The 71,345-nt window shown below is 42.0% G+C and overlaps 5 non-coding genes and 22 pseudogenes across 5 annotated transcripts; 26 read left to right on the top strand and 1 right to left on the bottom strand.

Annotated features, from left to right (window-relative positions):
• Positions 1-8,147: 8,147 nt before the first annotated feature.
• Positions 8,148-8,262, bottom strand: LOC136728224 (U5 spliceosomal RNA). The gene has a single exon (XR_010808589.1). It is a non-coding gene; the product is annotated as a U5 spliceosomal RNA (small nuclear RNA).
• A 30,168-nt stretch (positions 8,263-38,430) lies between these two features.
• On the top strand, positions 38,431-38,549 carry LOC136728121 (uncharacterized; annotated as a pseudogene).
• A 215-nt stretch (positions 38,550-38,764) lies between these two features.
• Positions 38,765-38,883, top strand: LOC136728540 (uncharacterized; annotated as a pseudogene).
• A 211-nt stretch (positions 38,884-39,094) lies between these two features.
• Positions 39,095-39,213, top strand: LOC136728117 (uncharacterized; annotated as a pseudogene).
• Positions 39,214-39,432: 219 nt separating this feature from the next.
• On the top strand, positions 39,433-39,551 carry LOC136727913 (uncharacterized; annotated as a pseudogene).
• A 224-nt stretch (positions 39,552-39,775) lies between these two features.
• On the top strand, positions 39,776-39,894 carry LOC136728380 (5S ribosomal RNA). The gene has a single exon (XR_010808730.1). It is a non-coding gene; the product is annotated as a 5S ribosomal RNA (ribosomal RNA).
• A 225-nt stretch (positions 39,895-40,119) lies between these two features.
• Positions 40,120-40,238, top strand: LOC136728599 (uncharacterized; annotated as a pseudogene).
• Positions 40,239-40,457: 219 nt separating this feature from the next.
• LOC136727962 (uncharacterized) lies at positions 40,458-40,576 on the top strand (annotated as a pseudogene).
• A 215-nt stretch (positions 40,577-40,791) lies between these two features.
• On the top strand, positions 40,792-40,910 carry LOC136728480 (uncharacterized; annotated as a pseudogene).
• A 215-nt stretch (positions 40,911-41,125) lies between these two features.
• Positions 41,126-41,244, top strand: LOC136728192 (uncharacterized; annotated as a pseudogene).
• Positions 41,245-41,465: 221 nt separating this feature from the next.
• LOC136728033 (5S ribosomal RNA) lies at positions 41,466-41,584 on the top strand. The gene has a single exon (XR_010808562.1). It is a non-coding gene; the product is annotated as a 5S ribosomal RNA (ribosomal RNA).
• Positions 41,585-41,800: 216 nt separating this feature from the next.
• Positions 41,801-41,919, top strand: LOC136728154 (uncharacterized; annotated as a pseudogene).
• A 220-nt stretch (positions 41,920-42,139) lies between these two features.
• Positions 42,140-42,257, top strand: LOC136727840 (uncharacterized; annotated as a pseudogene).
• Positions 42,258-42,466: 209 nt separating this feature from the next.
• LOC136727780 (uncharacterized) lies at positions 42,467-42,585 on the top strand (annotated as a pseudogene).
• Positions 42,586-42,809: 224 nt separating this feature from the next.
• On the top strand, positions 42,810-42,928 carry LOC136728257 (5S ribosomal RNA). Its single transcript, XR_010808619.1, has one exon. It is a non-coding gene; the product is annotated as a 5S ribosomal RNA (ribosomal RNA).
• A 220-nt stretch (positions 42,929-43,148) lies between these two features.
• On the top strand, positions 43,149-43,267 carry LOC136728728 (uncharacterized; annotated as a pseudogene).
• A 216-nt stretch (positions 43,268-43,483) lies between these two features.
• On the top strand, positions 43,484-43,602 carry LOC136728153 (uncharacterized; annotated as a pseudogene).
• A 211-nt stretch (positions 43,603-43,813) lies between these two features.
• Positions 43,814-43,932, top strand: LOC136728138 (5S ribosomal RNA). The gene has a single exon (XR_010808571.1). It is a non-coding gene; the product is annotated as a 5S ribosomal RNA (ribosomal RNA).
• A 210-nt stretch (positions 43,933-44,142) lies between these two features.
• Positions 44,143-44,261, top strand: LOC136727779 (uncharacterized; annotated as a pseudogene).
• Positions 44,262-44,476: 215 nt separating this feature from the next.
• Positions 44,477-44,595, top strand: LOC136727834 (uncharacterized; annotated as a pseudogene).
• Positions 44,596-44,817: 222 nt separating this feature from the next.
• Positions 44,818-44,936, top strand: LOC136727902 (uncharacterized; annotated as a pseudogene).
• A 214-nt stretch (positions 44,937-45,150) lies between these two features.
• LOC136728590 (uncharacterized) lies at positions 45,151-45,269 on the top strand (annotated as a pseudogene).
• Positions 45,270-45,484: 215 nt separating this feature from the next.
• Positions 45,485-45,603, top strand: LOC136728142 (uncharacterized; annotated as a pseudogene).
• A 212-nt stretch (positions 45,604-45,815) lies between these two features.
• LOC136728077 (uncharacterized) lies at positions 45,816-45,934 on the top strand (annotated as a pseudogene).
• A 216-nt stretch (positions 45,935-46,150) lies between these two features.
• On the top strand, positions 46,151-46,269 carry LOC136728009 (uncharacterized; annotated as a pseudogene).
• A 215-nt stretch (positions 46,270-46,484) lies between these two features.
• On the top strand, positions 46,485-46,603 carry LOC136728110 (uncharacterized; annotated as a pseudogene).
• A 213-nt stretch (positions 46,604-46,816) lies between these two features.
• Positions 46,817-46,935, top strand: LOC136728005 (uncharacterized; annotated as a pseudogene).
• Positions 46,936-71,345: the final 24,410 nt, after the last annotated feature.

Genomic DNA, 71,345 nt, shown 5'->3' with positions numbered 1-71,345 from the left:
GCTGCAGTGCATGTTTTAGGTTCCTGTACTGTCCTTATCAACTGGGCCCCTGATGACGTGCCTCTTGTGACGGAGAGAGAATCACAGTGATGGCTGTAGCAGCGGGTATACAGTACTACATGATCTATTTTTAAAGTCTTACTTGTAGCAAAATGTATAAATGTGTTTAGTTGGTTACAGGAAATATGCATTCTAATTTAGTCTTACCAAAATAAATGTAATGCTCTCATTAAATGATTTCAAAATGAAGAAAAGCTGATTGGCTGCGATTTGATTTAATATCGTTTAAACTGTGATTATATGGTGTAGAACCGTGTGGGAAATAAGTGGAGAAATCGTGGAGATAAAGCAAATAGAACTTTAATCGAGCCGCTCGGAAGCCCCACGTCAGGAATAATTCCTTCAGTGAGAACTTAATGTTTACCAACATGAGTGCAGCTTTATAGGAAAATGACGTAACATCTTATGGCCGTTCATCCAATCAGAAGATACAGGTCCGGGTCCGTTTTATGATCTGTCCTCCCGTGAAGAGGTGATGGATCCAAAGCAGATGTCCGTCTTTGATGTGCACTAGGAAGATGCGATCCCACGGTCGTCATTTACCTAGTGTCAATCGCTCGTTAACAGAAACAATTCCTGCCTATCTGGAGAAACGATTAAGTCATTTAAGTCATTAAGTCAAACGATTAAGGGGGGCTTGATTTATGACTGATGTCAATCCATGCCATCTTTTGGAAATGCCGGTTGGCACGGGTTCGTAGCTCTGTGTCGGGATTTCGGCTCTCGTCCATTTCAAAGAGTTTTTATTTCCTACAGGCCCCCTTCCCCAGACATCTCACAGCAGGGATTCCAAGCTATTTGGCCCATTCTCGGTGCCATCCTCCCAAGACTGTCACTTTGATGTAAACCAGTTCACATGCTGATGAGTTAAGGAAATCTGATAAATTTGGGGGGGAGAGGTCTTCTTTAGATCAGTGCTTCAGCTCAGAGCTAAAATGCTCTTATCAGAATACACCCAACATAACGCTACACTGGTTAATTCTGTTCTGGGAAAACCACAATCCTGCAGGTTTAATAAGTCTCTCTACACATCAGTCCCTGAGTACCTTCAACCAATGGTCATTTTGACCAATTAAGCCCAAGAATTGAGTCAATTAAGTTGTCATGGACTACCCAGTGAAGACGTGAACTAACGACTAGGTCACACTGTGAGCTCACCAGAGCAGACATTACACTGAGCTCACTGTGAGCTCACTTAGCGCTTTTCCAGCGACATGGTGCCGGTGCTGGAGCCGGAGCTGCTGCTCGGCCTGGGATCCAGCTGATCTTTTTTGAACCGGCCCGCTTTTCCACCGGTTTTGACGTCACTGGATGTGGGCGTTCCCAAGCATGGAGTAGAAGTGGAGAAACACAGCAATAGTAATCAGCACCGAGGCGACTGCGTCTTTAAACCCCATTTAACATCACAATCAAACTCATTCCGCGTCTATGGCAAATCGTAACCCTAATGTTACAAATGTTCCCTAAATATGTGTTTTGCAGAATACACAAGCAAACGTTATGGAATATCAGCATTTTATCGACACACATGATAGAACTTATTGTTCTTTAACATTGATGAGAATAATTAACATGAATAAACTTACTGCTGAAGATGTAACCCTTACCCAGTGGCTAACCCTAACTATGTTACAAATGTTCCCTAAACACTTATTTTGCAGGATCAATAAAAAATTGTTAGGATTTTTTAAACTTTTACTGACACACATAGTTAATAGCAATGTGTTATAACTTTACCGAAAATAATAATCTGTATATCTTTAATTGTTTAGACGTTATTAAGATATAATGCATCTTTCACATAGGGAACATTTGTAACATGTTAGGAAAAACAAACAAATGATTTGAAAATATTCATAATTACAGCATACAATTTGTCAGGCTTCATAAGAATGGTATTTATAACATACTCTGTAAAAATCAAGCAAATAGCATTTGTGGTTCACGAGAAAATATGTATATATAATCAAAGCTATCAGACTATAGCAGCCGGTGTATGAAGACACATACGATTATACAGCATTATTTGGCAGCTTCGCAAGACCTAATTTGAAACGTTGTTGGTAAGTTAGATCATTAGTGGGGACCCTCTATTTGCAGTTCTTCCCCTCCATAATTGCTAAAATAAAGTTTTACTGACATTTTATTGACCCTACCACTGCATAGGGCACATCTGTAACATGAACGCTACTGAATGGCACATACATTGAAAACTACGGAGAACTGAGACAAATCCACTTTACACTTCATAAATAATCTTAAAACGTTTCCAACCAAGGCAACACCCACTTGAAATACGTTCATTCTCATTTTTGGTAAACAAAAAGAGAGATTGTTACATATGTTCCCTATGATGCATCTACAGAGAGAGAGAGACAGACAGACACTAACTCTCTCTCTCTCTCTCTCTCTCTCTCTCTCTCTCTCTCTCAGCTGGGAGTGTGTGGGAGGGGTCTGCAGTGAGCGGGAGTGCTGCTGAGAGCTCTGTCCTTTGGCTGCGTTTTTTTGTTGCTTTACTTTTTTCAGTTTGTTTATTTTGTCTTCTGTTTTCAGTGCTTTTCTTATTGTGGGGGAACAGGGGAGGGGAGGGGGGAGTACCGGTAGTTCTTCCCGGGTCGGGGGGTCGGACCCCCTGAATGCGTCTTTTGAAAAACTGACCCGACGCCATGGAGTCAAGATCGCTCCGGTGCAGTTCTGCCCCCTAGAGCAGTGTGTGTTAGCGGTTGGGGAGGTAGCAGGGTGTGAAAATATCAAGTCTGCTGCCATTGTTATCTTCTTAAAAACCACTGATCTGCTCAATCAGCTAGTGGCTAATGGCACAGTGTTAGACGACACTTTCACCCCGGTGTTGCCGCTCGCTGCTCCTGCCCGGAAGGTAACGCTGTCTAACGTCCCTCCGTTCATCCGCACCGGCTCGGGCAGCTGATGTCCGGCATTAAGAGGGTCCCGCTGGGCTGCAAAGCCCCGCAACTGAAACACGTCGTGTCCTTCCGAAGGCAGCTGTATATGATCCTCAATAACATCAATGAGGATCTTAATGTCATTTTTAAATTTAAGATCGACAATACCGACTACGTCGTGTTCGCTACTTCGGAGTCCATGAAGTGTTTCAGGTGTGGGAGCGAGGGGCATGTCGTGAGGAACTGTCCCGAGCAGGACAGGGAGCGGGAGGAGGAGCGGGGCGACGCGGGGAGGAATAGAGACACCGGCCCGCAGCCACAGATGCAGCGGGCAGACAGAGATCGAGCCCCGGCGGAGGAGACAGTCGCCGGTCGGACCGATGGTACCACTGATGCCGTGACGGGGGAAGAGCTGCCCGGAGGCGATGACGCACAGCTGGGGGACGGGGTCGAGGCAGCGGGGGATAGTGACGACCGAGACGCCGGGGGGAGATGGTGTTGAGGCGGTGCACGGGGCGCTGGTTAGTGACGAGGAACAACCTCAGCAGCCAGCAGACGGGCGGACAGACACACAGGGTGTAGCCGAGGAGGAGGCAGGGCCAGGCTCGGCGGTACAAGCCGAGGCGCCGGGTGGAAAAAACGCACTAAGAAGGTGCTGGGAGGGAGCACGGACGGTGTTGGTAAATAGTGGCAGTAAAAGAAGTGGTGGCACAGTAGTGAAGCTGGGGTAGCGAGCGGCTTGGTGGGGAAAGGTCCGGCTACACGCTGGAGCATCGCGGCTCGGAGTGACAGTGAGGGCGGCTTCACGGATTCCTCTCTCGCCTCCTCGTCCTCGGTGAGTCAGAGCTGCAGTGAAGGATATCAGGAGGTTTTTAGAGAAAACGAAGGGAAAGAGGTCTGTTGTAGTGGAGCAGTTTTTCCCAGATCGTGCACGCCTGCTGGCCTCTATTAAGTTTTTACAGAAACCCTGACCTATCAATTTGTACAACACTCACTGAAAACCATGGTTGGGGTCAATTCCTGTTTTTCAATTCCAATTCCTCCTACAAATCAATTCAAAATTGCAATTACTTTTTGCATTCACATAATATTCTTTATTGGAATTGAATTGAAAAGGGAATTAAAAATTGAATTGGAATTGACCCCAACCCTGTTGAAAACAAAACAAAAAATACAGATCTGGTTCTTCAAATCTTCACTCTGGTTTCATTCTGTGTCGTAGTTCATTTATCTTGCTGTTAATTGCACCACCAATTACACTCTTTGGGGTACTGGGCAATTTTTTCGAGGTAGCCCCTAAAAAACATGTATCACATAGATTTAATGACTTGCACATAGATATATAAAAATCTTTTAATAAACATACCACATATCTTTGAGAAGGGTTCATTAGTTACATATTGCCACAGTAAATCAACATTTTTGTGTGTGGGTGTATTTAAATGTTTTGGTGTATGCTCTTAAACTTGTCTTACACTAGTTCATAGTAAAATCTGTACTTGGCGAAGCAGCTATGCAAAGGCAGTCTTTTCTCCATTAATACCTTGCTTAAGCATTACATTGATGTGGCACAACTGGACTGAAATGTGAAGTATTTGCTCAAGAGTCAAATTTAAATGAGACATGAAAGTTTATATTGTCAAGGATCCCATGGCACTATTCATTATTATTATGTATTAATATGTCTGAAGCATTAATCCAAGGTGATTTACAAGGTGTTGTTGAAAGAGTGACGTGGCTGAATTCTAAGTCAGGCTTCCCTCAATCAGGTCTAACAAATTTGTTATGACTCCACCTTTACTGCTGTGTAGTAATCTGCTGGTACAAAATGGCTGCACCCCAGAGGGTGGTGGGTGAAGTGAGTCTGTAGAGCACTTTGGGATCTTTCCAGCTGCTACATGTAAGGTATTATTATTTATTAATAAATTAACTCTAGTCTCTGAAACTAAAACAAAGGCCAAAGGAACATTTCAAATGCTAACCCTTTGTGTTCTATACAGTTAAAAAGGAGAGTTAGAAATTTTGTACAACAGCATTTACATACCATATATGGCTTCCACCTTTAAGCGATCCAGAGGTGTCTTTTTCTCCGAAGTTGGATCTCTCTTGCTGCCACCACCACGAAGATTGCTCTTTAATAATGTTGGAAAGTCAAAGACAGCAACCGTCAGGGTTCTTGCATATGACGTATTCGTGCTGCACCTCTCTGCAAGGATCCAGGACAGTTTGTCAATGTAAACTCCAGTGCCTGGGAATATTTCCACCTAAAAGACAATGGTAAATAAAAAACAAGTTTATCCCCAAACTATTCTTATATTATGTTAAGTGGAATACATTATCAGTAAGGCTGTGATTTTGTTACAGAAATGTGTTATTAAAGACCACAGTATGTCTCAATTCTAAGTTTATTAATTTACAGACATAATAAAGTCAGTGAATCTGTGACACCCATAATTCAATTACATTCTTATTATCAACTATAACTATGAATATAACTGATAATGTAGCATCATTAGATTGTTTACAACCAATATTTGTTTTCAATATATATATTTTTACCTTGTCTTTGTAATATTGTAGACCAAGAGTGTTATACCTGTTTTGGTGATTCTTTGTCAGATTCAGAACAATTTGCTGTGGGGCTGTCAGAACCACTTGATGGTGACACACTTTTGTCTTCATTGCTGATAAATGTGGCTTTTGTTACAATTTTTTTCAGATTGTCCAAAAGGTCTGGAATCTCTGGAGAAAAAAACCTTAGTATTAAATGATAATCATTTCTAGTAATATATTTAATACAAAGTGAAAACAAAACCATCAATGCCTGCAATTATACTTGAGAGACTTGCTCTATGTTATTGGCAAACTGACCTTTTTGTGGGTCATTAACATTAGCTACAAAAAAAATAAAAAAGATAAAATACAAGAATTACCAGGTCTAATGTAATGCATATAGTCATTAATGTAGGATTATGAAGTTATGTTGAAAAACTTTATTTAATAATCAGTATTATTAAACTATTAGACAGTGCACATTAAGAGTCTGTATTGTGGTTCTAGATTACTTCAGTATGATCAACTATAATACATTACTCTGGAATCTAAATTACTGAAGAATAACATTTATCAAGGTAAGGAATTATTTGCTATAAATAAAAAAACTTACCATCAACCATACGGTTTCGAAGACATTGGTTTTCATTTTTAAGTCTTGTGTTTTCCTTTTCGAGCTGCTTAACTTTTTGCTGTAGCTCAACTTCACTGGACTCTTTAAATGTCTGTAGAATATGACGGGATCTAATTCTTGAAGCTCCATCGGTTTTCTTTCTTATTTTGTGCTGTATTCAGAGAGGAAGAGAGTTTAAAATGAAAAAATATATATATATATGAATATGATTAAAAAAAAACAATCCTGCAATACATTTATTTAATATTTGCAGTAATTATCTCACCGGTAACTGTGGTTCATCAAGGTCACTATCATCTGAAATTTGAAGTTTTTTGTTTGGTTTAGGTACTCTCTTCATTTTAGGACAGGGCATTTTTGTTAGGTCATTAAGTTTTCTTCTTAGTTCGCCTTCTTTTCCTAAAATAAAAATAAAATAAATAAAACCCTGCATTATGTCCACAGATATTTGGGGATTATATTTATTTGTCATAAAAATACTGTGCTTTGACCACACAAATTAAGATGAACAGCCAACACTGAATCAAAACTGAAGTTAAATTATATCTGGTTTAATTTATTTTGTGATTTGGGGGATTTTATTGTAAAGCACAACACACAATAAATCGTTCTTACAAATGCCAGTCAAGTATGACGAGTTTTAGCGCCCTCACCACCACCTACCATGTTATGAGAGTATGTTAGAAGTACAACACATTAATAACTTAAACATTCATTTCAAATATACTGTGATTGTATATATCAAATAGCATGTAAAGACTTTAATGTTTTTTTTTTAAATAAACATTGTTACCAGTCATAATGATCTGCGCTTCATGGACAGGCCATCCACCTTTTGGAGGTTTGTTCGTGTCTCTCCACTCTGCTCTGAAGTTTCGAGTCGTCTCTTCGTCATCATCAGCAATGCTGAATAAATCAAAATTGCGAAAGCAAGCAGTGGGAATCACGCTGTAAGAGTCTTTGTCGACCCCGCTTTCCCACTTCACCAACACGTGCATCACCGCCATACTACCTTCACCTTCTCGTCCGTTTTTTCTGCGCCTTTTTCCCCCGACAAGTCACGGCACAAAAAACAGTCCCGCTCTGCATTCTGGTACTTGGCGTTCTTAATAACACCAACAGGGTGTAATCGCATAGACCACTCGAGTATAAAGTACTACATATCCCATCAGTTACAGTTTTTTTTCATCTTCTGAAACTGCAATTTAGCACTTTCAACTGTTTCTTAGTGATTCCTAGAATTACTAACCGGTATTGTAGTCAATGTGTTTATAACCTTTTTTGTTTAACGATTTGTGTGTTATCCTATGTGATCCCATGGTCTTTGATTTGGTCACGGAAGTGATTTGTCTTTGATTTGTTGATCTAGAGTTGAATTTTAATTAGTTTTTCCCTTTTGTATAATTAGTGTAGTGCTACATTTAGTCTTTGTTTTTAAATAAATTTGACAATTTATATCTTTGGAATTGGTGTCTGCGTCCAATTATTACAGAAATTGAGTTCTACAAGACTCCAGGATTCGTGATAAGGTGATACTATGAATTCACTTCTTTAATTGAAATGTATAAGTGTACCTTACGCTACATATATGTATGTATGTATGTATGTATGTCCAATTGCTTTGACAATACAAATGAATTGAATTGAGAGGGAGAGAGAGAGAGAGAGAGAGAGAGAGAGACAGACAGACAGACTGACAAACAGAAAAACAGACAGACACAGACACACACACACACAGAGCCAGCCAGCCAGCCAGCTCAGCGATGACATCACGAGCCTCTCTCAGCTGACTGCTATGACATCACAGAGCACGTACATTCCGTTGCTTGCCGTCTGTCAACCACTCAGTCACTGCCAGCCAGACTGGCTGGCTGGCTGGATGGGGGGGCTGCTTGCTGCTGCTGCGTACCTTAGCAAGCTTATTTGCTTGACCGGCCTTCCTACTCCTCTGCCCACATGCCCACCTATGCCCGATCTGCTGTTCACCTGGATCACAGCTCCGCCCCAACAAGGCAGAGCCCCCCAAGAATGGTACAAACTCACCCACGATCCCCTCCACGGAAAGCTTTAGCAAAAGGCAAAAGCGTTATACGTAATGAAGAGGAACCCGAGTCCAAGACGCATCCGACCAGCCATACATATTTGTGTGTATTAAAGATCACATTTTCTTACATTTAGTTTTTCTGTACTTTATTACATCTTATTGTGATTTATAAAAGTATTGTTTCTTTTCCATATGTATGTATGTATGTGTGTGTGTGTGTGTGTGTGTGTGTGTGTGTGCCTGTCTCTGTGTGAAAGTGTGTGTGTGTGTGTGTGTGTGTGTGTGTGTATATGTCTCTCTGTGAAAGTGTGTGTGTGGGTGTGACAGTGTGTGTGAGTGTCTGTCTGTCTGTCTGTCATGTAACTCGCACATCTGTGAGGGCACCATTTTTGCAGAAGAGATGTACACATTTTGGAGCAACATATGCTGCCATCCAGACATCATCTTTTCCAGTGACGTCCCTGCATTTTCAAACAGATCACATTTTATTACACTTTGTTTATCTGTACTTTATTACATCTTATTGTGATTTATACTTGTAATGTTTCTTTTCCATATATATGTATGTACAGTGGGGGAAAAAAGTAATTGATCCCCTGCTGATTTTGTACGTTTGCCCACTGACAAAGAAATTATCAGTCTATAATTTTAATGGTAGGTGTATTTTAGCAGTGAGAGACAGAATAACAACAAGAAAATCCAGAAAAATGCATTTCAAAAAAGTTATAAATTGATTTGCATGTTAATGAGGGAAATAAGTATTTGACCCATTTTCAATGCCCTGGCTTAGGGTTCTCACCCATGATTTGACAGTACATGGCCCCGTCCATCGTCCCTTTGATGCGGTGCAGTTGTCCTGTCCCCTTAGCAGAAAAACAGCCCCAAAGCATAATGTTTCCACCTCCATGTTTGATGGTGGGAATGGTGTTCTTGGGGTCATTCCTCCTCCTCCAAACACGGCGAGTTGAGTTGATGGCAAAGAGCTTGATTTTGGTCTCATCTGAGACCACTTTCACCCAGTTCTCCTCTGAATCATTCAGATGTTCATTGGCAAACTTCAGACGGGTCTGTACATGTGCTTTCTTGAGCAGGGGGACCTTGCGGGCGCTGCAGGATTTCAGTCCTTCACGGCATAGTGTGTTACCAATTGTTTTCTTGGTGACTATGGTCCCAGCTACCTTGAGATCATTAACAAGATCCTCCCATGTAGTTCTGGGCTGATTCCTCACCGTTCTCATGATCATTGAAACTCCACGAGGTGAGATCTTGCATGGAGCCCCAGACTGAGGGAGACTGACAGTTATTTTGTGTTTCTTCCATTTGCGAATAATCGCACCAACTGTTGTCACCTTCTCACCAAGCTGCTTGGTGATGGTCTTGTAGCCCATTCCAGCCTTGTGTAGGTCTACAATCTTGTCCCTGACATCCTTGGACAGCTCTTTGGCCATGGTGGAGAGTTTGGAATCTGATTGATTGATTGCTTCTGTGGACAAGTGTCTTTTATACAGGTAACGAGCTGAGATTAGGAGCACTCCCTTTAAGAGAGTGCTCCTAATCTCAGCTCGTTACCTGTATGAAAGACACCTGGGAGCCAGAAATCTTGCTGATTGATAGGGGATCAAATACTTATTTCCCTCATTAACATGCAAATCAATTTATAACTTTTTTGAAATGCGTTTTTCTGGATTTTCTTGTTGTTATTCTGTCTCTCACTGCTAAAATACACCTACCATTAAAATTATAGACTGATCATTTCTTTGTCAGTGGGCAAACGTACAAAATCAGCAGGGGATCAAATACTTTTTTCCCTCACTGTATGTATGTATGTATGTATGTATGTAAGTGTGTGTGTGTCTGTCTCTGTGTGAAAGTGTGTGTGTGTGTCTGTCTGTGAAAGTGATTGTGTGTGAAAGTGTGTGTGTCTGTCTGTCTGTCTGTGAAAGTGTGTGTGTGTGTGTGTGTGCGTGTGTCTGTCTGTGAAAGTGTGTGTTTGTGTGTGTATGGGTGTGACAGTGTGTATGAGTGTCTGTCATGTAACTCGCACATCTGTGAGGGCACCATTTTTGCAGAAAGAGATGTACACATTTTGGAGCAACATATGCTGCCATCCAGACATCGTCTTTTCCAGGGACGTACCTGCATTTTTCAGCAGGATAACGCCAAACCACATTCTGCCCAGATTTCAAGCGCATGGTTGCATAGGCAGAGAGTGCGGGTGCTAGCATGGCCTGCCTGCAGTCCTGACCTGTCTCCGAATTGAGAATGTGTGGCGCACTATGAAGTGCAAATTAAGACAACGAAGGCCCTGTGCAGTTGCGCAGCTGAGGAAATGCATAATGGATGAATGGGGGAAAATCCCGCTTGCTAAACTTAACCAAGTGGTGTCTTCAGTGCCCAAGTGCTTAATAAGTGTTATTAAAAGAAAAGGTGATGTTACATAGTGGTAAACAGTCGACTGTCCCAACTTTCTTGGTTTCTTTTCACTGCTAATGAGATGCTGTAGAGTGAGTTAGTTATATTGCTTTCAGGAGCTCTAATCGTATTGATGAGTTCATGCAGCATTTGTAATTGAATTTCAAAAAGAAATCTTTGCTGTCTGGCCTGTGTGTATGAGATGTACTCTGTCAATCTTTGGCTAACAACTGAAACATTGGTAGAACAGAAATGGCAACATAAAAAAGAAAAGTACATTTTAAAAGAGCACATTAAATAGGATGAATATACAGTTTTTTACAATCACTTTGTCACTAATTTCAGAACCTTGATGTCATTTTTCAAAACTCTAGACACAAAACTCAAAACGGTCATCACTTGTAACACAGGCTGTCCAATGTTCAAAACATTGCATTGTGCATTCATATCTTTAAAGAAACCTAGCACTTGCAGACTTGTTGGTTCAAATAACTCATTTATCATGAAATACCATAGTAACATAGTAACACAGAAGATACCGATAGTTTCACTGTGTAGTTGTTCGTACAATCATTAAATATTGTAGTACAAAATATGTGATACATGTTTCATTATGGTACTACACATAAATACATCACTGTAAAAGGACTAGTAGAGAGAATACTACAGACACAGTGGAATCATTGAACAAAATCTGAAATGTATTGATGCAATACAATCAAATCACACCATAGGTTTCTTTGAATCCATGCAAAAATAATTAGCTACAAAAACGAACAAAACTACAGTAAAATGTCAACTGCAGTGTTCCTCACCTGGCTTAGTGTAAAAAGCAAAACAAAGGATTGATTACTGTACTTCTAAATTTCCATCAGCCCTGTGTTCAGGTTCAGGTTCTCACAACCATTTTTCACAAGAGGCATCTTGAAACTGAACATACCTGAACATACTCAGTCATCAGCTGCTTCACTCTGTCTGCATTTCTTTCAAAAGGCACACTATACTCTGTGCTACACATTGGTATGCAGTATACAGTCATTTGACAATTGAGAGTAGCCTAATGTTTAGTGCATGCTGAAGACTTGCCGCTTCTCAGTACGGAAATTTCTGATGATTGAGGCCACAGCTGATCCTGAGTTGATTCTGAGGTTTGATTGAATCATTGTAGCTGCCTCAGTCATGGTCATGCCATGATTTACAACATGCTCTACAACTATTTCTCGGATTTCACTGGACACTATTTGCTGTTGCTGCCGCTGTCTGGTCCGTGGCCTTGTCCTCTACCACGTTCCCCCAACACCTCTCAAATGAGGCCCATGGCTGCCTCTCTGGTGAGGCCTAAGCCCTCCTCTATGACGAGGCCCACGACCACCTCTCAGAAGGGGTGCATGTCCCCTTCCATTCCTTTGACCACCACGTCTTCCTCCTCCCACTGCTTGACCTCTATTGTGACCTGGATGACCTGCCGGCTCCATGTTATCACTGTGTTGCTCGGGTGGATAGCACTCATTTCACTCGATACTCGTACCACAATGTGAAATCAATCATCAATAACCAGTTGGCAGTATTGGAAAAGCAATTACAAGGGCCTGCATACATACAGTAATGTCAAATCTGATGTGGAAGAACAATCATCTTCAACCAGGTTGGAGCGTTAGTTGCAATGCCTTTAATACACGCAGCGTGGAGAGGAACAGTGACTCAAGAAGATCCCAAAGTCGCTCTGCCTTCATTTTAACAGTCAGAGCTTTTATACACAAAAATCAAAGAGCTGGTTATAATCAGAAAGTCATTACTATGTTATCTTAAAAGTTAGCTAAGCAGAATTTATATCATTATAGGACAGAGTTCATAGATCAACACATGGATTAGGGAGCAGGCACTTCAATCATACTGTTTGACATTGTCTCCAAGATTCTCATCGTAAATAACAAGCAGAAATCAAACTACCTTCTGGCCTGACCTTCTAGCTTGACCTTATCTTTCTTAAGTATACAAGAGAGAAAAACAGGTATTAGAGAAAGAATTTCTAACTTTCCTTCCACACTGAAAACATGGTGTGGAAAAGTGCTACATGATGATGAATGATGATGAAATATTACATCCATAGATAATGTAGTCCAACTGGTTCATGCTCCTCGGTTATTGGTGTCAATGGATCTCATTATCCTGAAACTTTCATGATCGAAACATGGAATACTGTTCGTCAGTTTCCATAAAACTATGAATTAAGAGTAATGCAACAGTCACTTATCATTTTGAGCAGCTGTATCAATTGATAGTTAGATCTTTGTAATGAAATGAATAGACAGTGATCTCAGATGTAATGTGTGAATTGCATTTTGAAATGGTAATACTTTGACGTTAAGTTGTATCATTTTAGTTCAATGAACAAATGATCTGAGGTTGATGTGTATTGTATCCAAGCAATTGAAAAATGTGCATTTTGATCATCGGGTGTGAGTTTTGTGTCTAGAGTTTTGAAAAATGACATCAAGGTTCTGAAATGAGTGCCAAAGTGATTGTAAAAAAGTGTAATATCAGGGGACAGTGGCTATTACTGATCTGGCCTTCCGTGGCCTCTGTATTAATGTAACAGGTCACATTGTATGTGTACACTGATACTTGATAGTATAATATAGTACAAGTAAAAAACATACATAGGTATCATAGAAGTATTTTGCAGAAATGATTATGGATACTTATCAAAATGGAGAGGAAATGCTAAATCCAGTCTCCCCAGGCTGAGCTTCTATTGCTACACCTGCTAAGTGGCTGCTGGCCCCACTATATGGATAGAGCCACACCAAGTACAAGAGTCTCCCCATTGCTATTTATATCTCCCTATCCAGTCTTCTATACGTGTCAGGTATACAAGTGTGTGTGTGTGTGTGTGTGTGTGTGTGTGTGTGTCTGTCTGTCTGTCTGTGAAAGTGTGTGTGTGTGTGTGTGTGTGTGAAAGTGTGTGTGAGTGTCTGTCTGTCTGTCTGTCATGTAACTTGCACATCTGTTAGGGCACCATTAATGCAGAGATGTACACATATTGTTTATTTTCCATATATATGTATGTATGTATCTATGCATGTCCAATTGCTTTGACAATACAAATGCACTGAATTGAGACAGAGAGAGAGAGAGAGAGAGAGAGAGAGGTGCTAAGGCACATTTGTAACATAAATTAGGGAACATTTGAAACATGCTTAGGGAACATTCATAAGAACATAAGAACATAAGAACATAAGAAAGTTTACAAACGAGAGGAGGCCATTCGACCCATCATGCTCGTTTGGTGTCCATTAATATCTAAGTGATCCATGGATCCTATCCAGTCTATTTTTAAATGTTCCCAAACTTTCAGCTTCTACCACTTTCCATCTTGAATGCCTTGAAGCCCAATTTCCATTTGTTGTCCCCTGGTGCGTGTGTCCCTGCTGATCTGGAAAAGCTCCTCTGGTTTGAGGAACCTTTCATGATTTTGAAGACTTGGATCAAGTCCCCACGTAATCTCCTCTGTTCCAGGGTGAAAAGGTTCAGTTCCCTCAGTCTCTCCGAGTAGGACTTTCCCTTCAGACCTGGAATAAGTCTGGTTGCTCTCCTCTGAACTGTCTCTAAAGCAGCAATATCCTTCTTGAAGTGTGGTGCCCAGAACTGTACACAGTATTCCAGATGAGGTCTAGCGCATTGTACAGTCTTAACATTACTTCCCTTGTTTTAAATTCTACACTTTTGACGATATACCCTAGCATTCTGTATGCCTTTTGTATTGCTTCCTCACATTGTTTGGATGGAGAAAGTGAATCCACATAGATTCCTAGGTCTTTCTCATGCATTACTTCATCTAGATCTGTACCTCCCATAGTGTAATTATAGTGGACATTTTTGTTTCCTGCATGTATTACCTTGCACTTGTCCACATTGAATTTCATTTGCCAGGTGTCAGCCCACAACTGAATTTATCTAAGTTCCTCTGAATAGCATGTGCTGCCAAGATTGTATCTGCTAAGCCACCTATTTTAGTATCATCTGCAAATTTGACAAGGTTGCTAAGTATCCCAGAGTCCAGATCATTAATATAGATTAGAAAAAGCAAAGGCCCTAGTACTGATCCCTGTGGAACTCCACTAACAACCTCACTCCAGTTAGAAGTGACTCCTCTAATCTGTTTCCTATACATCAACCAGTTCATAATCCATCTACTTACATGACCCTGAATGCCTAAAGCTTCCAATTTGAGGATCAGTCTTTGGTGTGGAACCTTATCAAAAGCTTTTTGGAAATCTAAGTATATCATATCATATGCTTTCACGTGATCTACAGCTGCAGTTGCATGTTCAAAAAAATGTATTAAGTTAGTAAGACATGATCTGCCTCGTCTAAACCCATGTTGACTATCTCCAAGAATATGGTTTTCATTGAGATGCTCCTCTATTTTCTGTCTAATCATTTTTTCCAACATTTTACAGGTGATGCAGGTGAGACTGATTGGTCTGTAATTTCCTGGCTCAGTTTTGTCCCCTTTCTTGTGGATTGGTATGAAATTTGCTGTCTTCCAGTCAGTGGGAACATCCCCTGTTCTAAGTGTCATTTGAAATAATCGAGTTAACGGCCTATACATAATTTCCCTCATTTCTTTAAGTACTGTTGGAAATATCCCATCTGGCCCAGGTGATTTGTTTGATTTTAATTCTGCTAGTCCCTTTAGTACCTCCTCCTCATTTATCCTGATCTCTCTTAGGGTTTGACTGGATTGATTGTCAACCTGTGGCATGTCATCTGTTTTTTCTTTTGTACAAACCTCTGTGAAATACTCATTTAGAATATTTGCCACATCTTGTTCGTTTTCCAAGATACCTCCATTTTTGCCCTTTATCTGTTTCACCTCCTCCTTAATTGACCGCTTGCTGTTGTAATTTTGAAAAAAGCTCATTGCATTGGTTGTAGCTCCAAGAGCTATGTTTCTTTCTATTTCCCTCTTTGCTTTCCTGATCCCTCTCTTAAGATCTCTTTGCAGCTCAACATATTCTATGTATTTTGTTTCATCACCATCCCTTTTGTATGTGCTATACAACATTTTCTTCCTCTTTATATTTTTTTGCATGCCTCTGGTTTGTATGTATGTATGTATGTATGTATGTATGTATGTGTGGAAGGAAAGTTAGAAATTCTTTTCTCACAACTGTTTTTCTCTCTTGTATACTTAAGAAAGATAAGGTCAAGCTAGAAGGTCAGGAGGCCATAAGGTAGTTTGATTTCTCTTTGTTATTTACAATGAGAACCTTGGAGACAATGTCAAACAGAATGACCTACGTGCCTGTTCCCTAATACCATGTATAGACCTATGAACTCTGTTCGATAATGATATATGTTCTGCTTAGTTAGCCTTTAAGATAACATAGTAATGACTTTCTAGCATGTATGTATGTATGTATATATATATATATATATATATATATATATATATATATATATATGTATGAATGTATGTATGTCCAATTGCTTTTGACAATACAAATGAATTGAGAGGGAGAGAGAGACAGACAGACAGACTGACAAACAGAAAAACAGACACACACACAAACACACACACACACAGAGCCAGCCAGCCCGCCAGCCAGCCAGCCAGCTCAGCGATGACATCACGAGCCTCTCTCAGCTGACTGCTATGACATCACAGAGCACGTACATTCCGTTGCTTGCCGTCTGTCAACCACTCAGTCACTGCCAGCCAGACTGGCTGGCTGGCTGGATGTGGGGGCTGCTTGCTGCTGCTGCGTACCTTAGCAAGCTTATTTGCTTGACCGGCCTTCCTACTCCTCTGCCCACATGCCCACCTATGCCTCTACTCCAAGATACTTATACAATAGAAAAACTATGGTAATAATAATATAGCCCAAGACAAAAAATATTAATCTTTCTAGACTGTATTAAAGTTCAGCACTTCGGAAAAATAGAATTATTTTGTATTTCAATAAAACACACACCCAACCAATGTAAATGTCACGGACGGTGTTAATTAGCTCCTTAATCACCATTACTTATTATATTTATATTTCACTTCACTTTATGCAATATGGCTTGTGTATTTTGTTTGGTTCTATATTGCCATTATTTTGTGTGTTGATTATCTTTCACTTTATTGTTTAATTTGTTATTCACTTAGTATTATTTTGATTGTTTGCACGCGTGCCTTATTATTTTTGTTTCTTCTTTCTTTCACAACTCACCTGGGTCCACCTGCACTCTTCACACGCGTCCCCACTTAATCACCCTGCCCTGGGAGAGGAGAGGATTATCTGCTGTAGTCCACTTTCCAATGTGGGAGGTCTCTGCGGCTCATATCTCATTCAATTATTTATTCATTTATCCTACATCAAGTTTATTTATTTTCCCACGTTTCATTCAATCACCATCAGAAGCTCTCTGTGCTAAAAGTGGCAGCACATTTGTCTCACACACATCAAACTCACCTTTTCCTGCTTCCCAAGCCTTATCAACTTACTCAGACCCTCGTCAACTTACTCAAACCCTCTTCAACTTTGGTTAACATTGCTCTGCATTCTAACAGCTATTCTTTCTCCTATTCTTAATTTCTTACAAGAAATGTATTCAGGTTTTTTTATCAATATGTTTTATTTATATTTATACAGATGTCACTCCATTATTCGTTTATTGAAGTCATATATGTACCTAACAAAATATTAGCCAATAGGCCATTGATCTCAATAATGATTCCCATAATCCTAGGACACCTTCTCTTTTACTCTCCCTTTCCATTCTTACTTTTCTCCTGTAAAGCATTTTATATTACTTGAGCTTACTTATTCTATAGTTGTAATCTTATACTTCTGCGGTATCTTACCCTTTTCCTACATCACTCATCTTAAAACCATGGTCTACTTTGACTTTCATTTCAGGTATTATATGCTAGGCACCAATAACCAAACATTTTCTGAAAGACTGTAACATGTCACCAGACTGTTTACATTCTCCTGCTTTCACAGGCTGTCAGGGCTGCACCAGGCTCTCTTCTAGCCTTTCGTTTCCTTGAATTTGACTTTTGACAGAGCTTGTCCATAACATGATGTTTAACAAACAAATTCTGGTTCTTCTTGTGGAGACACCATGACTATTTATGTATTACTATTATTATCCATCTGTTTATTCAATGTATATTTTGGATTACTTTTCTTATAATAGTCTTTCTTTCTGATTTCTGATGCTTGAGGCACTCTGTATAGAGCCAAAGATCCTCATGAATATGATAAATCTGTTGTTACATTTTTAAATATAATTCTAAAATGATTGCCAAAACATAGACATTTACCTTATATCACCTTCAAACTATACATATACATAAACACACAAAGCACATACACATTGATATCTAAAGATAATTCAGATATCCGATCTGTGGCATGTTTTATTGACCCTGCAGTGTCTCAAACAGCCCTTATAACTTATTATTTAAGCTTATGATTATTTAGAATAAAATGTCAAATAATCCCACTCGATTATTTCATTATTTCACTATCTCAGTTTTCTTGATCCATTGTGAAAAAGTTCTGTTATTTCCTCCTCATCTGTAGAGGCTACATTAGCCCACTCCCCGGTCTGATATTCTCGTAGTAACTGTATCCAAATGTTGGGCGGACATTTAGCCTTCACGATGATGTGTACATCGTGCGGGTGAAGGAGGTGAATAACCATCTTTTCATCTAGAATATCCCAAAAAGTTGTGTTACCCTGGTTTGGTTTTAATTTTGGGAGGGACGCCCATATCATTTCTTTTTCTCCTGGGGAGAAGGGGACATGGGTTTTAGTCGTATAGACTATTGATTGACCTTCCTCTTTACTCTGTCTAGTTTTGACTTGCATGGGTGCAGCTGGGACCGTTTTCAGAGCGGTCAGATCTGGATACAATGTATTATTATAAGCAAAATCAGTGATTGATTTATATTCCGGATTATATGGGGGAGGAGCGCTAGCAAAACCTCCTTTTTCATATTCCCATGCTTTGCGATCTAAATCATCCCAATCGGGCCTGTCGTCCTCGGAGTGATCTGTGTCGCGACGCGCTCCTAACACGGCAGCACATCGCGCACCTACACCTTCACCTTTTCTGACCACTTTTCTTGCCCTTCTAATTTGCCTTGTAGTTCTATTAATTCTATCGTATTTTTCACAACTTCTTCTCTCAATTCACATTACTGTTTATGATGATCTTCCATTTCTGTTATTTTCTTTTCTTGATTCTCACCAACCTGACACAATATCACAATTCCTTTCTCTGTCTTATCTGGTTGTTGTTGCTTCCACCAGTCCCGGTGCTCCTTCGGAGACCAGTCTTTCTCCCAACTTCCTTCCAACATTTTCTTCTCTACATTCTGTTTTTTTATTTCTCAAAAAACCAATAATGCTGGTGTCACTCACTGTGACGATTTATCTGAAATATTACATTATTATATATTATATTATGTATATATATTATAATAAAAACAAACACTCCAGTAAGGTACGGACACCCGTACATGACACTGGCTAAGGTAAGGGAACCCATAAACAACCATAAGCACCTAGGACCTAGGACAGACTGTAACTTGCTAAATTGCTAACTGTTTTGTTTGCTTCACATCGTTTGCTGCTAGTTGCATGCCAAATGAGTTCGTTCTGTCCAAAATATAAGCTTTTTTCTTCTAATAAACTCAATAAAAATACAGTGCACTAGCAACTATTTCCCTTTCAAAAGTTGTAGTCCCGTTTCAGTTAAAACAAAATGTGTTCTTCAAACAAAGAAAATACTTGTGTTTCTTTTCCCTCTTTACCTGCTCTTATCACAAAGCTTCTCAACACAATCTCAGGTGCTGGTGCACTCTGCGCTATCCTTTGCCCGAGCTTTGTCCAGGAAAACTCACTGTAGCCATCTTAGTTCAACACGGGCTCTCCTTACCTGCGAGTCACACGGGTCCAGTTCACTTTGCAAGTGAACAGTCTCTTCTCAGAAACAATAAGGAAACTTGGAAAGAAACACAATCCCAGGTCGGTGTTAAAAAAAAGTTCTTTGTTTTCATATTAAAAGAAAACATTTGTATTTTCTCTGCACACTTCACAGCTCCAATTAGCACACTCAACTAATCCCTGCCCCCCTCAGAACCGTCACTAAAGAAAGGTACTCACAGTCATTTTAAATATGACATCCTGTAGTGTTTGTTTTCAAAATATGATCTTATTATCACTTGAACCAAATAAATCCTTTGACCCACTAATACCAAATTACAGTTATGGGGGCCACAGATGTGATTTGAAAATACGATCTTCCATGTCTTTCTGTTGTGTTTTGACCTGGGGATCTGTAATTGTCCAAGTGGCTACTGCACATGTACTTATTTAATATTAAATGTGTTATTTAATTAGGCTTGGTTCTGGTGAGCATGTACAAGACGTCAGCTTTTTAAATAACTGTGTGTATTGGATCATACACATTTTAGAAATACTCTCTCAAACTTCCCGCATTGGTACCTCACCAGGGAGGTAGAAAACAGCAATAGCATTGAAAAAGTGTGATTGTAGTTCTGCTCTTCTGCAATATATTTCTACAATATCTTTAACATCTTCTTTAACATTGTTTTAAAGGCTGGGACCAATATGGTGGAATATCTCCAACACACGGACATTGAGAGACTCGACCCCTTTGTGCTGCTGCTCAGAGACCAACTCTCAGTTGTCTCTGAGTAGGCTATGGATCAACTTCCTTTCCTAATATGAAGGAGACCATGGATACAAAACCTATGAAAAACAGGTGATTATTGTTATTCTTCTCATTATAAACTACTTAATACATCTCTCCCATAAAGTACAACAGGATAGTGGTGACGTCATTCAGGATTGGATTGCCATTGGTCAAAAGCCCTCTGAGAGAAATTGTGTGGCGACACTCCACACTCTTAGAAGAAATTGTTCTGCACAGAACCATAAAGGGTTCCTCGAGTAATCGCTCTGGTGGATCCCTTTATGGTTCTATGTAGAACCCCTTCAAAGGGGTTACATGAAGAACCCCCAAACATAGCGTTCTACACAGAACCATTCGTTTTAAAATGTTATATATAGAACCCATTCAAAAGGGGGACACGTGCTATACCTGAATTTGTTTTCCAAATACAATCTTTAAAAAATGTATGAGTTCATATATACAAACACACATACACAACGTAGAAATCGCACTACTAGTGAAGTAACTTCATTTACATTATATGCCACAACTCCTCAATTTGGAACGCAAAAACAAGACATCTGATGTAAAAGTGTAAACTAATTACGAACAGCACTTTTGATTTTTATCTTCAATTCAGGGGCTACTTATTCGAACAGTAAACTGTATTCTCTCTTCAGAGTGACTGGAATGTTTTTGCCTACATTCAACTTAAATATGAAAGTTTCCAAAAACGGCATAGTTTTCTTTAAGGCTATTCAATGCCAAACACAAAATTCTCTCTGCTTTCAGTGCTTGTCCTTCAGCACAATTACACAGGTTCATGATGTTCTCATTTCAATACATTGTTTTCTTATTTAAACTATTTGACTTTGAGCTTACATTGAGAATAAAATCACTTTTGCAAGTAAAACCTGGCCAAGAAAGGAAGCAGCACTACAATAAAACAATACACAGAATACAAAGCAGTTCCTTCAAAAGTGAAAGTGATAAAGAGTGATGTCTGTCAGTAAATTACGTTGAGATACATATTGGTTATTTTGAATTAGGAGTCCAACTTCAATAACTTCTATTAACAAGCCAAAATACAGATCAGAATTACGGGTAATTGAAAATAATATGTAGCGCCTAGGTAAGCTTGGATGTGTTCAGAGAAACACTAAAAACGGACCTTCCTCACACCCGTCTTGTTGAGGTGGACGTGGTCATACAGGTGATGTGGCTGGATGTCTCAGTGGTGTGCCAGGTGGACGTTGGGGAGGAGGGCACATCTTCGGGATACTTCTGCGTTGATGGCCTGGATGATGTGCAGGGGCACGTCTGTGCGGGGCAGCAGTGTGGAGATGGTGATTTTGGCAGTTTGGAATTCCTCTGTGGCTTTCTTTGCCACCTGTCTCAGGGCTGAGGCCACATCGCCCCTGCGGGCACTCAGGTCGTTAGTGCCGGTGTGGATGAGGATGTGTTTGACCTGGCACAGCCTCCTCTTGGAGAGCAGCTCCAGGGCTCTCTGTGCTGTCGGGCACCAAAGCTTTTTCACTTTTCGCCCAGGGAAGAGGCGCCTCTCATCCAGGAACTTCCCATTGGAGTCGCTCAGAATGACCACCTCTGTGTTGACCTGCCACTCCGGGTTTTGCGTCGGGAGTGGTGGGGGCAGCGGGTGTGTTTTAGGGGAGTGGCGTTTCAGGGGTTTGTGTATTAGTGGCAGGTCTGGTGATAGTGGGGGTGTCAGGAGTGGTGGGGAGTGTGGGTGGATCAGTGGGTGCGTCAGTGGGTGCGTCAGGGGTTGTAGGTGTTGTGGGGTCAGTGCAGTGCAGTCTCTGTGCTCCTCTCTTAGCTTCTCCAGCTGGCTCTGCAGGCTCCTCAGCTGGCTGTGCTGGGGTGTCCTGGTCAGCTCCTCCCTCGCTCTGTGCAGCTCCGTCCTCAGGGTTTGGCTCTGCTCCTCCTGGTCTCTCACTGCTGCTCTCAGCTTATGGATCTCAGCCTTGTGGTGCATCTTTAGTCCCTGAACTCCGCAAACTTCAGCTCCAGCACTGATAGGCATTCCTTTAGTGTTTTAATGTTGCTGGAGAGTTTGGGTAGACAGGGGGGCAGTCTGTGGGAGATGGGGCACTGTCTGGCTCCGTGTGGCTGGGGGCAGACTGCAGGGTGGCTGGCTCTGGCTTGTGTTTCTCTACCTCAGTCTGCTGCTTTGAGGTGTGGAAGCCGAGAGATAATTGGTCCAGGCTGCTCTCGCTGTCCTGCACCATGATGGTCCCGTTGTGGTATACATTAAAAGTGAGCATCACACTGTCTGTGTCTTTCTCTACCAGCACTGAGATCTGCCTGCCTCTGCTAATGCCCCTCTTGTTGTTATTGGGGTATGTCTGGCACAGGGTTTTGTGAAAGGCGGTGTAGAACAGTAGATTGTTCTTGACCCTGTTTTCTCCTTTACCGGTGTAGTCTAGGATGAGGGTCTCAGGAGATGCTCTCATCACAGCTTGTTTGTAGTCCTTCTTAGCCTGTGCAGAGCGAATGTCTTCAGGGTATCGGATTTCAAAAGGCAGCTCTGCAGTCAGACTGCTGTTCGATAGATTTCTATCAGTCTCAGTGGCAGTTGGGCTCTCTCCTACTGTCACTCTATTCAAATCGGAGCTCTGCATTTTCATTGGCTGAGTCAACTACTGAGAATGCTTATTTATTTTATTAATACATATTTTTTTGTTTAATTATTTGTCTCTATAGGTGAAAGGTCTTACCTCCAATTCTTGTCTTCAGCTTTTCTTTTCTGACTTTTCTTCCTGAACTGTCTCTCTGCTTTCTTCTTTTTGTGTTTCTCTTAAAATTATTATTTTTTGAATACTTTTTCTTCTGAATTTCTATTCCATGTCTTCTGTGTATGTTTATAGTGCTATATATTCATTTGTAAATGACAAATTAAATCCGCTTATGTATAAAAACAAATGTTTTTTAGGAGCTCATATTCCTCTCTCTCTCTCTCTCTCTCTCTCTCTTTCTCTCTCTCCCTCTCAATTCAATTCATTTGTATTGTCAAAGCAATTGGACATACATACATATACATACATACATACATACATACATACATACATACATACATCTACACGGAAAATAAATAATAGAATTATGAATCACAATAAGATGTAATGAAGTACAGAAAATGAAAATGTAAAAAAATGTGATCTTTAATACATACAAATAAAGAAAATAGGTTTACTATTTCCAGATTCCTTTTTTGAAATACAATGACATGCATAACAAACAAGTATTTACATTATATTTACAGCCGGTGCTCGTGTGTCACTGTGTCCCTCAGGCTGTGGTAGGCGCTGACATATTGGGCAGCCAGGGTGGCTGTGTGTCCCTCCCCCAGGAGGACTGGCGTTTTTCTTTTTTCTCAGTTTTGTCACAGGTTGGGTGGGCATCCATTATGTTGTTACAGAATTTGTCCCTTATTTTGGGCTAAAGCTTTCCGTGGAGGGGAACGTGGATCAGTTTGTACCATTTTTGGGAGAATCTGCCTTGTTGGGGCGGAGCTGTGACCAGGTGAACAGCAGATCGGGCATAGGTGGGCATGTGGGCAGAGGAGTTGGAAGGCCGGTCAAGCAAATAAGCTTGCTAAGGTACGCAGCAGCAGCAAGCATCCCCCACATCCAGCCAGCCAGCCAGTCTGGCTGGCAGTGACTGAGTGGTTGTCAGACGGCAAGCAACGGAATGTACGTGCTCTGTGATGTCATAGCAGTCAGCTGAGAGAGGCTCGTGATGTCATCGCTGAGCTGGCTGGCTGGCTGGCTCTGTGTGTGTGTGTGTATGTCTGTGTGTGTGTGTGTGTGTCTGTTTGTCTGTTTTTCAGTCTGTCTGTCTCTCTCTCTCTCTCTCTCTCTCTCTCTCTCTCTCCCTCTCAATTCAATTCATTTGTATTGTCAAAGCAATTGGACATACATACATGCATACATGCTAGAAAGTCATTACTATGTTATCTTAAAGGCTAACTAAGCAGAACATATATCATTATAGAACAGAGTCCATAGGTCTACACATGGTTTTAGGGAACAGGCACGTAGGTCATACCGTTTGACATTGTTTCCAAGGTTCTCATCGTAAATAACAAACAGAAATCAAACTAGCTTCTGGCCTGACCTTCTAGCTTGACTCTATCTTTCCGCCTTATATACTTGGTGAATAATTGAGGAAGTAGCACCAAGTGACCACATTAGGCTGCCTGAGGGTTTCTGGGGAGTGTAGTTGTCTAGGGTCGGTTTTCTTCCCTAGAGTGCAGACCTTGCAGCAGACCTGGCCTGACATGTCTGCCATGTATGACCCTGCCCCTTGGTTTGTCCCACATCCTCCCCCCCAGCTGCGACCCCATAGGTCGAGCGACAGCCGCAAAAAAGCATGCACCCGGGACAGCCCATCAACATTCCCCATGGCCTTCCCTGGCCTGTGCTGCAGGGTGAAATGAAAATGTTGGAGACTCAAAAACCACCTCATCACACGGGCATTCCTGTCTTTCGAACGATGCATCCAAGTGAGGGGGGCATGGTCAGTGATCAGGGTGAAGTGCCTGCCCAACAAATAGTATCGAAGACTGTCCAAAGCCCACTTCACTGCCAAACATTCTTCTTCAACTACCAAATAATTTATTTCATTGGATTCCAACTTTCTGCTAAGGAACAACACCGGGTGTTCGTGATCACCCATTCTTTGGGACAAAACCACTCCGATCCCCACCTCAGAGGCGTCCGTCTGGACTATAAATTCTTTCTGAAAGTCAGGTACCATTAAAACGGGGTTGCGGCAGAGCGCCTCCTGTAGGCTCCGGAAAGCCCGGTTTGCTGTATCACCCCATCTAACCATATTGGGTTCTGTAGCCTTAGTCATATCAGTCAGAGGGGCCGCTAAGGTAGCATAGTTGGGAATAAACCTCCGGTAATACCCAGTTAACCCTAAAAATGCCCTAACCTGCTTTTTATTGACAGGCCTAGGCCAAGAGTTTATGGCTTCAACCTTGGATATTTGGGGTTTCACCATACCCCTCCCTACTGTATAGCCCAAGTATTTGGCCTCTTCCAACCCGAAATTGCATTTGGTTGGATTAGCCATCAGGCCTGCTGCATGTATTGAATCCAATACCGCTTGGAGCTGAGACAAATGTGATTCCCAATCTGGACTGTGAATGACCACATCATCTAAATATGCTGCCGCATACGTCCTGTGTGGTCTAAGTATGTGGTCCATCAACCTTTGAAAGGTGGCAGGAGCACCATGCAGGCCAAAGGGCATCACTGTGTAGTGAAACAGACCATCTGGGGTTGCAAAGGCTGTTTTTTCTTTGGCACCCGGGGTCAAGGGAATCTGCCAGTAGCCCTTGGCTAAGTCAATAGTTGAAATATAGCGAGCATTCCCAATATTCTCTAACAATTCATCTACTCGGGGCATTGGGTATGCATCAAACTTTGAAATTTCATTAACCTTTCTAAAATCATTACAGAATCTCCAGGAGCCATCAGGTTTGGAAACCATGACTATAGGGCTGGACCACTCACTGTGGGATTCTTCAATAACCCCTGCCTCCAGCATTTCCTTAACCTCATTTCTAATAGTGTTCCTGCGAGCTTCTGGTACCCTGTAAGGCCTCATATTTACCTTCTTTCCTGGGAGAGACACAATGTTGTGAGAGACTAAATGGGTACGCCCCGGTATGCCTGAGAAAACTTCCCTATTACGTATTATCAAGTCGTTCACCTCCTTCAACTGGTCAGGTGACAAGGCAGCTGCAATATTCACCTTCGGTGTCCCTAGTGGCTGAGGGGGGTAAGTCAACATCAACACTTCCCTGTCCTTCCAGGCTTTTATTAAGTTGACATGATATATTTGTTCTGGGGGTCGGCGGCCGGGTTGCTGAACCTTATAGTTCACTTCCCGTATTCGCTCTATAATCTCATAAGGTCCCATCCACGTAGCCAGAAATTTACATTCTACAGTGGGAACCAACACCAACACCCTATCACCAGGCTGGAACACCCTCAGTGTAGCCTGACGATTATAGGCGAATTGTTGGTGTTCCTGTGCCTGCCTTAGGTGCTCTCTCACAATGGGAGTGACTGTGGCTATTCTCTCTTGCATAGCATTGATGTGCTCGACTACACTCCGGAAAGGAGTGGACTCGTGTTCCCACGTTTCACGGGCTATGTCTAATATCCCCCTGGGGTGCCTCCCATATAACAGTTCAAAAGGCGAAAAGCCCAGGGAAGCCTGTGGGACTTCCCTAATGGCAGACATCAAGTAGGGCAGCATGAATTCCCAATTTTTCCCATCCTTATCGATTACCTTTCTTAGCATGGACTTCAGGGTCCTATTAAATCTCTCAACCAACCCATCTGTTTGTGGGTGGTAGACTGATGTTCTCAACTGCTTAACCTGCAACAATTTACACAGATCGGTCATAACCTTAGACATAAAGGGTGTGCCCTGATCTGTTAATATCTCCCTCGGTATCCCCACCCTACTACACATCAACATTAGCTCTTTTGCAATACCTTTTGAAGCCATGGTCCGCAGTGGAATGGCTTCTGGGTACCTGGTGGCATAATCCAAAATAACCAGTATATACTGATGCCCTCTGGCTGATTTTGGGAGAGGTCCCACCACATCCATAGCTATCCTAGCAAAGGGGGTCTCTATGATGGGCAAAGGGACCAGTGGGCTTCTGAAGGCTGGTTTAGGAGCATGTAGTTGACATTCAGGACATGAGCTACAATGTTCTGTCACGTCTGCATGTACGCCTGGCCAGTAAAACCTCCTCAGGAGTCTATCCTTGGTTTTGTCCATCCCCAGATGTCCCCCGAGGATATGCCCATGTGCCAGATTGAGAACTGTTCGTCTGAATGGGGTGGGAACTAGCAATTGCTCCACAATGTCCACCCCTATCTTATTTACACGGTACAATAGGTCATTTTTTACCATAAAATAAGGATAAGCTGTTGGCGGGTCTGCAGTAGTCATAGGGGTCCCATTTACTACCTTCACATTTTCTTTAGCATAGTGTAGAGTGAGATCTCGCACCTGTGCGCTGCCAAAATCAGTGGGGAGTCCCTCTAACACTGACACTTCTACATTGTCAGCTTCAGGGGTCTCTATGAATGGATTCTCACCCACCCTGCTAGTGCTGGGTTCCTCACCCTCCATAGGGTCATCTACGTCACTACATTCCACCCTTATGTTTTCAGTTTAATTTTCCCCAACCAAAACCTTCACTGTCGACTCAACTGGAACCAGGTCTACTTTTAGCTCTAGTTGTGGGATCGAGGCAACTTCTGGCTTACAGTTTTCAGTGTGCATTTCCAATTTACTATGTTTTCTATCTAGTTTTCCAAAATTAGGAAAATATCGTCCCAGTATCACATCATATGGCATGTTGGGTACCACACCGACTTCGTAATCTAGTTTCCCGGCCTCTGTCTGTATGTTTACAAGGGCTGTGGGATAGGGGCGTGTGTCACCATGTGTGCATGTGATACTGAGCTCCTGATGTCTATCCAGCTTGTTGGTCGCTACTAATTTTTCTGTGACCAGTGTAACCATACTGCCAGAGTCGAGTTAGAGCAGCCACTTCTTTCTCATCGACTATCACTGTACACATGTGTTTTGGATTAGGTACTCCGCCTATGAAAACATCCGTCCCAACAGGGCAGGCATAAAATACCGGTTTCTCTTTCCCCATATCACACACATTACATTGCATTGGTTCCTCTCTACCTGGGCAGTGGGCCGCAATATGTCCTACTTTGTCACAATTGTAGCAGACAATTGGTTGTGATGGTGACCCCCTATAACCCTTAGTCTCGGCTTTAGGCCCCACCTTTGCCCCCCCCAGTCTTGCTCTTTTCTTCCAATCCAGCGCGTCATGTTTCCCAGAGTACTTTGGAACCATCTTACCCGGTCCGCTGGTTCGTCATGGCCTGGGGAACGAGTTTTTAACCTCCGGTACATGCTCTGCTGCTCCGGCTGTATAGAACCGCTCTACAATGGCCACCAAGGTGTCAGCGGACAGCACCTCATTCTGGCCAACCCAGCGTCGAACGTCCTTGGGCAAACAGCGTTGGTAGTTGTCAAGGACTATGGCCTCCACCACCTCGGCTGATGAATGGACCTCTGGCTGTAGCCATTTCCTGGCCAGATGGATCAGATCAAACATCTGCGTTCGGATTGGTTGTCCTGGTTGGTAGGCCCACTGCTGAAACCGATGTGCCCTCACTGCGGTGGTCACGCCCAATCGGGTCATTATCTCCGCTTTCAATTTATCATAGTCCTGGGCGTCCTTCAGCTCCAGATCAAAGTACGCTTTCTGTGCATCCCCTGCCAGATAAGGTGCCACAAGCCCTGCCCAGGAATCTTTTGGCCATCCCTCTCTCTGCTGTCCTCTCAAAGGTCATAAGGAAGGCCTCAACATCGTCCTGTTTTGTCATTTTCTGCAGAAAGTGATTGGTGCGGGGAGTGGAATGGGTTGCAGCCCCCTGTGGCCCAATCCTGGTTGCAAGTGCTTCAACACTCTCTTTCAGCTCTTTAGTCACCTTTTCCTGCTCTTCTCTAAACATTTTATTTGTATCATGCTGGACCTGCAGTGCTTCCTGATGCATCCGCATAGCATCCTGGTGAGCCACCTGCTGCACCCTGGTCGCTTCCTGTTGGGCTATTACAGCCTGTAGTTTTTTTTTTTTTGGATAAAAAAATTCACTCAGCCAGTCTGGGTTTCATGAGGTGCTGCCCGCATTCTACACCAAATGTGACAAAACGCCTTGGCTGTACACATGTGCGGGTCTTCTCTGTGATCTTCTTAGGAGTAAAAACCAGTCATGACCCAGGGAGGAGGTTGCAAATACAGGGCTGTGCCTGTATGTTTACTTCAAACAAAACAAATCTGAAAACAAAACCTAACTCACACTGGAGTTGTAACTAATCTTACATAATCATTCTATTTTAAACAAAGTCTGGAATAAATAAGTCTTGGCTTTCTCCTTATGAGCTACCTCTGTTTTCCAGATAACTCACCCTATTGTCTCTCACTTCTCTCTCTCTCAGGCCCGCCTTATATACCTGGTGAATAATTGAGGAAGTAACACCAAGTGACCACATTAGGTGCTAGAATGGCTGCCTGAGGGTTTCTGGGGAGTGTAGTTGCCTAGGGTCGGTATTCTACCCTAGAGTACACACCTTGCAGCAGACCTGGCCTGACATATCTGCCATGTATGACCCTGCCCCTTGGTTTGTCACAATACATACATACATACATATACACGGAAAATAAATAATAGAATTATGAATCACAATAAGATGTAATGAAGTACAGAAAAAGAAAATGTAATAAAATGTGATCTTTAATACATACAAATAAAGAAAATAGGTATACCATTTCCAGATTCCTTTTTTGAAATACAATGACATGCATTACAAACGAGTATTTACATTATATTTACAGCCGGTGCTCGTGTGTCACTGTGTCCCTCAGGCTGTGGTTGGCGCTGACATATTGGGCAGAATGTGTCCCTTATTTTGGGCTAAAGCTTTCTGTGGAGGGGAACGTGGATCAGTTTGTACCATTTTTGGGAGGATCTGCCTTGTTGGGGCGGAGCTGTGATCCAGGTGAACAGCAGATCGGGCATAGGTGGGCATGTGGGCAGAGGAGTAGGAAGGCCGGTCAAGCAAATAAGCTTGCTAAGGTACGCAGCAGCAGCAAGCAGCCCCCCCATCCAGCCAGCCAGCCAGTCTGGCTAGCAGTGACTGAGTGGTTGACAGACGGCAAGCAACGGAATGTTCATGCTCTGTGATGTCATAGCAGTCAGCTGAGAGAGGCTTGTGATGTCATCGCTGAGCTGGCTGGCTGGCTGGCTGGCTGGCTGTGTGTGTGTCTGTGTGTGTGTGTGTGTGTGTGTGTGTGTGTGTGTGTGTGTGTCTGTTTGTGTTTGTCAGTCTGTCTGTCTGTCTGTCTCTCTCTCTCTCTCTCTCTCTCTCTCTCTCTCTCTCTCTCTCTCCCTCTCAATTCAATTCATTTGTATTGTCAAAGCAATTGGACATACATACATACATACATACATGCTAGAAAATCATTACTATGTTATCTTAAAGGCTAACTAAGCAGAACATATTTAATTATAGAACAGAGTTCATAGATCTACACATGGTTTTAAGGAACAGGCACGTAGGTCATACCGTTTGACATTGTCTCCAAGGTTCTCATCGTAAATAACAAACAGAAATCAAACTACCTTATGGCCTCCTGACCTTCTAGCTTGACCTTATCTTTCTTAAGTATACAAGAGAGAAAAACAGGTTTGTGAAAATCATTTCTAACTTTCCTTCCATACAATAATACATACATACATACATACGGAAAATAAATAATAGAATTATGAATCTCAATATAATGTAATGAAGTACAGAAAAAGAAAATGTAATAAAATGTGATCTTTAATACATTCAAATAAAGAAAATAGGTTTACTATTTCCAGATTCCTTTTTGAAATACAATGACATGCATTACAAACGAGGCTTAGGTGGGCATTTGGGCATAGGAGTAGGAAGGCCGGTCAGGCAAATTAGCTTGCTAAGATACGCAGCAGCAGCAAGCAGCCCCCCCATCCAGCCAGCCAGCCAGTCTGGCTGGCAGTGACTGAGTGGTTGACAGACGGCAAGCAACGGAATGTACGTGCTCTGTGATGTCATAGCAGTCAGCTGAGAGAGGCTCGTGATGTCATGGCTGAGCTGGCTGGCTGTCTGGCTGGCTGGCTCTGTGTGTGTGTGTGTGTGTGTGTGTGTGTGTGTGTGCGTGTGTCTGTCTGTCTGTCAATTCATTTCAATTCAATTCAAAGGTGCTTTATTGGCATGATCTATCACAATATTGCCAAAGCAGATACAAATGTTCTATCAATCAAGACAAAACATTGCAATACAAGATTCAGTGGAACAAATATAGTACACATTGAAATAAAATTAAGTAGGATATAAACCATATTTGTTGTTTGTATCAAAATTTGTGTCATGACATCAGAAAAATCACTGTTTTTATTTTGTTTTGCAAATGGATTGCCACAGGCTGGTGTCTACACACTGTCTCGCAGGCTGTGGCAGGTGGATACATATTGCGCTGCTAAGAAGGCAGTGCGCTCCTCCTCTCCCAGCAGGACGGGGAGTTTGCAGCAATCGGGGATCATGCTGAACTCAGGGATATGCATTTTTAATATTTTAAAGTATGTCTCCCTGATTTTTGTGTATTTAGGGCAGGACAGCAGGAAATGCGCCTGTGTTTCGACCTCCCCTAGGTCACACTGGCTGCACAGCCGCTCTTCTCTGGCAACCCAGAATTTTCTGTAGCGGCCTTTTTCAATGGCGAGGCTGTGGTCACTGAGCCTGTATTTAGTTAGATTTTGTCTCTCTTTTATATTTTGGATTTTTAAGTATTCAGCCAATGTAATGTTTCTATTCAGGGCCCGGTAGCATTCCAATTTGTTTTGTAATTCTAATTCGTGTCTCTAATCTTTTGTGTATTTGCTTTTCAGGTACATGTCAATTTTCCCAATTGTAGTTGTTTTGGTCATTGTGTGTTCGGGCTCTGTGAGCCTCAGAGCCGTGGGGGCGTTTCTGTGTACGTGTAAGATGTTTTTATTAAATTCTAGGTGGAATATTTCCATGGGGCTTTTGTCCCAATTGCTGTTATTGAGGTTCATGAGGGGACCCCACACTTCGCTCCCATATAGCAGGATTGGTTGGATGATGGAGTTTAATATTTTAATCCAAATAGTTATTGGTATTGTTGTTTTCCCAAATTGTGTCTTTATGGCATAAAATGCCCGGCGTGCCTTGTCTTTTAATGCGTTTATAGCCAGGCTGAAGCTCCCTGACGCACTGATGGTCAGGCCAAGGTAGTTGTATCTGGTGCAGTGCTCTAATCCAGTGCTGCCCAGAGTGAAGCGGTACCTGTTTCCCTGAGATGGGGCTTTTTTCTGGAAAACCATAACTCTGGTCTTGTCCAGATTGACTGCCAGGGCCCATTTCTGACAGTACTGCTCTAGCAGCGCCAGGTTCTGCTGAAGCCCCTGCTCTGTGGGCGACAGCAGCACCAGGTCGTCTGCATAGAGCAGGAACTTGATCTCTGTGTCATGGAGAGTTAGGCTGCGGGCGTCAGACTGCTCCAACACTGTGGCCAACTCGATGATGTAGATGTTGAACAGTGTTGGACTCAGACTGCAGCCCTGTCTCACTCCCCGCCCCTGAGTGAAGAACTCTGTTCTTGAGTTGCCAATTTGAACTCCGCATTTGTTTTCAGAATACATTGATTTAATGATGTCATAAACTTTACCCCCTACACCACTCTGTAGAAGTTTATAAAATAATCCCTTGTGCCAGATTGAGTCAAATGCCTTTCTAAAGTCTACAAAACAGGCAAATATTTTTCCTTTATTGTTTTGGGTATATTTATTTATGAGGGTGTGTAGAGTGTAAATATGATCGGTTGTGCTGTGTTTTGGTAGGAAGCCAATCTGACTCTTATTCAGGACACTGTGCTTGGTAAGGAAGGCCAGTATCTGGGCGTTGATGATACTGCAGAACACCTTCCCCAGGTTACTGCTCACACAGCTGCCCCAGTAGTTATTGGGGTCTAATTTGTCTCCACTTTTAAAAATCGGGGTGATCAATCCTTGATTCCCGACCTCAGGGAAACACCCGGCTCTCAGCACCAGGTTAAAGAGTTTGAGCAGAGCCTCCTGCAGCTGCGGGCTGCTGTGCTTCAGCATCTCAGGGCTGATGCTGTCGGGGCCGCTGGCTTTCCTGGGTTTGAGGATTTTGAGTTGATGTTTTAGTTCCTGTATTGTAAATGGGTTATCTAAGGGATTTTGGTTATTCTTAATGATTTCTTCCAATTTATTTAGGTTTTTTAATATTTTAACCTGTTCTGGCTTTGGATTGTTTTCAACATTTTGGTAAAGTTTTTCAAAGTGTGTTTTCCAGATTTCTCCATTTTGAATTGGTATTTCATTTTTTGTTTTTGGGGTATTTATTCTGCCCATATAGTGGTCTTTTTTCTTACTGAGGAGTTGCTTGTAGTGCCGCAGGGCCTGGCAGTAGCTGAGGCGAGCCTCCTGGTTGTCGGGCTCTCTGTGTTTAGTGTTGGAGAGATGTCTCAGGTGTTTCCTAGAAGTTTCACACTCCTGGTCACACCACTGTTCTTTTTTTCTTTTAGACGATTTCATATTTTGGTTTTTAATTGTTTTAATGTTTGATTTTAAAGCCAGTCTCTCAAATATTTCATTCAGTGTTTTGGTGGCTGAGTTTATTCCGTTTTGGTTTATTTGATAGTGTGAGGATTGATATCTGTCTAACATGTTTTCAATCTCATCACTATTCAGGGCTCCTGTGTAGTTCTCTGTGCTGGGCTCTGACCATCTCTAACTGGGTGGCAGGGAGACCAGTTTTGTGGGAAGTTTGGCTCTGACTTGTGGCTGCGCTGATCTTTTTAGGTAAAGTGTTATTTGGCTGTGGTCTGATAGTGGAGATTGTTGTCTGACTATAAACGCATTGTTGGCTTGTGGGTCCAGGTCAGTTATGGCGTAGTCCACCACACTGCTGCCCAGAGCCGAGCAGTATGTGAATCTCCCCAGAGAGTACCCCCTGGTCCTGCCATTGATGATATATAGACCCAGGCTTTTACATAGGCGCACTACCTGCTTCCTGCTCTTGTTTACCACGCTGTCGTGGCTGTGTCAGTGTGGAGGTGTGTGTGTGGCACAGCGGGGAGTCTCCGAACAGGTGTGTGTTCCCCTCTGTATTGATGTAGTCCATCTCTCTGCCAGTCCTGGCATTGAGATCGCCACACAGCAGTACAGAGCCCAGGGTCTGGAAGTGGCAGATTTCGTTTTGAAGCTCATGAAAGCCTTCCTCATTATAGTAGGGGGAGTCTGCGGGTGGCATATAAATTGCACATAGGTATATATCTGTGTTATTTTGTAGGGTGTCTTTTCTGATTTTCATCCACAGGTGTGTGTCTCCTCTCTGTACTGGGCATAGGGCTGCTCGGAGCTCCTCCCTGTACCACACGATAATCCCCCACGAGGCCCTGCCACACCTGACTTTGGGTTTTTTATAGGAGGGCACAATCAGCTCCCTGTATCCATTGTATCCATCCAGTGTATAGACATATCTGCACAGCACCAAGTCTCTACAAGAATGAAAACATCTGAACTATTTACAGTGTTGATCAGTTCAGGGCCTGTGCTCTTCATTCCAAAAGTTGAGGAGCGTAAACCCTGCATATTCCAACTGCTTATTTTAAAGGACATGTTCATATATTTTATTATACTTGTCTCTTCTACATAAGAAAGTTTAATTTGTGGTCTACAACTGATATTATATTACTATTAATAATTATATATGGATATACATAATAATCACTCAAAGATTTTATCTTTGCATCAAAATATCAGAATAATTAAATCACATTTTTTCTTACTCTCCATCTCCACAACCATATATATGTGTGTTGAGGCTCAGTTAACTCAGCAGTGTGGTACAGATGACACTGAGGAGTTGCCTTATCTGGGCCAGCTGGGCAGCATCGGGCCTCCAGGCTCTGGAAGCCGCTGCTGCGTGGCTGTGTGGCTGTGCTGGTCCCCGGCTGTCCGCTCTGCTGTGCTGGACGGGCCCTCTGGGGATGGGGGGGTGGGGAATGGGGCCGCGGGGTCTCAGGGGCTGGGGCTGGGGTGGAGCCGGTGGCTGGGGATGTGGCCGGGGGCTGGGGGGTTTGCTCCTGGTCTCGAGGTGGGGGTGTGTGGGGTTTCGGCCCAGGGTTGTGTCCTTGAGGACCTTTGAGATGATCCTCACACCCGTCTTGTTGAGGTGGACGTGGTCATACAGGTGATGTGGCTGGATGTCTCAGTGGTGTGCCAGGTGGACGTTGGGGAGGAGGGCACATCTTCGGGACACTTCTGCGTTGATGGCCTGGATGATGTGCAGGGGCACGTCTGTGCGGGGCAGCAGTGTGGAGATGGAAATTTTGGCAGTTGGGAATTCCTCTGTGGCTTTCGTTGCTACCTGTCTCAGGGCTGAGGCCACATCGCCCCTGCGGGCACTCAGGTCGTTAGTGCCGGTGTGGATGAGGATGTGTTTGACTTGGCAAAGCCTCCTCTTGGAGAGCAGCTCCAGGGCTCTCTGTGCTGTGGAGCACCAAAGCTTTTTCACTTTTCGCCCAGGGAAGAGGCGCCTCTCAACCAGGAACTTCCCATTGGATTCGCTCAGAATGACCACCTCTGCGTTGACCTGCCACTCCGGGTTTGCGTCGGGAGTGGTGGGGGCAGCGGGTGTGTTTTGGGGGAGTGGCGTTTCAGGGGGTTGTGTATTAGTGGCAGGTCTGGTGATAGTGGGTGTGTCAGGAGTGGTGGGGAGTGTGGGTGGATCAGTGGGTGTGTCAGGGGTTGGAGGTGTTGTGGGGTCAGTGCAGTGCAGTCTCTGTGCTCCAGTGATGTGTAGCTCCTCTCTTAGCTCCTCCAGCTGGCTCTGCAGGCTCCTTAGCTGGCTGTGCTGGGGTGTCCTGGTCAGCTCCTCCCTCGCTCTGCGCAGCTCCGTCCTCAGGGTTTGGCTCTGCTCCTCCAGGTCTCTCACTGCTGCTCTCAGCTCATGGATCTCAGCCTTGTGCTGCATCTTTAGTCTGTGCATCTCATCCCGGAGCTGATCGCACAAGGAGGTCTGGGCCAGGGTGCTCAAGGTCTGCTCCCTGAACTCCGCAAACTCCAGCTCCAGCACTGATAGGCATTCCTTTAGTGTTTTAATGTTGCTGGAGAGTTTTGGGGAGACAGGGGGGCAGTCTGTGGGAGATGGGGCACTGTCTGGCTCCGTGTGGCTGGGGGCAGACTGCAGGGTGGCCGGCTCTGGCTCTTGTTTCTCTACCTCAGTCTGCTGCTTTGAGGTGTGGAAGCCGAGAGCTAATTGGTCCAGGCTGCTCTCGCTGCCCTGCACCATGATGGTCCCGTTGTGGTATACATTAAAAGTGAGCATCACACTGTCTGTGTCTTTCTCTACCAGCACTGAGATCTGCCTGCCTCTGCTAATGCCCCTCTTGTTGTTATTGGGGTATGTCTGGCACAGGGTTTTGTGAAAGGCGGTGTAGAACAGTAGATTGTTCTTGACCCTGTTTTCTCCTTTACCGGTGTAGTCTAGGATGAGGGTCTCAGGAGATGCTCTCATCACAGCTTGTTTGTAGTCCTTCTTAGCCTGTGCAGAGCGAATGTCTTCAGGGTATCGGATTTCAAAAGGCAGCTCTGCAGTCAGACTGCTGTTCGATAGATTTCTATCAGTCTCAGTGGCAGTTGGGCTCTCTCCTACTGTCACTCTATTCAAATCGGAGCTCTGCATTTTCATTGGCTGAGTCAACTACTGAGAATGCTTATTTATTTTATTAATACATATTTTTTTGTTTAATTATTTGTCTCTTACCTCCAATTCTTGTCTTCAGCTTTTCTTTTCTGACTTTTCTTCCTGAACTGTCTCTCTGCTTTCTTCTTTTTGTGTTTCTCTTAAAATTATTATTTTTTGAATACTTTTTCTTCTGAATTTCTATTCCATGTCTTCTGTGTATGTTTATAGTGCTATATATTCATTTGTAAATCACAAATTAAATCCGCTTATGTATAAAAACAAATGTTTTTTAGGAGCTCATATTCCTCTCTCTCTCTCTCTCTCTCTCTCTCAATTCATTTCATTTGTATTGTCAAAGCAATTGGACATACATAAACATACATACATATACACTCACCTAAAGGATTATTAGGAACACCTGTTCAATTTCTCATTAATGCAATTATCTAATCAACCAATCACATGGCAGTTGCTTCAATGCATTTAGGGGTGTGGTCCTGGTCAAGACAATCTCCTGAACTCCAAACTGAATGTCTGAATGGGAATGAAAGGTGATTTAAGCAATTTTGAACGTGGCATGGTTGTTGGTGCCAGACGGGCCGGTCTGAGTATTTCACAATCTGCTCAGTTACTGGGATTTTCACGCACAACCATTTCTAGGGTTTACAAAGAATGGTGTGAAAAGGGAAAAACATCCAGTATGCGGCAGTCCTGTGGGCGAAAATGCCTTGTTGATGCTAGAGGTCAGAGGAGAATGGGCCGACTGATTCAAGCTGATAGAAGAGCAACTTTGACTGAAATAACCACTCGCTACAACCGAGGTATGCAGCAAAGCATTTGTGAAGCCACAACACGTACAACCTTGAGGCGGATGGGCTACAACAGCAGAAGACCCCACCGGGTACCACTCATCTCCACTACAAATAGGAAAAAGAGGTGAGACATTCAGATGGTAGAGTCAGAATTTGGCGTAAACAGAATGAGAACATGGATCCATCATGTCTTGTTACCACTGTGCAGGCTGGTGGTGGTGGTGTAATGGTGTGGGGGATGTCTTCTTGGCACACTTTAGGCCCCTTAGTGCCAATTGGGCATCGTTTAAATGCTACGGCCTACCTGAGCATTGTTTCTGACCATGTCCATCCCTTTTTGACCACCATGTACCCATCCTCTGATGGCTACTTCCAGCAGGATAATGCACCATGTCACAAAGGTCGAATCATTTCAAATTGGTTTCTTGAACATGACAATGAGTTCACTGTACTAAACTGGCCCCCACAGTCACCAGATCTCAACCCAATAGAGCATCTTTGGGATGTGGTGGAACGGGAGCTTCGTGCCCTGGATGTGCATCCCACAAATCTCCATCAACTGCAAGATGCTATCCTATCAATATGGGCCAACATTTCTAAAGAATGCTTTCAGCACCTTGTTGAATCAATGCCATGTAGAATTAAAGCAGTTCTGAAGGCGAAAGAGGGTCAAACACAGTATTAGTATGGTGTTCCTAATAATCCTTTAGGTGAGTTCATCGTAGCTCTTAATACTCTCTTTCTGTCTGGAGGAGATATAATTGAAGTATTGTACACGTACCCGGCTACTTTCAACACCCATTGCTGCACTGATATTTTTCCCTCCATTTTTCTTTATCCATTTTTTTTTTGCTGGAAGTTCCGTCAATACCCGTCAGCCTTTAAGAGACATCATGCAGCCAGGCCTCTTGGCTTGCGGCCACACCGTCCTGAACGCGCCCAATCTCATCAGATCTCGGAAGCTAAACGGGGCAAGGGTTCGTCAGTACTTGGATGGGTGACCTCCTGGAGATATCAGGTGCTGCAAGTTATTTCGTCTCCTGGGTAACTTTATCGTAGCTCTAAATACTCTCTTTCTGTCTGGAGGAGATATAATTGAAGAATTGTACACATACCCGGCTACTTTCAACACCCTTTGCTGCACTGATATTTTTCCCTCCATTTTTCTTTTTTCTTTTTTATTTTGCTGGAAGTTCCGTCAATAACCTCCAGCCTTTAAGAGACATCATGCAGCCAGGCCTCTTGGCTTGAGGCCACACCGGCCTGAACGCGCCCGATCTCGTCAGATCTCGGAAGCTAAACGGGGCAGGGCCTGGTCAGTACTTTGATGGGAGACCTCCTGGAAATACCAGGTGCTGCTAGCTTTTTCGTCTCCTGGGTAACTTCATCGTAGCTCTTAATACTCTCTTTCAGTCTGCAGGAGATATAATTGAAGAATTGTACATGTACCCGGCTACTTTCAACACCCTTTGCTGCACTGATATTTTTCCATCCATTTTTCTTTTTTTTTTTTTTGCTGGAAGTTCCGTCAATACCCGCCAACCTTTAAGAGACATCATGCAGCCAGGCCTCTCGGCTTGCGGACACAAAGTCCTGAACGCGCCCGATCTCGTCAGATCTCGGAAACTAAACGGGGCAGGGCCTGGTCAGTACTTCGATGGGAGATCTCCTGGAAATACCAGGTGCTGCCAGCTTTTTACGTCTCCTGGGGAACTTCATCGTAGCTCTTAATACTCTCTTTCTGTCTGGAGAAGACATAATTGAAGAATTGTACACGTACCCGGCTACTTTCAACACCCTTTCCTGCACTGATATTTTTCCCTCCATTTTTCTATTTTTTTTTTTTTTTTTTTGCTGGAAATTCCGTCAATACCCGCCAGCCTTTAAGAGACATCATGCAGCCAGGCATCTCGGCTTGCGGCCACACCATCCTGAACGCGCCCGATCTCGTCAGATCTCGGAAGCTAAACGGGGCAGGACCTGGTCAGTACATGAAAGTGAGACCTCCTGGAAATACCTAGTGCTGCAAGCTTTTACGTCTCCTGGGTAACTTTATCGTAGCTCTCAATACTCTCTCTCTGTCTGGAGGAGATATAATTGAAGTATTGTACACGTATCCAGCTACTGTCAACACCCTTTGCTGCACTGATATTTTTCCATCCATTTTTCTTTTTTCTTTTTTTCTTTTTTTTTTTTGCTGGAAGTTCCGTCAATACCCGCCAACCTTTAAGAGACATCATGCAGCCAGGCCTTTCGGCTTGTGGCCACACCGTCCTGAACACGCCCGATCTCGTCAGATCTCGGAAGCTAAACGGGGCAGGACCTGGTCAGTACTTGGATGGGAGACCTCCTGGAAATACCTGGTGCTGCAAGATTTTACGTCTCCTGGGTAACTTTATCGTAGCTCTTAGTTCTTTCTTTCTGTCTAGAGGAGATATAATTGAAGAATTGTACACGTACCCAGCTACTGTCAACACCCTTTGCTGCACTGATATTTTTCCATCCATTTTTCTTTTTTTTTTTTTTTTTTTTTTTTTTTTGCTGGAAGTTCTGTCAATACCCGCCAACCTTTAAGAGACATCATGCAGCCAGGCCTTTCGGCTTGTGGCCACACCGTCCTGAATGCGCCCGATCTCGTCAGATCTCGGAAGCTAAACGGGGCAGGGCCTGGTCAGTACTTGGATGGGAGACCTCCTAGAAATACCAGGTGCTTAAAGCTTTTTACGTCTCCTGGGTAACTTCATCGTAGCTCTTAATACTCTCTTTCTGTCTCCAGGAGATATAATTGAAGAATTGTACACGTACCCGGCTACTTTCAACACCCTTTCCTGCACTGATATTTTTCCCTCCAGTTTTCTATTTTTTTTTTTTTTTTTTTGCTGGAAGTTCCGTCAATACCCGCCAGCCTTTAAGAGACATCATGCAGCCAGGCATCTCGACTTGCGGCCACACCATCCTGAACTCGCCCGATCTCGTCAGATCTTGGAAGCTAAACGGGGCAGGACCTGGTCAGTACATGAATGTGAGACCTCCTGGAAATACCTGGTGCTGCAAGCTTTTACGTCTCCTGGGTAACTTTATCGTAGCTCTTAATACTCTCTATCTGTCTGGAGGAGATATATTTGAAGAATTGTACACGTACCCGGCTACTTTCAACACCCTTTCCTGCACTGATATTTTTCCATCCATTTTTCTTTTTTTTTTTTTTTTTTGCTGGAAATTCCGTCAATACACGCCAGCCTTTAAGAGACATCATGCAGCCAGACATCTCGGCTTGCGGCCACACCGTCCTGAACGCGCCCGATCTCGTCAGATCTCGGAAGCTAAACGGGGCAGGACCTGGTCAGTACTTGAATGTGAGACCTCCTGGAAATACCTGGTGCTGCAAGCTTTTACGTCTCCTGGGTAACTTTATCGTAGCTCTTAATACTCTCTATCTGTCTGGAGGAGATATAATTGAAGAATTGTACACGTACCCGGCTACCTTCAACACGCTTTGCTGCACTGATATTTTTCCCTCCATTTTTCTTTTTTCTTTTGTTTCTTGCTGGAAGTTCCATCAATACCCTCCAGCCTTTAAGAGACATCATGCAGCCAGGCCTCTTGGCTTGAGGCCACACCGTCCTGAAGACGCAAGATCTCGTCAGATCTCGGAAGAAAAACTGGGCAGGGCCTGGTCAGTAATTGGATGGTTGACCTCCTGGAAATACCAGGTGCTGAAAGCTTTTTACATCTCCTGGGTAACTTCAGCGTAGCTCTTAATACTCTCATTCAGTCTGGAGGAGATATAATTGAAGAATTGTACATGTACCCGGCTACTTTCAACACCCTGTCCTGCACTGATATTTTTCTTTCCATTTTTCTATTTATTTATTTTTTATTTTTTGCTGGAAGTTCCGTCAATACCCGCCAGCCTTTAAGAGACATCATGCAGCCAGGCCTCTTGGCTTGCGGCCACACCGTCCTGAACACGCCCGATCTCATCAGATCTCGGAAGCTAAGCGGGGCAGGGTCTGGTCAGTACTTGGATGGGTGACCTCCTGGAAATACCAGGTGCTGCAAGCTTTTTACGTCTCCTGGGTAACTTCATCATAGCTCTTAATACTCTCTTCCAGTCTGTAGGAGATATTATTGAAGAATTGTACACGTACCCGGCTACTTTCAAAACCCTTTGCTGCACTGATATTTTTCCCTCCATTTTTCTTTTTTCTTTTTTTTTTTGCTGGAAGTTCCGTCAATACCCGCCAGCCTTAAAGAGACATCATGCAGCCGGGCCTCTCGGCTTTCGGCCACACCGTCCTGAATGCGCATGATATCGTCAGATCTCGGAAGCTAAACGGGGCAGGACCTGGTCAGTACTTGAATGTGAGACCTCCTGGAAATACCAGGTGCTGCAAGCTTTTACGTCTCCTGGGTAACTTTATCGTAGCTCTTAATACTCTCTCTCAGTCTGCAGGAGATATAATTGAAGAATTGTACACGTACCCGGCTACTTTCAACACCCTTTCCTGCACTGATATTTTTCCCTCCATTTTTCTATTTTTTTTTTTTTTTTCTTTTGCTGGAAGTTCCGTCAATACCCGCCAACCTTTAAGAGACATCATGCAGCCAGGCCTTTCGGCTTGTGGCCACACCGTCCTGAATGCGCCCGATCTCGTCAGATCTCGGAAGCTGAACGGGGCAGGGTCTGGTCAGTACTTGGATGGGAGACCTCCTAGAAATACCAGTGCTGCAAGCTTTTTACGTCTCCTGGGTAACTTCATCGTAGCTCTTAATACTCTCTTTCTGTCTCCAGGAGATATAATTGAAGAATTGTACACGTACCCGGCTACTTTCAACACCCTTTGCTGCACTGGTACATTTCCCTGTATTTTTCTTTTTTTTTTTGCTGGCAGTTCCGTCAATACCCGCCAGCCTTTAAGAGACATCATGTAGCCAGGCATCTCGGCTTGCGGCCACACCATCCTGAACGCGCCCGATCTCGTCAGATCTCGGAAGCTAAACGGGGCAGGACCTGGTCAGTACATGAATGTGAGACCTCCTGGAAATACCTAGTGCTGCAAGCTTTTACGTCTCCTGGGTAACTTTATCGTAGCTCTTAATACTCTCTCTCTGTCTGGTGGAGATATAATTGAAGTATTGTACACGTATCCAGCTACTGTCAACACCCTTTGCTGCACTGATATTTTTCCATCCATTTTTATTTTTTATTTTTTTATTTTTATTTTTTGCTGGAAGTTCCGTCAATACCCGCCAACCTTTAAGAGACATCATGCAGCCAGGCCTTTCGGCTTGTGGCCACACCGTCCTGAACGCGCCCGATCTCGTCAGATCTCGGAAGCTAAACGGGGCAGGGCCTGGTCAGTACTTGGATGGGAGACCTCCTAGAAATACCAGGTGCTGCAAGCTTTTTACGTCTCCTGGGTAACTTCATCGTAGCTCTTAATACTCTCTTTCTGTCTCCAGGAGATATAATTGAAGAATTGTACACGTACCCGGCTACTTTCAACACCCTTTCCTGCACTGATATTTTTCCCTCCATTTTTCTATTTTTTTTTTTTTTTTTTTTGCTGGAAGTTCCGTCAATACCCGCCAACCTTTAAGAGACATCATGCAGCCAGGCCTTTCGGCTTGTGGCCACACCGTCCTGAATGCGCCCGATCGCGTAAGATCTCGGAAGCTGAACGGGGCAGGGTCTGGTCAGTACTTGGATGGGAGACCTCCTAGAAATACCAGGTGCTGCAAGCTTTTTACGTCTCCTGGGTAACTTCATCGTAGCTCTTAATACTCTCTTTCAGTCTGTAGGAGATATTATTGAAGAATTGTACACGTACCCGGCTACTTTCAAAACCCTTTGCTGCACTGATATTTTTCCCTCCATTTTTCTTTTTTCTTTTTTTTTTTGCTGGAAGTTCCGTCAATACCCGCCAGCCTTAAAGAGACATCATGCAGCCGGGCCTCTCGGCTTTCGGCCACACCGTCCTGAATGCGCATGATATCGTCAGATCTCGGAAGCTAAACGGGGCAGGACCTGGTCAGTACTTGAATGTGAGACCTCCTGGAAATACCAGGTGCTGCAAGCTTTTACGTCTCCTGGGTAACTTTATCGTAGCTCTTAATTCTCTCTTTCTGTCTGCAGGAGATTTAATTGAAGAATTGTACACGTACCCAGCTACTGTCAACACCCTTTGCTGCACTGATATTTTTCCATCCATTTTTCTTTTTTTTTTTTTTGCTGGAAGTTCCGTCAATACCCGCCAACCTTTAAGAGACATCATGCAGCCAGGCCTTTCGGCTTGTGGCCACACCGTCCTGAATGCGCCCGATCTCGTCAGATCTCGGAAGCTAAACGGGGCAGGGCCTGGTCAGTACTTGGATGGGAGACCTCCTAGAAATACCAGGTGCTGCAAGCTTTTTACGTCTCCTGGGTGACTTCATCGTAGCTCTTAATACTCTCTTTCTGTCTCCAGGAGATATAATTGAAGAATTGTACACGTACCCGGCTACTTTCAACACCCTTTGCTGCACTGGTATATTTCCCTCTATTTTTCTTTTTTTTTTTTGCTGGAAGTTCCGTCAATACCCGCCAGCCTTTAAGAGACATCATGCAGCCAGGCATCTCGGCTTGCGGCCACACCATCCTGAACGCGCCCGATCTCGTCAGATCTCGGAAGCTAAACGGGGCAGGACCTGGTCAGTACATGAATGTGAGACCTCCTGGAAATACCTAGTGCTGCAAGCTTTTACGTCTCCTGGTTAACTTTATCGTAGCTCTTAATACTCTCTCTCTGTCTGGAGGAGATTTAATTGAAGAATTGTACACCTACTAGGCTACTTTCAACACCCTTTGCTGCACTGATATTTTTCCCTCCATTTTTCTTTTTATTTTATTTTTTTGCTGGAAGTTCCGTCAATATCCGCCAGCCTTTAAGAGACATCATGCAGCCAGGCCTCTTGGCTTGTAGTCACACCGTCCTGAATGCGCCCGATCATATCAGATTTCGGAAGCTAAACGGGGCAGGGCCTGGTCAGTACATGGATGTGTGACCTCCTGGAAATACCAGGTGCTGCAAGCTTTTTACGTCTCCTGGGTAACTTCATCGTAGCTCTTAATACTCTCTTTCTGTCTCCAGGAGATATAATTGAAGAATTGTACACGTACACGGCTACTTTCAACACCCTTTGCTGCACTGATATTTTTCCCTCCATTTTTCTATTTTTTTTTTTTTTTTTTTTTTGCTGGACGTTCCGTCAATACCCGCCAGCCTTTAAGAGACATCATGCAGCCAGGCATCTCGGCTTGCGGCCACACCATCCTGAACGCGCCCGATCTCGTCAGATCTCGGAAGCTAAATGGGGCAGGACCTGGTCAGTACATGAATGTGAGACCTCCTGGAAATACCTAGTGCTGCAAGCTTTTACGTCTCCTGGGTAACTTTATCGTAGCTCTTAATACTCTCTCTCTGTCTGGAGGAGATATAATTGAAGTATTGTACACGTACCCGGCTACTTTTAACACCCTTTGCTGCACTGATATTTTTCCCTCCATTTTTCTTTTTTCATTTTTTTTTGCTGGAAGTTCTGTCAATATCCTCCAGCCATTTAGAGACATCATGCAGCCAGGCCTCTTGGCTTGCGGCCACACCGTCCTGAACGCGCCCGATCTCGTCAGACCTTGGAAACTAAACGGGCCAGGGCCTGGTTAGTACTTGGATGGGTGACCTCCTGGAAATACCAGGTGATGCAAGCTTTTTACGTATCCTGTGTAACTTCATCGTAGCTCTTAATACTCTCTTTCAGTCTGGAGGAGATATAATTGAAGAATTGTACACGTACCCGGCTACTTTCAACACCCTTTGCTGCACTGATATTTTTCCCTCCGTTTTTCTTTTTTTTTTTTTTTTTGCTGGAAGTTCCATCAATACCCTCCAGCCTTTAAGAGACATCATACAGCCAGGCCTCTTGGCTTGCAACCACACCGTCCTGAACGCGCCCCATCTCGTCAGATCTCGGAAGCTAAACGGGGCAGGGCCTGGTCATTACTTGAATGTGGGACCTCCTGGAAATACCTGGTTCTGCAAGCTTTTTACGTCTCCTGGGTAACTATATCGTAGCTCTTAATACTCTCTTTCTGTCTGGAGGAGATATAATTGAAGTATTGTACACGTACCTGGCTACTTTCAACATCCTTTGCTGCACTGATATTTTTCCCTCCGTTTTTCTTTTTTTTTTTTTTGCTGGAAGTTCCGTCAATACCCGCCAACCATTAAGAGACATCATGCAACCAGGCCTCTCGGCTTGTGTCCGCACCGTCCTGAACGCGCTCGATCTCGTCAGATCGCGTAAGCTGAACGGGGCAGGTCCTGGTCAGTACTTGGATGGGTGACCTCCTGGAAATACCAGGTGCTGCAAGCTTTATACGTCTCTTGGGTAACTTCATCGTAGCTCGTAATACTCTCTTTCAGTCTGGAGGAGATATAATTGAAGAATTGTACACATACCCGGCTACTTTCAACACCCTTTGCTGCACTGATATTTTTTCCTCCATTTTTCTTTTTTCTTTTTTTTTTTGCCGGAAGTTCCGTCAATACCCTCCAGCCTTTAAGAGACATCATGCAGCCAGGCTGCTTGGCTTGCGGCCACACCGTCCTGAACGCGGTCGATCTCATCACATCTCGGAAGCTAAACGGTGCAGGGCCTCGTCAGTACTTGGATGGGTGACCTCCTGGAAATACCAGGTGCTGCAAGCTTTTTCGTCTCCTGGGTAACTTCATCGTTGCTTTTAATACTCTATTTCTGTCTGGAGGAGATATAATTGAAGAATTGTACACGTACCCGGCTACTTTCAACACCCTTTGCTGCACTGATATTTTTCCCGCCATTTTTCTTTTTATTTTTTCTTTTTTCTGGAAGTTCCATCAATATCCGCCAGCCTTTAAGAGACATCATGCAACCAGGCATCTCGGCTTGCGGACACACAGACCTGAACGCGCCCGATCTCGTCAGATCTCGGAAACGAAACGGGGCAGGACCTGGTCAGTACTTGGATGGGAGATCTCCTGGAAATACCAGGTGCTGCCAGCTTTTTACGTCTGCTGGGTAACTTTATCGTAGCTCTTAATACTCTCTTTCTGTCTGGAGGAGATATAATTGAAGTATTGTACACGTACCTGGCTACTTTCAACATCCTTTGCTGCACTGATATTTTTCCCTCCGTTTTTCTTTTTTTTTTTTTTTGCTGGAAGTTCCGTCAATACCCGCCAACCATTAAGAGACATCATGCAGCCAGGCCTCTCGGCTTGTGTCCACACCGTCCTGAACGCGCTCGATCTCGTCAGATCGCGTAAGCTGAACGGGGCAGGTCCTGGACAGTACTTGGATGGGTGACCTCCTGGAAATACCAGGTGCTGCAAGCTTTATACGTCTCTTGGGTAACTTCATCGTAGCTCGTAATACTCTCTTTCAGTCTGGAGGAGATATAATTGAAGTATTGTACACTTTGTCTTAGGGACAGTCTGGCTAGCAGTGACTGAGTGGTTGACAGACGACAAGCATCGGAATGTACGTGCTCTGTGATGTCATAGCAGTCAGCTGAGAGAGGCTCGTGATGTCATCGCTGAGCTGTCTGTCTGTCTGTCTGTCTGTCTCTCTCTCTCTCTTTCTCTCTCTCTCTCTCTCTCTCTCTTCCTCTCAATTCAATTCATTTGTATTGTCAAAGCAATTGGACATACATACATACATATATATATATATATATATATATATATATATATACATACATATATACATCTATACATGCTAGAAAGTCATTACAATGTTATCTTAAAGGCTAACTAAGCAGAACATATATCATTATAGAACAGAGTTCATAGGTCAACACATGGTTTTAGGGAACAGGCACGTAGGTCATACCGTTTGACAATGTCTCCAAGGTTCTCATCGTAAATAACAAACAGAAATCAAACTATCTTCTGGGCTGACCTTCTAGCTTGACCGTATCTTTCTTAAGTATACAAGAGAGAAAAACAGGTGTAAGAAAATAATTTCTAATTTTCCTTCTACACATATATACATACATACATACATATGTAGCGTTATGTTGGGTGTATTTTGATAAGAGCATTTGGGCTCTGAGCTGAAGCACTGATCTAAAGAAGACCTCTCCCCCCCCAAAGTTATCAGATTTCCTTAGCTCATCAGCTTGGAACTGGTTTGCATCAAAGTGACAGTTTTGGGGAGGATGGCACCGAGAAGAGGCCAAATAGTTTGGAATTCTGCTATGAGATGTCTGGAGAAAGGGGCCTGTAGGTGATAAAAACTCTTTGAAGTGGATGAGAGCCGAAATCCCGACATAGAGCTACGAACCCAGGCCAACCGGCATTTCCAAAAGATGGCATGGATTGACATCAGTCATAAATAAAGCCTCCCTCCAATAGGACACTTGGGGCTGAAACCGAAATCCAATCTCAAGAACTCAGGGACCAATCACCTACTGATCTGACAGACTATAAGGAACAGCGGACAGTCTTTCTCTCTCTCTCTCTCTCACCTGAACCAGAATCTCGCTGCCACAGCTCAACCTGTAGCTCTGTTGCCAGAACCGGAATCAGAAACCAACCAAGTCTTTGCCGGCATCAGAAGAGTTAAACTGGGAGAAGGAGATTGAGCGAAGAATTATTTTAAAGGACTTTATTAAATAAATAACTTCACAGACCCACCTGATCAGTGGAGTTTTACAGCTGGACAATTGACTAAGTCGACTGAATACGAAAGTGTCAGTCACTTAAATAGCTATTTGAGTCTTAAGAAACTTGACCCTTGGAATAAACAGGGCCCTGCTTTCCTCAAAGACTTTGTCTTCAAGTAACTACGGTGGAACCCTGCTTACAAAGAAGATTTTGTGCACTACCTTGGAGCCTTCAAACCAGTGGAAAATCTGTTTGGAAAAGACTCTACATTCGCGAAACCCCAACTTCCAGGTGCATCGACTGAGTGGAAGTTCTTGGACAAAGCCGAACCGGACTGCCTTTGTTCCAAACCACACGGACCTCGTGCCGTGTGCTGTTATCTGAGCCCGAAGCCAGAGAGGCCTCTCTGCGACGAAGTTCACATAAGTTTAACAGTTTGGAGTTCATGATTCATGACATTTGAGAAATCAATTAGAAATGTTAATCTGTGATTCATAACTCTAGAATGTGTAATATCATTTAGTTTTCTTAAATATAAATGTGTGTTGCATTCAACTGTTTTGTTGATAATTTTAGAAATAAAATCTGACAACGCCGAGAAATATCTTCTCATTCCTGTTTAACTGTTTAGTCTGAAATTGACACAAGTTAATAGACACCAGATTATAGGTGGCCCTGCCTATCCTTAATCATTGAATAATAATCAGTTAAGGGAAATTGTGGTAACAAGTAATGATAGGATCTTTCTCTCCACCTAAACGTTAATGAGACTGATATATATATAACGAGAAGTTACCTGACATAAATACTAACCTGCGTAGTTATTGAATGTCTGACTAACAATACTAATGAGAGACTCACCTTCGTCTTACTAACCGGTATTGTAGTCAATGTGTTTATAACCTTTTTTGTTTAATGATTTGTGTGTTATCATATGCGATCCCATGGTCTTTGATTTGGTCACGGAAGTGATTTGTCTTTGATTTGTTGATCTAGAGTTGAATTTTAATTAGTTTTTCCCTTTTGTATAATTAGTGTAGTGCTAGATTTAGTCTTTGTTTTTGAATAAATTTGACAATTTATATCTTTGGAATTGGTGTCTGCATCCAATTATTACAGAAAATGAGTTCTACAAGATTCCAGGATTCGTGATAAGGTGATACTATAAATTCACTTCTTTCATTGAATTTTATAAGTGTACCTTACGCTACACCTTTGACCACCACGTCTTCCTCCTCCCACTGCTTGACCTCTATTGTGACCTGGATCACCTGCCGGCTCCATGTTATCGCTGTGTTGTTGAGGTGGATAGCACGCATTTCACTCGATACTCGTACCACAATGTGAAATCAATCATCAATAACCAGTTGGCAGTATTGGAAAAGCAATTACAAGGGCCTGCATACATACAGTAATGTCAAATCTGATGTGGAAGAACAATTCCTTTATCCCTCTGTTCTCCACCAGGGTTGTGCTGATCGCCTCGATTGGCAAGTTTGCAGTGTGAGGAGTGGATCCATGTCGTCGTTCCTAGGCACTTCACAGCTGTGTGGGTGGTCAGGAGCACCTGGTAGGGCCCTGTCCACCTGGGCTGTTGGGAGGACTTTCTCTTGTGTGCTTTGATATACACAGTCATCTTGCTGGAAGGGGTGGTAAACCTGCTGGGATGGTTCAGTCTGGGCGGCTTTCATCTGTGAATGGACAGCTTCGAAAGCACGTGTTAGTCCCATACAAAGAGACAACATAGCATCATCCATCAAGTGGATGTCCATTTCCCTTACAGACAATGGAGGAGTGATGGAGAGTCTCATAAGTCATCCCATAATAATCTCACACGGAGAAAGACCTGTTTTTCTCAATTTGCTGACGATTTCATTGTCATTAGGACTATAGGAAGGGGATCTGGACGTTTGAGTCCTGTTTGTTTGCATATATTAGACAGCTTATTCTTTAATATCCCATTTTGTTTCTCCACTGCTCCAGCTGACTGAGCCTGATGGGGCAGTGAAAATGTTGTTTACCTCGCAGGGCTTTGCATAGTTCCTGCACTATTGTCCCAGTGAAGTGAGTGTTCCTATCACTGGAAATTTCCCTGGAATGCGAAATCTACATATAACATCCCTTAACTGTATTTTTGCTACTTTTACTACTTCAGCCTTCCTACGGGATAGGCTTCAACCCATTTAGAACACCTATATATTATTACAAGTATATATTCATATCCACAACATTTAAGCTTTTGAACACAATCTATTTGCATATTGCAGGATTATGAGCTTGACAAATGTGGCAAGTTCTACAATATTGCTAAGCTGTTACTATAAAACCTGGGGCAAACCAATTTAAAAGACTGATGCACACATCCCCCCTTTGCCCGTGTGGCCAACACCATGCGCCACATGGGCAAACCAGGGAAAGAGTGCCTGTGAGGCAACCAATGCATTAGCAAATGTTTGAGCTCTCTTATGGAAGGTGCAGTGGCCAGTTGCAATTTCCTGGAGCTTTTACAGTGCATCTCAAATTAAATTTCATCCAGCCCCAGGTCATAAAAGTCAAACCCTAGTTACGACATACATAACACATACATTTTGTTGCTTCAAAGAGAATACAAAAGTCAGCAAAACATTCTTTTTTACAAATTCAGTTTGTAAACTGTATTGTACATATATTTGTTGCGTTTTGATTTATAAACATTATACATTGTACAAATCTTAAGTGAAGGGCAATGGACTGATTCTGACTTCATGGCTGTCATTCTATTCATTTGAATAATGTGACATCTCCACTAATAGTACATTATAAATTAAACTATCAATAGAAGAATATGTGCTACTGCGGACGTCATCTGAGCAGTTTCACAATATATTGTAGATTCCTATAATCTGGAAAACCTTTAATTATAGTATTTTAACTTATTTCTCCACTGAGTCAAGCATCACTTCAGCGTAGTGGACCTCAGCATTGGTCTGTTCAAGTTGCTGTGAGGCTGTCTTTAAAGCCGCGCCCTCGGCCTACTGTGTCTCAACAAGAACACCAGCATCTTCTCCATATGGGTCAGACATCGGTTCCTTCAGGACACGATTCATAATATGCATATCTGCCATGTGGAATAAATCAGTCTGAAGACACAATGTGTGGTTCACACAACATCAGAGATCGTCCTTATAAAAGGCATCTCTATCACATTAGTTGACATTCGCACAATCTATAAGGTTTCTAGTAAAGGGACAATTCAAAATAATAATAATCTTGATTCCAATTTATCTCATTTATCAAATTATTTCAGTACAGCACTCAGCTGTCGTCAGCAGCATCATATCTCCTGTGTTTATTGAATCAGCTTTACTTCCTAGTGTAGATACTCTTTTTGTGTGGAGTTGTCAAAGTTTCAAAACAATGTGCTTATCTTTGTCCTTTTATCTAACTTAAATACCTGAGAACATTACAATAACTATTACAGCAGCTCCTTCAACACCATAGTTAATAGTAGTTGGGTAAATGATGGCAGTTATTAATCTTTGTTTCTCAATTCATTTTTTACCAATAAACCATAATTTGAAATTATTTCCATACTCCTATTATTCCTATTTTCATTATTATTAGTTTTATGCGGTTGTCATCTAGTATGTGATGTATTTGTCTGTATCAACATCAATATTATTATCATTATTAATACAAGCAGTGTAAATTACCATTCATTACACTCTTGCTCTGTTTGTAATAAGTTATGAACCCTTACACGTACTTACAGTCTCTGCCTTGTCTCTGACTTCTCTCTCTCTCTCTCTCTCTCTCTCTCTCTCTCTCTCTCTCTCTCTCTCTCTCTCTCTCTCTCTCTCATCTCAGGCTGCTTGTCTGCTCAGGCGAACAGGGGGAGCAGAGGAGCACATACGGCCCTTGCCCCCTGCCCCCCTCTTCCTAATTGATAGGGTATTTCTGTTTGTGAAAGGACTATTTCCAAACAGTTTTATAACTTGCCATGACTATGTTTCATTAAATTAGTTATGTTACACCTTTAGTTATACCTGTAGTAACTTCATTATTTTCCCTCATATTCCAGTCAATCACCATCAGAGTCTCTCGTGGCAGTACATTTGTCTCACACAGAACAAACTCTCCTTTCTCAACCGCTTTCAATTTTGGATAACATCGCACTGCATCCCAACAGCTGTTCTTTCTCCTATTCCTAATTTCTTACAAGAAAATGCAAGTTATATTTGATCGATTTGTATTATTACTATTTATATACATTTCACTACATTATTGTAGTTAATGAATGTATTTAATCTTTGGAAAATAAGCCTTTTCATTGATCTCAATAATGATGTCCAGGTACTTCAGGAAAGCACATTTTCAAAAAATGTGTCCAGTCAATGATTTCCCCAACTAAGAACCTGCGTGGGCACTAAGACTGTCCTCCTGCGCGGCTCATGTCTTTATTGTGTCACTTCCTCCTATTGAAGTCCAATCTACACCAGTACAGGTTCAGAAGAACTGTTCCCGAATCCAGATTGAACTGATCAATAGTTAATTTCTTACCTACACATTGTATTTAGGGATCTATTACTAGGGATTTAAAAACTCTTCATTGTGGAACTCATAGCTTCCAAATGAGCACATCGTTAATTTCCTGGAGTATCTGGTTATCTATTTATCAATATGTAAGAAACCTTCACCGAATGTTTGTGGTTGCCTCGGATTCCTATTTCTAAATTTGGCTCTAATTCCATTTCTAACATGTTACTTTTAACTTCTGTATTCGTAAGACCTATTTAAATAACTTAATTTTGTATTATTATTTCTGTTTGCAATAGCATTCTGTGTACAGTTAAATGCTGACTTTCTTGTAGGTCTGTTATTACAACATATTTAACTGGCGTTTTTTAGCTATCATTCTGTAACTATTTGTGACTTATGACTCTCTTAGTCATATTCTGGACTATACAGTACATGAAAAAGTCAAAATATGGACATTTACCTTGCGCAAACTGAAAACGTACAAACATACAAAGAGACACATATTAATTTATATCCATAGTAAATTCAGATACCATGGTTTTGGTTGGCATGTCATATTGACCTGCAGTGTCTCAAACTACCCTTATTTATTACTTATCTAGTAATTTTCCTTCAGTATCTTGAGGACTGTCATTTATACTGAAAAACATATATATATATATATTTTTAATTTGTCTTCGGGGCATTCAGATTGAATTATGCCTGTTGTCTTTTCTTTCTTTTCTCTAACAAATGTTTTAAGATAGCTAGCTTTGGTTTCTCATTTCTTAATGCTTTGTATTCCTATTTTGCAGAACCGTTTTTAGGTGCTCAAGTCTATCTGAATCAAAATCCCATCTTCTGGAAACCTTAATTTTCTGTCACCTATTGTCCAGTCAAACGCACCGCTTCACTCCATAGTTATCATACATGTACCTTACATGTGTACCTTTAAGTGGCGGGTCGCCCGTCTTACTAGAGCTGTTCCCACACAGTAACACGTTTTCCCATTTTCTATGTATCGTTTTGTACACAACAACCAAGGCGTGCAAGCCCGCAAAATAACAATAAACGACAGGGGAGAAAACATAGCAAAAAACAAGAAAACACAAATAATACTAAATCCTATATAGGAATAACAACAAACATGCTTTTCAATGTTTGCATTTATAGAACTTGTATATAACTTAATGACTTTTCTTCATTTACCATAAACACTATAAACTTCTATGAACTATAAACACGTTATTTTATATTATCACCGGCGTATCAGATATTGAACAATTAATTAGCGCTCCTTTTTTTTTTTTTTTTTTCTAATAGTAGGTCAAACCCACTTAAGCCTGCGGGAACCCAGACAGGAAAACACAGTCCTGTTCCTTCACAAACAAGAAGACACAGTCAAGTCTATGGTAACCCTAAGAAACCATGCTCCTCGGTTATTGGTGTCAATGGATCTCATTATCCTGAAACTTTCATGATCGAAACATGGAATACTGTTTGTCAGTTTCCATAAAACTATGCATTAAGAGTAATGCAACAGTCACTTATCATTTTGAGCAGCTGTATCAATTGATAGTTAGATCTCTGTAATGAAATGAATAGACAGTGATCTCAGATGTAATGTGTGAATTGCATTTTGAAATGGTAATACTTTGATGTAAGTTGTGTCATTTTAGTTCAATGAACAAATGATCTGAGGTTGATGTGTATTGTATCCAAGCAATTGTAAAAAAGTGTTAGAGTTTTGAAAAATGTGCATTTTGATCATCGGGTGTGAGTTTAGTGTCTAGAGTTTTGAAAAATGACATCAAGGTTCTGAAATGAGTGCCAAAGTGATTGTGAAAAAGTGTAATATCAGGGGACAGTGGCTATTAGTGATCTGGCCTTCCGTGGCCTCTGTATTAATGTAACAGGTCAAATTGTATGTGTACACTGATACTTGATAGTATAATATAGTACAAGTAAAAAACATACATAGGTATCATAGAAGTATTTTGCAGAAATGATTATGGATAGTTATCAAAATGGAGAGGAAATGCTAAATCCAGTCTCCCCAGGCTGAGCTTCTATTGCTACACCTGCTAAGTGGCTGCTGGCCCCACTATATGGATAGAGCCACACCAAGTACAAGAGTCTCCCCATTGCTATTTATATCTCCCTATCCAGTCTTCTGTAAGTGTCAGGGTGGGGTGCCTATTCCCCTGCATGCTTTGAAACCTATAGCACCTGGGACGCACACTTGGGATCCGGTTCCTCTGCCCCTCACATACACATGAGGAATCCCAGGTGCTCAATACGTCATACTGTCTCTTTCATCTCATGTGTAAACTATGGACAAATACATGACTAAACGTGTTTAGTTGCTTTTCCCAGAATGCTTTGCGCCACGATATGCAAATAACGGGGACTATGATTGGCTCCCTGACATTACCCACACTGCGACTGATGCTACCCATTTCACTACCCAACAAAGACCCATAATATGCGTGTGTCTGTCTGTCTGTCTGTCTGTCTGTGTGTGAAAGTGTGTGTGTGTCTGTCTGTCTGTCTGTCATGTAACTTGCACATCTGTGAGGGCACCACTAATGCCGAAAGAGATGTACACATATTGTTTATTTTCCATATATATGTATGTATGTATGTATGCATGTCCAATTGCTTTGACAATACAAATGAATTGAATTGAGAGGGAGAGAGAGAGAGAGAGAGACAGACAGACAGACAGACAGAGAGACACACATACACACACACACACACACACACACACACAGAGAGCCAGCCAGCCAGCCAGCCAGCTCAGCGATGACATGACGAGCCTCTCTCAGCTTACTGCTATGACAGCACAGAGCACGTACATTCCGTTTAACAAATCGTTAAACAAAAAAGGTTATAAACACATTGACTACAATACCGGTTAGTAAGACGAAGGTGAGTCTCTCGTTAGTATTATTAGTCAGACATTAAATAACTACGCAGGTTAGTTTTTATGTCGGGTAACTTCTCGTTATATATATATCAGTCTCATTTACGTTTAGGTGCCGAGAAAGATCCTATTTGTTACCACAATTTCCCTTAACTGATTATTATTCAATGATTAAGGATAGGCAGGGCCACCAATAATCTAATGTCTATTAACTTGTGTCAATTTCAGACTAAACAGTTAAACAGGAATGAGAAGATATTTCTCGGGGTTGACAGATTTTATTTCTAAAATTATCAACAAAACAGTTTAATGCAACACACATTTATATTTAAGAAAACTAAATGATATTACACATTCTAGAGTTATGAATCACAGATTAACATTTCTAATTGATTTCTCAAATGTCATGAATCACAAACTCCAAACTGTTAAACTTATGTGAACTTCGTCGCAGAGAGGCCTCTCTGCCTTCGGGCTCAGATAACAGCACTCGGCACGAGGTCTGTGTGGTTTGGAACAAAGGCAGTCTGGTTCGGCTTTGTCCAAGAACTTCCACTCAGTCGATGCACCTGTAAGTTGGGGTTTCGGGAATGTAGAGTCTTTTCCAAACAGATTTTCCACTGGTTTGAATGCTCCAAGGTTGTGCACAAAATCTTCTTTGTAAGCAGGGTTCCACCGTAGTTACTTGAAGACAAAGTCTTTGAGGAAAGCAGGGCCCTGTTTATTCCAAGGGTCAAGTTTCTTAAGACTCAAATAGCTATTTAAGTGACTGACACTTTCGTATTCAGTCGACTTAGTCAATTGTCCAGCTGTAAAACTCCACTGATCAGGTGGGTCTGTAAAGTTATTTATTTAATAAAGTCCTTTAAAAGAATTCTTCGTACGGCTCAATCTCCTTCTCCCAGTTTAACTCTTCTGTTGCCGGCAAAGACTTGGTTGGTTTCTGATTCCGGTTCTGGCAACAGAGCTACAGGTTGAGCTGTGGCAGCGAGTTTCTGGTTCAGGTGAGAGAAAGAGAGAGAGAAAGACTGTCCGCTGTTCCTTAAAGTCTGTCAGATCAGTAGGTGATTGGTCCCTGAGTTCTTGAGATTGGATTTCGGTTTCAGCCCCCAGTGTCCTATTGGAGGGGGGCTTGATTTATGACTGATGTCAATCCATGCCATCTTTTGGAAATGCCGGTTGGCCCGGGTTCGTAGCTCTATGTCGGGATTTCGGCTCTCATCCACTTCAAAGAGTTTTTATCACCTACAGGCCCCTTTCTCCAGACATCTCATAGCAGAATTCCAAACTATTTGGCCTCTTCTCGGTGCCATCCTCCCCAAAACTGTCACTTTGATGCAAACCAGTTCCAAGCTGATGAGCTAAGGAAATCTGATAACTTTGGGGGGGGGAGAGGTCTTCTTTAGATCCGTGCTTCAGCTCAGAGCCCAAATGCTCTTATCCAAATACACCCAACATAACGCTACATATGTATGTATGTATGTATATATGTGTAGAAGGAAAATTAGAAATTATTTTCTTACACCTGTTTTTCTCTCTTGTATACTTAAGAAAGATACGGTCAAACTAGAAGATCAGCCCAGAAGATAGTTTGATTTCTGTTTGTTATTTACGATGAGAACCTTGGAGACAATGTCAAACGGTATGACCTACGAGCCTGTTCCCTAAAACCATGTGTTGACCTATGAACTCTGTTCTATAATGATATATGTTCTGCTTAGTTAGCCTTTAAGATAACATAGTAATGACTTTCTAGCATGTATGGATGTTTGTATGTATGTATATATATATATATATATATGTATGTATGTATGTATGTATGTATGTCCAATTGCTTTGACAATACAAATGAATTGAATTGAGAGGAAGAGAGAGAGAGAGAGAGAGAGAGAGAGAGAGAGAGACAGACAGACAGACAGACAGCTCAGCGATGACATCACGAGCCTCTCTCAGCTGACTGCTATGACATCACAGAGCACGTACATTCCGTTGCTTGCCGTCTGTCAACCACTCAGTCACTGCTAGCCAGACTGGCTGGCTGGCTGGATGGGGGGGCTGCTTGCTGCTGCTGCGTACCTTAGCAAGCTTATTTGCTTGACCGGCCTTCCTACTCCTCTGCCCACATGCCCACCTATGCCCGATCTGCTGTTCACCTGGATCACAGCTCCGCCCCAACAAGGCAGATCTTCCCAAAAATGGTACAAACTGATCCACGTTCCCCTCCACGGAAAGCTTTAGCCCAAAATAAGGGACACATTCTGTAACAACATAATGGATGCCCACCCAACCTGTGACAAAACTTAGAAAAAAGAAAAACGGTCAGTCCTCCTGGGGGAGGGACACACAGCCACCCTGGCTGCCCAATATGTCAGCGCCTACCACAGCCTGAGGGACACAGTGACACACGAGCACCGGCTGTAAATATAATGTAAATACTCATTTGTAATGCATGTCATTGTATTTCAAAAAAGGAATCTGGAAATAGTAAACCAATTTTCTTTATTTGTATGTATTTAAGATCACATTTTATTACATTTTCTTTTTCTGTACTTGATAACATCTTATTGTGATTCAAAATTCTATTATTTATTTTCCGTATGTATGTATGTATGTATGTATGTATGTATGTATGTATGTATGGAAGGAAAGTTAGAAATTCTTTTCTCACACCTGTTTTTCTCTCTTGTATACTTAAGAAAGATTAGGTCAAGCTAGAAGGTCAGGCCAGAAGGTAGTTTGAATTTTGTTTGTTATTCACGATGAGAACCTTGGAGACAATGTCAAACGGTATGATGGCAGCATCACTTACAATTTTGACAGCCGGAAGTCCCGCCCTCCCTACGTACCATAGACCGGAAGGCCCACCTCACCTTCCGGTTACCCCCACCTTTGAACCGGAACTTCTCTCTCCTTCCCATCACCCCCAGGGTTACCCTTTTACCCTCCCTTGTCAGCCATCTTGGATGATATCGGCCATATTGGATGTCAGCCATTTGTAAGGTCATAGGTCATCTGGTAAGATGGGAGCCATTTTGTTACCATTTGTAAGGTCATAGGTCATTTGGTAAGATGGTAGCCATTTTGCTAGGGTGACATCCATCATGGTGAGGGTCCGAGTGTACCTCACCCTGCTTGTGTGGAGGTGTAATGTTTTATAGCATAAACTGTGTTTTTAAGGTTATATTGTCTTATGATACTGTTTTAGTAAATTAAAAAATACAAGTTTTAAATACACACATATATATTGGACTTGGTCATGATAGGGATGGTGTTTCCAAAAGAACTCTGGAGAACTTTTTGAACAGCTGTAAAAGCAGGTACACCAGGACGTGGATCTTTATACAGCATTCTCTTGAGCATGTTGGGGAGGGCATCCACTGTTTTCACAATATCCTCAACCAGCAATGTCACATTAGGATTACCAGTGTCATCACAAATCACCAAACTTGTGAGCTATTAGAGTGAGGATGGCATCTTCAAGCAGAGATTCCTCAAACATACGTATACATAAACCCACGGCAGCAGGAGTTTTCTTTCTCTGGAAAAAATATATATAATGTCTTATTGCAAAACAAATTTGTAAAACATCTTATAAGGCTTGTTATTTATAACCTTCTCAATTAATTGTATCACTTACTCATCTACACTTTCCAACAAGTCACTTAACCATCTCAAAGGTAGAGTGCATGTTTCTAAGCTATGCAAAAGAGATTTCACTTCTTTCTCAGTCTGTCTGGTGATGCATAGCCCACATAGGGCACGTGCAACACATAACACAACATTTAGAAAGTGGGTGACACTTATTTTGTTACATATAAGAGCGACACTACTCCAGACACTCCCTTGCTCGTGATCTAAAGTTAGACAGAGATGCTGTGCTTGGCTGGGGTCACCTATCAGACAGGCCTCACACTTATCAACTAATTCACGGCCAATACAATGTTGTAACACTAGCGCAATAATGCCCTTTATGGTGTGTGTCATCACTAGTGTTACATGATCATCATAGTTTTTACAATTATATCTCGGAACTTCCCTGTCTGAATCAAAACTCTTGTGGGTTCTAGCAAGGCAAGAACAGAAGCATGCAATGTTCAATCTTGTTCGGGGTCTTAAAGAGTTGACAGAGGAATCCATATCACTGGTGTCTGGTACTCCACTATTCTAATGAAGAGAAAAGAAAATAACACTTAAAACTGTAATGTGTGTCGGTCAGTAAAGAAGTACACAACTATACACAGTTGTAGGACCTCTATATTTACCTCTCTTTCCATTGATGGTCCAACTCCATCATCAGTGTCTGAGGTTTTATCCTCCCTGCCATGTTCATGGTCCTTGTCATCATCTTCAGACTCATCACCAGTGTTGACACCTTCGTCTTCATCAGACATTGGGAGAGCATCCCTGGGGCTCGGAGGAGGAGCGCTGACACTATTCTTTTGATAAACATACAAAGAAGAAAACATGCATTTAAATTCACTTTGCATTGAAATTTATATATACACACATACGGCCTAACAGCATGTAAACACCGGCATACGTTTAAAATTAATAATAATATTCTAAACACGTTTTTAAAGTAAAATAAAGTGTTACCTCTTTTGGGTCCCTGTCTTCCGACCATCTTAATTTTGTGTTAGGTGCCCCCGCATCTTCATCAGCAGCGTGGTCGCTATGGGGTGTCTTCTTAGCTGGTGTAGCCATAGTGCGCTATGGGGGTTTCCACCAGTTACCGCAGACCTGTTCTGTCCCGAACGGGTGACATGTTTTCTGTGTTTACCAGCATGCTCTTTATACTGTAAATGGTGGCCGGCGGCTCTACAGAGGAGGCGGGGTGTGGGTGGGGTTGGGGGCGTGTGTGGGGACACGTGGGTAAATGGGGGGCAGTGGCTCTACAGAGGAGGAGGAGTGTGGGCGGAGTTGGGTGCGTGTATGGGTGCCACGTGGGTACAGTCATTTGTACCCATTAGGCTCGTGTCCATAACAAATATGTGATAACAATTTATCTCTCCAAATGGTCACCTCACCCAGTGTGTACACGTTGTTTTGAACGTGAGACCATGACCATAGCACGCATAGATACAGATGTCTGTTGGAGATCAACTTTATCGGAGTGAAATAGACACCCCAACATACCGCCCCAACTGAATTCTGTAATAAGAACAACATTTTTGGCGGTTTCCTGGTATGTTATGTGGAATACAATTTTGTGTGATTCTTAGAAAAATTATGAAATACCATTTTGCCCCCCCATAAATAAGCCGCTCCAAGCAGTTAATTTTACACATCCAATATAATATATGAAGGGACACACTCTTCATAATGGCATCTGACTGGGGTCCATTTGATGAGGAAGAGCTAGTAAATGCGTTGTCATGTATTGATGGTAAGAATGTTTTTTATAGTAATAGAGTTGGGTTTAAAAGTGTTAGTATATCATGCATAGTTCATGGTTTGTATAATTTAAGGTGAGAGAGAACCGAGATATTACAGCACAGAATAACAGAGCCGAGACTGTCGGGCCGAGCACCCCGCAGGGGACCACGGAGAGTGGAACTCGCAACCCCCAACGCCTACGTCCCGAACAGCGCCTTCCAAACCGCAGGAGACACGTGTTCTGAAGGTGGGCCAAAGCAATGTGTTTAATGGCCAGTTTTATTCAGATTTCATGGTATGCCATAGAACAAGTTGTTACATATTATGAATTAATTACATCTTCTAAAACATAATATCGTGTACATTTATGTGACCAATGTTTGTTTTTTGATTTGACAGTTGTTTAACCCACATAACTACACACTCCCCCACCCACCCCAAGTCACAGAGCAAACTTTGAATGGAGGTGTGTAACATTCACCGTTTTTACCAATGTTATTAATAATAATAATAATAATAATAATAATAATAATAATATTATATTTTGTATTTGTTCGAAATGTAGTGAAAAGTCACTGTATAAAGTGTAATTGACATGTTTGTTTTATTATAGCTAAAAATGCGGCACAGCCTGCATTGCCCTGCTTGAGAGGCGTGTCAAGTGGAAAACAGCTGAAGAGATCCGATCGTGCTGATAAAGGGAGGTCCGTTCTACAGCGGGGGAGACAGCCACCAGTCACACAAAGGGGAAACACAGCGCCCAGAAAAGCCCTGAGTAAGACAAACCGGGTGGCACACGACACCACCGATGTGGGGGTGCAATGTGTGAAAGTGAACCGACCGAGCTCCGCTACTGTAAAAAGAGGTAAACGGGGTAAAAGCACAGTTAAAGCCACCACTAGTGGGGATACTGAGATGAAATGTGATCAATCACCCTGTGTTGACATACAGACCCCTGGTGATTGTAGGGCCCTGGTGTTTAGCAAGATATGCAGTCAGCTTGTGGAGGCGTTAAACACCGCTCAGTGCAAAATACATGTTTTGACAAATTTGTTAAAACAAATAGGGAATTGACCCGTTTCTGATGAGAGTTTGATGAATCTGTAATTCACACTGTGAATCAATCAGTCTCTGCAAGATCGAGAAGGGTTGTTACAAAAAACAACCAATTCTGAAAACAACAATTGACAAACAATGAAAAAGGAGAAGCACAAAAACTGTCAGTCTGCTTGTGTAATTAGGGGGGTAATGCGAAATAAAATTAATGCTGCGAAAAGAATGCTGCGTAGGCTTAAATTTAGAACAAATGTGTCACAATTAGCACGGTCACAGACACTGTTGCACACTCTCCAGACGGGAGGCCATCCGGTAAACTTGGAAATTCAGGAATATATAGATCAGGATGTATCTAAGGAACTAGCATCGGTAGCTAATAACAATGATAATCAGTTCGGGGGTGGTGATGCTGCAATGTTAGAGATGAATAATGAAAATGATGAACAAATGGCTGAGGGTGGCGTTGGCGGGGACCCTCCTCGGGGGTTTTTGGAGATTATTCGTCGCTATGACCGAGAAATTAATAGGTTTCGGGCTATGGAGTTTTATGAAGAATTCAGGTTTGTGAACCTGGATCTGGTACAATCTTATATGAATGCTGTCCGTATTGTGCATGGAGCTGTGCAAGGATTGCTAAATGAAATATCACACAATGTGGGTCCTAATGATTTTGTACAGCTGAGACCGAGCTCGGGGTCATTAAATAATCCTTTCTAATCGAGGAGGCGAAATGTGGGGGAGCTGGACGCTGCAGATTTCTTAGAGAGCATAGCTAATTTACTACAAAGTCACAACAAAATTCTATCACATGTGAGTTTGCGAATAACGGTCACTGTGATTAGAAATATGCAAGGTGGTGGTGGTGTGCGGAGGCGCTTAAAAGGTATATTATTTAGTAAAATAATAGACATAAACCAAGGTAACAATTTATGTTTTGCTGCCAGTGTGTACCGCCTGTGGAAGGGTAAAGAATGCACAGATTCCGAAATGTTATATGGTGCCAAACGAATGCATAGCCAGCTGGGGTTTTCAATTCAGAAAAAAAAATGTTTATCAGATATTCAGGCATTTGAAAGACTATTGGGGGTCATTATCAAAGTATTGTACCATGAAAACGGATGGGAATATTTTACTACGGGGCCTACACCTATAAATTCTAAGTATCCATTGCTCTTATCCTGTATCAAGTGTTGCTCATTGCTTCGCTGTCCTCGTCCTGTACCCTCAGTGTTTTCAGAGCCCGTTCTTGATCTTGTAGAAATATATTGCAGAAGAGCAGAACTACAATCACACTTTTTCAATGCTATTGCTGTTTTCTACCTCCCTGGTGAGGTACCAATGCGGGAAGTTTGTGAGAGTATTTCTAAAATGTGTATGATCCAATACACACAGTTATTTAAAAAGCTGACGTCTTGTACATGCTCACCAGAACCAAGCCTAATTAAATAACACATTTAATATTAAATAAGTACATGTGCAGTAGCCACTTGGACAATTACAGATCCCCAGGTCAAAACACAACAGAAAGACATGGAAGATCGTATTTTCAAATCACACCTGTGGCCCCCCTAACTGTAATTTGGTATTAGTGGGTCAAAGGATTTATTTAGTTCAAGTCATAATAAGATTATATTTTGAAAGGAAACACTACAGGATGTAATATTTAAAATGACTGTGAGTACCTTTCATTAACATTGTTTTAAAGGCTGGGACCAATATGGTGGAATATCTCCAACACACGGACATTGAGAGACTCGACCCCTTTGTGCTGCTGCTCAGAGACCAACTCTCAGTTGTCTCTGAGTAGGCTATGGATCAACTTCCTTTCCTAATATGAAGGAGACAATGGATACAAAACCTATAGGCAACTATGAAAAACAGGTGATTATTGTTATTCTTCTCATTATAAACTACTTAATACATCTCTCGCATAAAGTACAACAGGATAGTGGTGACGTCATTCAGGATTGGATTGCCATTGGTCAAAAGCCCTCTGAGAGAAATTGTGTGGCGACACTCCACACTCTTAGAAGAAATTGTTCTGCACAGAACCATAAAGGGTTCCTCGAGTAATCGCTCTGGTGGATCCCTTTATGGTTCTATGTAGAACCCCTTCAAAGGGGTTACATGAAGAACCCCCAAACATAGCGTTCTATACAGAACCATTCGTTTTAAAATGTTATATATAGAACCCATTCAAAAGGGGGACACGTGCTATACCTGAATTTGTTTTCCAAATACAATCTTTAAAAAATGTATGAGTTCATATATACAAACACACATACACAACGTAGAAATCGCACTACTAGTGAACTAACTTCATTTACATTATATGCCACAACTCCTCAATTTGGAACACAAAAACAAGACATCTGATGTAAAAGTGTAAACTAATTACGAACAGCACTTTTGATTTTTATCTTCAATTCAGGGGCTACTTATTCGCACAGTAAACTGTATTCTCTCTTCAGAGTGACTGGAATGTTTTTGCCTACATTCAACTTAAATATGAAAGTTTCCAAAAACGGCATAGTTTTCTTTAAGGCTATTCAATGCCAAACACAAAATTCTCTCTGCTTTCAGTGCTTGTCCTTCAGCACAATTACACAGGTTCATGATGTTCTCATTTCAATACATTGTTTTCTTATTTAAACTATTTGACTTTGAGCTTACATTGAGAATAAAATCACGTTTGCAAATAAAACCTGGCCAAGAAAGGAAGCAGCACTACAATAAAACAATACACAGAATACAAAGCAGTTCCTTCAAAAGTGAAAGTGATAAAGAGTGATGTCTGTCAGTAAATTACGTTGAGATCTATTGCATAATCTACAACACCTTATACATCAAACCCAATTTACTAATATTATTGTTATGCATTAATTTGTCACATCTGCCTTTGTTGGTTAGGATAACAGTACAGGATCATCAATATGTACTGAAACGAAACCTGTCCTAGTAAGGTCGTGTCCTAACTGGATTTGACAGAGGAGCATGTAGCTGCCACCACCTTTGGTTTACCGGACGGTCCGGTCGAATAACCCTGGAAGCTACAATTAGTGATGTTAAAGGGAGAGTGAAAAGCCAAGAGGAAGTATATAACCAAGTCTTTTTAATAACCAATTTAATACGCTGGGTACACAATGTGCAATTTAGGCAAATAGAATAACAATCACAGTATCACTAAACAATCCATAAAAAGTCAATATCCATTAAACAGTTAAGTTAATTTCTCCCTCAAATACATACGACCAATTATTATAATAAAACCGCAATTGACCTTCATTAAAGAAATACTAAAATAAACCATACAATAAACACCAATGTAAGTGAAAAGAAACCACAGTATAAACATCAGATAAACCATACAATAAACACACCAATATAAGTTACCACAATTACAACAGCAATTTCAACTATAAAAGCACACAATACAAACTCTTCAATGTAAAGCCAAAATTCACAACAAGCCAAAAAAAAAAAAAAAAACGGGTTAATTGCTGTTTTAGATCAATTGATTGGAATATAGCTAATAGGATCAGCAAAATCCAATCAATCAATCACTCACTTGGCCCTGTTACACAGACTGATTAATAGCAGTATGTTTAAGTCTAACCATAAATTCATAAATTAAAGCAAAGACATTGTTACTATGGGCAAGGACTTGTATAAAACCAAGTTTAAACAATGAAAACATGTAATCAAATACACATAATCCCACAAACAAACACATATAGATTTAAAATAGAGTCAGAGAGCTCCCGTCAACTGAACAGCTCCCCAGTGGCTCCAGAGGTTCAGCTCCAGGCTGGATCTAAACATTTAACTGTATATAGAGTGCATATAGAGTGCATAAGGCATCACAAATTATAAATAAATTATATATTCTATTATGAGAATAATGTTAAAGTAATACACAATATACACTAAATAATAAAAATAAAGTAATAATAAAGTAAATAAATAGTAATGGTGTCGTCTAAGACCCAGAAGGACAAGGATTTGTTTGTTAAAAATCATATTATGGACAAATTCTATAAAGTCAAATTAAAGGGAAATGAAAGGCTGACATCCACAGGAGCAGCACTCTGGTGCAGCCCTGACAGCCTGATGTAAAATCCAGGCAGGAGAATGTAAACAGAATAGTGATATATTATAGTCTTATTTTCAGAAAATGTTTGGGGCCAGCATAAAATACCTGAAATAAATTAGACCTTGGATTTAAGATGAGTGAAGTAGTCAAAGGGTACGAATTTGAAGGATACTATAGAAATATAAAATGACAAGCATTGAAGAAGTGAGCTAAATTAACATTGAACCATTTAAAGGAGAAAATAAAAATAAAATACTATTTTACAACCCAGAAATACAAAATAAAATGTTGAAAATTGAATTTGAGCTAATTTCTGAAATGGGAATCTGAGGAAACAGTAAAATATGGTGAAGATATGAATACATAGATGTAGAACCGTCTCGGAAATCAGTGGAGAAATCGTGGAGATAAAGCAAATAGAACTTTAATCGAGCCGCTCGGAAGCCCCACGTCAGGAATAATTCCTTCAGTGAGAACTTAATGTTTACCAACATGAGTGCAGCTTTATAGGAAAATGACGTAACATCTTATGGCCGTTCATCCAATCAGAAGATACAGGTCCGGGTCCGTTTTATGATCTGTCCTCCCGTGAAGAGGTGATGGATCCAAAGCAGATGTCCGTCTTTGATGTGCACTAGGAAGATGCGATCCCACGGTCGTCATTTACCTAGTGTCAATCGCTCGTTAACAGAAACAATTCCTGCCTATCTGGAGAAACGATTAAGTCATAAACAAATTCTCAGCAGACATCTGTAGGCTATTTCGGCACTGGGTGATCTTTCATTTCTGACAGGAGTTTCTAACAAATCAACCTTGTTGACCCTTTACTTGTGCTGCTAAATCTAATCTGCTCAGTCTGTATACAAACTACTTCTAATGCTAGTATTAATATAAAACATTATATAATTATCACAAAACACTTTCTTCAACTTCCTATACAGAGTCTTCAATAGATAACCAGATACTCCAGGAAATTAAAGGGTCGTTTGGTAGCTGTGAGTTCCACAATGAAGAGTTTTTGAAATTCCCAGATATAAGATCCCTAAATACAATGTGTAGGTAAGAAATTAACTATTGATCAGTTCAACCTAGTTTCGGGAACAGTTCTTCTGAACATGTACCGGTGTAGATTGGACTTCAATAGGAGGAAGTTGACACAATAAGGACATATGAGCCGCGCAGGTGGACAGTCTTAGTGCCCACGCAAACTCTTCATTGGGGAAATCATTGACTGGACACATTTTTTGAAACTTTGTTTTCCTGAGGTACCTGGGAATCATTATTGAAATCAATTAAAAGGCTTATTTTCTAAAAGATATTTTGTTAAGTAAATATTTTAGTTAAAATAATGGAGTGAAATGTGTGTATAAATAGTAATAATACATGTCAATAAATATAACTTGAATTTTCTTGTAAGAAATTAGGAAAAGGAGAAAGAACAGCTTTTAGGATACAGAGCAATTTAGTGGGTCTGAGCGATGTTGAGGAAGGTTTGAGGAAGTTGACGAGGGGTTTAAGAGTTGATGAGGCTTGGGAAGCTGGAAAAAGGGAGTTTGATATGTGTGAAAGACATGTGCTGCCACTTTCAGCATGAGAGTTGTGAAGGTGGTTGAATGGAATATGAGGGAAAATAAGGAAGTTACTGAAGGTATAACTTAATGTAAAATAAATAAATCATTGAATGAGATATAGTTTAAAGTCTAAAGTCATGATATTGTATGGAAATAGTCCTTTCACTAACAGAAATACCCTATCAATTAGGAAGGGATTCACCCCCCAGGAAGGAGGGGGGGGTCAGTGAAAGTGTCTGTGAGCTCAGCTGGGAAATTGAGAATAGTTACATTACTAATGCTAATAATATTGATGTTGATAGTCTTTGGCAAGATGGGCAAGATGGGCACTGCCTGTGGTATCTGTTCCAACAGAGCTCTCGATTGCTTAATTGAACCTTAATCAGAGCATTTTCATTATTTTTAACTGTAGAGGGTTTAAGTTAAGCATAGAATTGTATGAATAACATATTAAAGAACCAACTATTTTTTACACAATTTGAAAAGTACAATCTAAGCCGGTTGTTCATTCAATGGAGTCATTGAGTGTCCGGTTGAACAGAAAGCAGCAGGTCGGGGCCTAACCGATGAGCCGCTGCCCTCTGCTCAAACCTGCAGCTCGCCAGGCAGGCGAGTAGATCCAACACAATTCATATTAAAGATGCGACTCGGGTCCGAGACCGGCAGCAGCCAATGAGAGTCGAGCACATCCACGAAAACAAGTTACATTATTTTGAGTTTTTGATTTTGACTTTCATAAGTATTGATTCAAATACCTCAAATAACAATAGTTGTTTTGGGGCATCATGATGCAAAAGACCTAAATTCCGTGAAATCCTGCCTGTCGTTAAATGTGAGCAGCCCACCATTTTAAATATCGTCTGGGATTTAAAGAATCGCGTTAGCGTGGGTCTAGCTTTAATTTCAACACTTGTCAAGACACTTTTGGACTTTTGCACTTTTTTTACACAACATGAAATGAAAGCTTTTACTTTGCAGAACAATCTGAAGCAGAGTGACCATGATTTCACTTTGCTGTAAAATCATGGTTGCTCTGCGTCAGATTGTTGTGCAGAGTAAAAGTGTGGAAGTGGAAACAGTGTAGCTCATTGCCAGAGCCAGGGATCGGACCTGGGGCTTCATACCTTCAGTCTGACGCGCTCCCGACTGAGCTACTCGGGCAACTCCGGAAAGACTCGGAAGAGCGCTATTAACTGTGCGCTGTTTCTGCTGTCACTCATCTCCTGCAACAGGCCCGTAGCCAGCCTAGTGGAAGGGGGGTTCTTTTTTTCAAAAAGTGGACCTTTTTGCAGTTTTTCCCCTCATTTTGTATTCAATTATGAGGTTTAAATACTTCATTTTGGTTACTTTTTATGCACTAATTTGTGCTGGATTAGCTTGTCTGCTGGTATCTTAACGAGGACGCTTTTTGATGCACCGAAAATATTTACTACAATGTTGTCAAATTGCTTACCAAGATCATGTACCACCTTTTTCAGTCCAAACACACGCATGCACGCACGCAGACACACAGACACATGCGCACACACACACACACACACACACACACGTGAATGGAGCGCCGACACATCACACATATTCAGGGTAAAAATCTTCTGAATCGGTCACTGTAGCTAGCTAGTCCCACTGGATGGATAATGGTCAGAATTTACTGTGTTCTTCCTTGACCCATGCTACACCCCTCCACTGAGTTTCGTGAAAATCGGTCTTGTAGTTTTTGTGTAATCTGACAGACACAGACACACACGAGTAAAAACATTAGCTACCTTCTGCGTGGAGTTGACGACTGTTTGCTAGCACGTAGTTAGCGTTATCTATCTCAACTGTTAGATTAGGTAGTAAATATAACAACCTTACCCTGTTTGGCAGTGTTTTTGAACATATGTTCAATATTCTGCGACAATGACGCTGCTGCCTGCTTTCTCTCCCGTCTCTCCTGCTCTTTTCACCCCATACTCACTATCCAGCTGGATGTCGTTTGCATAACGTCAGTTGCTGCGCACAGGGCCAATTTGGTGCCCTAGGCAAGATTTTAAGTGGTGCCCCCTGCATCGCAGGGTCATTGTGTTCATACACTCACAGACTGCATAGCTTTATGTCTTTGAGATCTTCTTTATTTTAGAAACAAAACCCCCACACAAACAGTATAAAAACAGTATTAAAGAAACAAGTGACATAAAATGAATTATAAATACAGTATTATAAAAGTATTGCACGAAAAAACGATATTACAGACACCTTAGTGCAATATGCATAATGTAGCAATGTTCTACAGCAGGGGTAGTCAATTATGTTGTGTCAGGGTCCACATTTCTTGGTCAAGGTATAGTCAAGGTCCAGACATGGACTAAATCTGTGAATTAGTCATTTACCCCGTTGCTTATATTTAGTACATTCATTTCACAAAGTACAAAAATCAACTGGTTAAATAAATGTATATATTTGTATTAAAACGGTTTCAGACCACTTACATTTTAATTTGTTAAAGATTATTGTAGTCATATAGATAAACATAATAGAAACTTTCAAGCATTTTGTGTCTTATTAGATTAAAGTCTGTACCATTTCCCTTTGTCCCACTGTGCACTGCACAAAATTAGTGTTGAAAAATGAGGGCGAAGACGATTGAGTAATTCAGGGTGCGGGTTCTGGGGAAGATGTTAACAACTGGAGACAAGTCAAAAAACAGCTCAAAATCTCCATGAAATCAGGCAGATTTGGACTCAAACATATCTTTGCTTCACAACCACACATCAGCAGCGGAAAATCCCATATCAAGCAACATTATATATGCAAACTGGACGCGGTGCCGGTGGGTGTGATGGAAACGTGTCGCTGCTGAAACGCGTCTGCACTGAAATCCGCTGCGTCCGCCGCTGCCGGACGAGTTTCTAGGTGAACACAAGCTATGGCACCGTGACCCCCGGTCGTGTGCGCACTTTTATATTTTAGAGGCGAGGTTGACAATGTCCAATTTTAGCTGCTTATGTATAGAAATCAGCAAAACCCAATAGCTGTGTTTGTGTTGTTTTTGACAGTACAAAGTGCCGCTGTTGCCCAGTGCAACTCACTGACTGACTCCCTAACAGCAGCTCTATACAGGACATCCCATATTAACACTCACATCCTATTGGCTAATAACCAGGAATTGCTGTGACTTGGTTCCACACAATAACAAGCACTGAGTGCAACAAACCTCCGTACAAATGTTCACTCTTTCGGGCGCCCCTAGCATTTGCCTGTTCCGATAGGGCCGGCCTTGGCTTCGCATGTAATACTCCTGTAAAGGATCATTTTAATGAAGACAAAAAAACGGACTTTGGCTACAGGCATGTGCAATGCCGTGTTTATGTGAGAGCTGTGACGCGCTGTAGCAGCAACTACATGTTTTCTACATCTCATCTCTAATGTGAGACAATAAATACATGCATGTGCAAATAGTGCTACATGTTCAATGAATCGCCAACATTGGAATCGGCAGGGACATGTATCTATGTATTTAATATTGGTTTAGTTATTTATTCCTGTAGTGTAAAATAAAAACCGCAAGAGTAGAAAAAGCATTTTTGCACGACCACGGTGTATTTCTGCGCTCGATCATTGTAGCAGTGAATGACGT

This window comes from Amia ocellicauda, unplaced genomic scaffold (assembly GCF_036373705.1).
Source record: "Amia ocellicauda isolate fAmiCal2 unplaced genomic scaffold, fAmiCal2.hap1 HAP1_SCAFFOLD_29, whole genome shotgun sequence".
In the NCBI taxonomy this organism is placed as follows: domain Eukaryota; kingdom Metazoa; phylum Chordata; class Actinopteri; order Amiiformes; family Amiidae; genus Amia; species Amia ocellicauda.
The sequence above is the reverse complement of the archived record's forward strand: the minus strand, read 5'-3'. Positions and strand labels throughout refer to the sequence as shown.